Consider the following 72,089-nt stretch of genomic DNA (forward strand, 5'->3'; position numbering starts at 1 on the left):
ACGCTCTGAAATCACTTTGGGGTTGGTAGTTTCACAGAAATTTTTTGTCAAAGAAGAGCATTTTGGTTTGGTTTTGAGCATTAATGGCAGCTCTGCTGATCACGAGCTTTTTATTAATAAAACTTATTCAAAATCTATAATGTAATAGCTCTATGAAATATTTGAACGTTCTATAGATATAAGCATATGTTTTTTTTTTTTTTTGTTTATAAAATCAAAAGATGTTGATAATATGTGTGCAATATGCATGTGAGACATGATATTCAATAGAGATGATGATAATAATGATGATGATTTCTTTTCTTCGTGTTCTTTTGTACTTGTAGGCGAGATCTTGAATCTTCTTCTTCTTCTTTACACATTATTGTCTGCATCTAATAAAAGTTATACCCATCTATGTGTATGAATGTAAAAAAGACTCAAAATATCATATATGGGAGAGTATCGTACCTTGAATCAAAATTTATTAACTTTCCAGCATATAAGAAAGTTATTGTAATTGTTTTTGAATAAATTTTTACCCTGAATAGTTTAAGTGGCGTCTGAAATATTACAAACAATTGCGTAGTTAGAAAAAATTATGAATTTTGAACAGCTTTTTCTCGGAAACCATTAGGTCTTCAGTGACGAATATAGTCTCATATTTTAGCAAATTTAATTTACTTGAAAAGCATCTTGAAAAAGTATTTAAAAAACTAACCCCTCAGGATTTTTGTCTGATTTTGTCGACGCTCGAAGTCACAAACTTGGATTATTCATTTTAATAACATGATAAACAAGTCAGTGAAAAATCAGAACTACCGGATTTGATGCAGAATGTAATGTATAAAATTACTGTAATAATTGTCATCATACAGTTTTTATCTCTCAGATAGCAATATATTTCTTGAAGAGCAGTTAGAACAGTGTCACTAAGGTACAACACTTTATCCTATCTATTCACATATGAACTAACATATAATAATAATAATACAATAAATAGATTCTGTATTTAGATATATATGTTAATTTGAAAAATTCTCGGCTTTTAGTATATTTACAAAGAACAATAAATTAAGAGATTGTTGCTACGATATGAAGAGCACTGCACTAGTTGATATTATTATAGTTTTCTGTCTTTTTTGTTTCAAGTATCTGATATATTCTATTTTGCCCCAATAATGGGCCGAGGTTCCAATCCTTATACTACTCAAATTCGTGGCTCTTTTGTGCGATTTCATTTTTTTATCATGGTTGAAGAGAGAATTTTATGCCCTTTTCAATGATGTATCACATGGTAGGGGGTGCCCTGGCTATCCCAATTTCAAAGTTGGGATAGCCAGGGTTTAAGGGATTAAACCTAAAATTCTTCAGGCACAATTTTTGAATTCCACCCACGATATCCAAAGCGACGTGTTTTCACTCAAAACAATAATCACATCAGATCAAGAGTTATTAAAGGTGGATACTTTTGAAATGAACACACTTTATATAATCTTCGAAACAAAATTTTATTGAATATTCGAAATAAAAATACATGATCTTATAATTCAGATAATCATCTCCAAATATATTGAAATAGCACCTAATAATTTCTGTACAAGATTTTATTTTATGAAAGCTGCATAATATTATCAATAAAAATCTTTAATACGAATAACAATGAATACGAAATTTTTTAAAACGAAACCACATACTTATGTAGAAAAGTATACAAAACATGTTTCTTTCGTAGTCAGTACTCTCATCATCAAGAAGAAGTGATTAAATTTTTTTAAAAATTATTAAATGTAATGAACAAATACAATGTGATTAATACAATTTGATATTTCGTAATCGTATTCATGATGTGGCCGGGAAAATTTTCAAAAACCCAGCTGCCCGGCAAAACATTCTAAGCCCGTCACTGTCGGGCCAGGCCCGAGCAGTTACCAACACTAATTATAAACCATTTGTAAAATTTTAATCACACTGTCACCTGCTGTCTGCCAGTGAAATCTGCAATAACAATAACAAAATTCAAAAATATGGTGTTTCGATTATTTGCTGTCAGTTTTGCAGCGATGAGACTAATACCTCAATTTGGCTCTATTTGAACTAAAACTTTTTTTTTTACTGTTTTGAAGAACACATAAACCGAAAGATGTCGTGACTGTAATGGAACATATTGAACGTTCGTAGCAGATTTCGTAGCATAGTTCGTAGAAATGTTGCTTAAATTTTTTAGTAGCTTGGTTCAATTTTCTATAATTTAGAAGTAACCAAAAAGCCCACAAACATAAAGTTTGTATTAATACCAAATGTGATGTCTCTAATTCACGATCATTCCATACTCTGAACACCTACATAATTTGAAAATAACAGCACATACACAGAATGTCCCCTTTCAACGATAATTGGAAAATTGTTATAGGGTAACTAAAATTCAGGGAAAAAATTTCAAACAAAAATGTACATCATAAATTCGTCCATATCCTTCAATGTCCTCTAAAAATCTCCTCAAGCACTTGACTGGCAAAAGATAGAAAAGATATTTCAAATCAGAAAATTGTTCCTCATAAAAAAGGGCACTTTACATGAAAACATAACTTTTATTCAATTTCTGATATTGACAGGGAGCATACTGGGTGGAGGAAATAGTATTAAAATTCAATTTAAAACATACATACAATCCATAGACTTACATGTGCATCCATACAATTATATTAATAAAGCAATGCGTCGTTACTATGGAAACTCCCTAGTATGGAGGTTAGCGGGCCATGCTCGAGCATCGGGCCTCGAAGCAATGATTCAGACCACCTAGGCAAATAGACCCTTGTACTATATCCCCGCTACGCTTTTCAGTGGCTATTATAACCAACTGATGTACTGAAATCCAGGATTTGGCTAGCGCTGAGTTTCCTAATTTCTTCTGGTTCGACTATGACAGGACCAAACCATTTCCTTCACTGCTGTATGAGCGCCGGGCAGTAACAGAGAAAGTGGATCGATGTTTCTTCTGAATTTTCTCCGCATCTGTCACACACGGGAAATTGTCTTTTTCCAATCTGATGTTGGAACTTGTTCAGGTGATCATGTCCTGTGAGTAATTCTACGATGACTCTAATATCAGCTCTGTTTAGTTTCAAGATCTCCTCGGCTCCGTTATCGAGCGAGTTTCCTTCACCCAACAGGCTTTTGGCGATTCGCCATCCCTCGTAGCTAGTCCATGCCTTTAATTGTTGGTTTTTCAGATTATCTCCTAATCTGTTAAGACCTTCTTGGTATGGCATCCTCGCAAGCTTTACTTGAGTGGGAGCCATGGTGGTGCCCAGTTTGGCCAGCTCTATATTTTACTTATCCTACAAGAATTTTTTTTTTTTATTTTTAAATGATCCACCCTGTATATAAATAAAATCAACAAATTTATTTCTTGAATAATAATATTTGTCTATCCTTCAAAACACACAAAATGATATTTTTTAAATTATAATAAATTTCCGTATTTATCTTAAAAACTGTCATGTTAAAACAAATAAATGCTTACAAACTACATAGATCGAATCACAAATTCTTATTATTTTTGATAACGCACACATAACACAACCATATAAAATAATTTTATTTTTGAAATGATCCATTTTGGTATAATTCTCTTGACATTTATTATAGATTTTTATATGTTTTATGAACCAACTTTAAAATCCATTATCAATAACATTGTTTTTTATCAATTTTAATATTATTTTCAATGATATCAAAAACGGTTATTTTTTTATCATAAAAAATATTCTCACGATAAGAGAATTTTATTTCTCAGAGAAAGTATTTAAGAATAATAGTACCTATATACGTGTAAGATCGGTAAATTATTTAATGTTATGTATGGTTTCATTGCCATGTAAATTTTGAAATTATTTGAGCTGAAAATTGTAACAACCAACACAACAACTGTTTAAATACTTTGTATAAATTTACTTGACTACTAGTTTCTAAGCATGGTCCAATTCCCAAAAATGAACTAATCTTTAGTTGAATTTTAAATAAACCTGAAGGTGAAAAGCAAATTCAAAATATTCTATTTCCATTTGAAAATAAAACGTATTTTCAACTGAAATGTAAAAAGGTCACACTATATATATATTTTTTATACCCCTGAGTATAAAAACTATTTCTAGAACATTGTCCCAAAATTAAGAGTTCTTCGAAATCTTTATTAATTCGTAATTTTATTAATTTATTCATTGCAGTTTTCTTCAATGGTCCTTTTTGCATTCCTTTCCCATATAAGTATTATGCTAATTTAATGACCATTAATATTTTTGATTTCTCATAATGCACATGCAAGTATTATGTTATTTATTTATAGCATCATTTTTTTCCCAAATACCACCAGGATATCTGTTGGTGAATTATTGTATAATTTCATTACATCTACCTATTCGTTGTGTGCGTAATCATGGTAGGGACAATAAAATCGATGTCAGCGCTTCCAGTGAAAAATTTTGGCGATAAAGGAGGCTGTTATGACTAATTTGCAATTCTTTGCATGTTAATATTATAGAAAATGTCAAATTTAAATTAATGAAAAGCACTAATTAATTAAACTTAATGCATTAAAAATTGTGAAAATAAGAAATCAAATTGCATAAATATTATTTTTCAAATGTAAATTATCATAATTATTTATTTAAATTTGTGAGACAATAATATTAAATTTTTAATGTAAGTCATAAATGCAATCCATACAATTATATATGCATCCATACAATTCTATAATTAAAGTAGTTTATCGTTACCATGGAAACGCCTCCAATAAAACTCACGCACGGTGCGAATATATATGATAAAATTATATTATTCAAAATGTATGTATTGTATACAACAAAATAAAAGCTTGCAAAAGACTTATTTGTAAAGATAATTATTGTATATAAATATTAACAATAATGTATGAGAAGAAGTGTATAACTCAAAACAGTTAAGCGGCAAAATGAACACCTTTCTGTGATACATGCTATTAGATTTATTTTTGATTATAAGAAATGTCCTGCTGTGTTTTATAAGTTTTCAATACAAATAATACACATTATTATCTGTAATATAAATAAGGTGATATACACGAACTGAGTTCAACATTCGTGATCAACTTTGCACGGTAACGGCATGCGGCACGGATATGTCAACCTTCGCAACTTTGTTAGATATATCAACCTTTGCATTTTTCTACAAAATGAGCATTACTGTTTGAAAAAAAAAAGAAGGAAATTTGTCGTGGGACACTCGGTAGGAATAATATTTCTTTGTACCTTGGTACATTATAAATGTAGAGCTTAATTTTTTTATTTAGAAGATATTTTCCAGAAAATTTAAGGTATTAATTAGTTTTAAGTCTAATTATATTACTAATTAAGCTATTAATTAGTAATATATTTGTTTGATTTGTTAAAAAAAATTATTTTTAAAGCTACTTTTAGTTTTTACTGTTTGAATTAATTTTAGTATTAGTTTAAAAAAAACATCCTTTTGATTTAGTAGTCAAACCAATATGTGCGTACATTACGTTTGGTTTGATCAGGATTATTATAGTGACATAACATAAAAATTTTATTATACTTACTTTAAAATATCTCTGTTAGCTTTAACTTCATGGCAAGCTGAATCGATTGAAAAAGTTTTAGTTTCTTAGGTGACCTACATGTCGTTTTTTGGTGACCTACAGTTCCAAAAAATTTTCCCATCGCTTCCACCAAATTTTTATTTTGTAAAATAAGAATAATATCGTCACCAGAATTGTATTTATTTCAAATGTTTGAAGCTAGTATGCCAGTTCCATATGAGTAGAAGTTTATTGAAGGCTTTTTCTATTATGTTATTTCTTTGAAAAACTTATATTTTAATTGAGGATATTAAGAGCCCGCAGAATAACTCATAATTGTATTGATATCCGACTAAAACTCACTCAGGAATACTGTTATTTGATGTTACGGAATCAAAGTGACGCAATGAACGTTATGAACAATGACGTAATGAACTTTTTTATTATTTTTGAGTATATTTGAAATTGTAATAAATTCTCAAATATATTACATTTATAAGCATTTTTTATTTTTTCTTAAGATTGTATATTAACACACTTTTAAAATCGATTATTTTTCATTTATATTTAAATAAAAATTAAATTACAAAATATGAATAATAATAAATTGAAGTCATATTTACATTTTATAAATATTATAACCATTAAATTTTGATTCGCCCACGAATACTTCAATTAATATATTTCATACTGGTTCGAATAGTTGGAAGTGTATTCAAGTTCAAGAGATTTATAAGTCCATAATGATAGGGAATCAAATCCTTTAATACAGGCTATTACTATCAAATTTGCGAATATTTCAATTGGAAATCATTTCATAAAAGAGCATACTGATATAATATATCGGTTCATTATTCACACCATCGGTCTCTGTTTCTTTTCGGGCTTCTCTTAAATTATTCGGTTGTAATTACCGTATTGCGTAGCGAAATTGTAACGCCATTAATATGTATGTAAACATAGTTGCCATAATCTATAAAAAAAATGATAGGTAGTTTTAGGGATTGTCGACAGAAATAAAAATTTAAACCTTGGGATAATTGTGTTTTTTTTTATATAAGTATTAACGTCTGATATTAGTAACAGTACCTGAACTGTCATTGAAGATCTGCATGGCATAATATTAGAAACATTTAAAATCGGTTGATTGTCGTGCATGGACAAGATAAAATTTTCAATCTGGAAAAATAACTAATTATTAAGACTGACATAAGTAATTCAAAAAGTCGTATAAATACTTTATATTAACTAATAACGTTCCTACGAAAACTATTACAGCTCACGATTTCTTTAGAAATTTTAGCATAATTCACAATCTTTTAGCAAGGCTATGAGTTATCTTAGTCTTCGTAAAAATACTCTGAGTTGATCTGATCGTAAGACGTTTTGGCTTCGTAAGAATATCATGAGCTGTATTTAAGTCTTCATGGAAACATTATCAGTCTTGTTGCTCTTTGTTAAAGGTGTTTGGTGTTTTATTAGTCTTCTTTAAATGGGGCCAGTTTTTTTAAGGACCTGATTTTTTTTCAGAAGAGTCTAAACAATGTCTAAGAATTCTGCCCTGTCGTACACTCCCTTCAGTGCGCTCTTGGTTCAATCACACACATTGCTTTAAAAAAATGGTATTTGTAAGTCAATGGTGTAGTATAGTACAATACTTACTGCTGCAAGTTCATCCACATTCAAATATGAAAAATTCGATGAAAACAAATAATCCTTTAAAGTTCGCCCCTAAATACAAAATGCATTGAAAATAATTTATAATATATTATAGTATCCAAAATAAGTCCTTACTTCAATCAATAAATTTTCGCAACACTTAATAACAAGCCCAACATAAATTAAACACATTACACCTAGAACCACTAAAATACTAATAAAACTCCAATGTAAATTATCAATAAAACTGACAGTACATAAGTAAAAGTATATCGATGCGAACAACATGGCCGATGTTAGAAAATAATAAAAGTTTGGATCGGATGTATCATTAAAATATTTTATATTCACCATTATTTCATTATACAAATTATGAAATGATAATATTTGATTTAATATTTCATTTTGTTTAATATTCTCTTGTTCCACAATTAGTATTGATTTAACTGTAGCATAATTAAATTCTAATCGATTTAATGTTGTTAATATTTTATTATTATGTTTTAAATTAATTTGTTCAATATAATATTCAACTTGATCGGTAAAATCAATTAGCATTAATCGATAAATAATTATGTATACCATAAACGAACCAACACGAATAAATGTAGCAGATAATGATAATGTAAAACAAACCACATGCAAAATAGTTGTAAAGTTCGAATCTGAAAATATAGTAGTCAGTTTGCAATTTATTAGGCCATATTCTTAAATCAAATAATGATTGTAAAGTCCGAAGCTCAAAAGAATTCTCAGATAGCCTTTGATTGTAAATATGAAAATTTATGCAAAATACTCAACAAAAAACAGTTTGAAGAGTATCAATTTCACTAGAAATAAAAGCTTCATAACAAAAGTTGTACATATTTCACAGGAATCACCTTTGAATGTCTACGTACAAAAAAATTCATCGTAAGGACGTTCACAAAAAAAGAATGTATGAAAATATTTGAGAACTACATTTCAAATTTTGAGAGAAGGTTCGATAAGAACTTGAGAAAATTAGACGAAAATCAGAATCCAAAAATATTAATTTTGCTCTATCACATCCAAATTTTGTTCAATTTTGATAAACCAAGTATGTAATCCTACTAAATTTGAGCCATACTTTTCAAATTTGTGATCAAAATTAACCTAGCTCTAATAAATTTCAATAATGTGGTTTCCTGGTCTCCGAATTAAGCAAATAAGTGATAGCTAGCAAAAAACTGACATCACAACTGAAAAGAATGACCCAAAATTAGTGGGTTTCAAAAAAAATTAAAAAAAGATTGAATCAAATTTGCCTTTGTTATAAAAAAAATCGAATTTTTTAACTTTATGACGTCATCAGAATCCAAAAAAATTAATTTTGCCTTATCACATCCAAATTTTATGCAATTTTGATAAACCAAGTATGTAATCCTACAAAATTTGGGCCACACTTTTCAAATTTGTTGTCAAAATTAACCTAGCTCTAACAGGTTTCAAGAATATAGAATTAAAATATCCATAGAAATCCATATCAATAGAAAATTTGTACCATATTTTTATTAGACACTAAAAAACAAAGGACATTGCTTACCTGCCTGATTCTTATGTGAATTTACTGAGGTCGTGAAGAATACGTTATATACTTGTAACATTACAATGAACATCATAAGAATTAACCCACTGAATGTAATGGTGTTGAAAATATGCCGTAATTTTTGTTCAGATTTTTTTGTAAACAAGATTACATTCGATGATTTTAATAATTCAATAATTTGTTGCATATATTGTTTTTCAATTTGTCTTAAAATTACTGAACTGATAATTACAAATCCACAATATGAATTAAATAGTGTCTTTGCTAAATTATTGATGACGATTATATTGGAAAATGATTGTAATTCATAATATGAATCTAAAAACTCGATAAATAAATTAATTGATTCGATACATAGTAAAAGTACTTGTAATATATTTATTATCAAATAAATATATGAAAATGTAATTGTACACTTTTGTTTCACACTTTTGTTTACGTGTGAACATTTATAATCATATAATATCATTCCATGAAAATTGCCATATTTTATGAAGTATTTCATTGGACAAATGATACAACCATTTTGAAATTTGTTTTTCATGTTGTGTTTTTCATTTGTGGGCGAATAATATGGAATGTAAGTTTGTAATGAGATTTATGGTATTCGATTTTTAGACATTCGATTTAATTACATTAATAATAATGAATTAGTAATTCGAAATCGACTTTCGTAATTACTTTATCTATAATTTGTTTTGTTTTGTAGAGGAGAACCGTACATAAATTTCATTTTTTATTATAATTTTTCCGAAATCAACGAAATAAAAAGCTAAAAATTAGTGAATCATATGAAATTTCATCAAACTTGATGAAAGTAATAAGTAAATAATAATACAAATAGTAGTAATTTTAATTTATTTTTTCAACGGAATCTTTCGGACACAAAAACAAACTTTTTATGATTCAGGATTCTATCTATTCTAATATTGTTATTGAGTCAAAAATTTGACTCTTCCTATATTGTATATTGTTATTTTACAATGGTGTTTTACGTTATAGTTTGTATAAATAATTAACTTTAGTAACAAATTATACTTATTGTAAATTATTCAGCTAACTTGAATTGTAACGCCATTATAACATACGTTAATATTGATCCTAAGACCTGAAAATGATGGATTGTAAATTAATCTGCAAATTGAGTTAAAGAGATACATTCGATAAATTTTTCTTACAGCAAAATACATATCGGATGTACAGGTGAAAACTTGCGACGCAGAAAGTATTGGGGGTGCATCATACATAGACAACACAAACAATTCCATCTGAAAATTTTGGAATTACTCCAATAATACTTTTTTAAGGTTTGGTCACTAAGACTACTTTAAATCGAAGATTACTTACGACAACAGCTTCATCTTTGCTTAAGTTAGTGAACGGATATTTAAAGATGTATTCTCGTAAATCGTCTACCTGAAACCACGATAAATCAATGAACTTAGTTCAATCATCAAATTTAGTATACAGGGGGTTTTTGGGGTGACAAATCGATCAAGCTAGGTTTCGTTTTCAGAAAACGTCGTTTTATCTCGGAAACGGCACCAACGATTTTCATCAAATTTAGCATGCAGGGGGTTTTGGGGGCGAAAAATCCTTCTAGCTAGGTTTTATTTTTCGAAAATGTCGTTTTATCTCGAAAACTTTTGGCTTGGAAAAAAGTTACGAGCAAAGCTTGGTCATCCGGATACTTTCTATTTTGGAAAATGCAGTATGGGCAGTATTATATTACAAATACTTATATTACAAATACTTACAGTATTAGTTGGTTGATCCACACAATAAAAGAAATACGTAATAAATATTCCATTAAATAAAACCATAACTGCACATCCAATTGAATATTCTGGTAAAATTGGTTTCATTAAATTTGCAATACCAATATAACCATTAATCGATATATAAATAATACAAAAACCAAAAAGTATTAACATTTGTGGATCATGTGAATTATTATAATAACGAATATTTGTTATTAAATTTAAATATAATTTATGATATTTTGCAATAAATTTAAGTGAATTTTCATTGGACATCTCTCCATAATTTTTATTGTTTCCATAAATAGGTATTACCGTTTTTATTGTTGTATACTTAAATTCCAATTTATTTAATAATATATTAATATTATTTGATACTGTTGAAATATTATTTTTCTTTTTTCTATTTAAAAATGTGATTAATTCTTTGTTTAAGTTATCAAATAAATTATTATAAATTAAATAAAAAAAATTAAATAATATTAATTTATTATTTACAGCAAATAAACTTAACATTGTTATAAAACTAATAAAAATTTCTTGAAAATCAATATCACGATTATAAAAATAATAACAATAAATTAATTCAATTATTGGATAAATTGAATATAAAAATGATAAAATTAATGATATCCACATATGTTTTTTAATATTATTTTCTGATATTTTTGTAAATATTGTTTGATTTTTACTTATTGTTGATTTTAATAAATTAAAATTATTGATCATTGTTATTGATTGTAATAATGACATAATATAACATAATATTGCAAATAAAAAGCAGAATATTTGTGTTAATTTATATAAAATTTTTATATAATTTTGTTTTGAGAATATTTTTGAAATTTCAATAAATTCAACATAAATTCCTAAACATATTAACATGATTATATAAACATTTATATAATATGAATATTTTAAGTAATGAAATTGATTTTTATTGATTTTTGGATTCATATGTTTGCAAATAAATTTATATGGCATTAATCCTAAAATATTTATTAAATACATTTCAATTTTAATTGCACAAATTAAACAACCACTTTCATTTTTTTGATTTTTTATTGGTCTTACAGGTACGACTTTTGTCATGTTGAATTACTTCTCACCAAAAAAGTGTCATGAATAACAATGGTTTTTTTTAATTTAATCGATTTCAAAGTCATTACAAATGTGTTATATTATCAAATAATTTAATTAATATTGTTTTATTTATAACTTATGTTTTATTTGCTGTTGCTATATAATATATATTGACTAGCAGATACCCACCTGCTTTGCTGGGCAATTTCTCCTTTTTAAAACAAAGACCCTAACTTATCCTCCCTTTTGTTCACAATTTTAGGGATTTAAATTTTTTCTTTAGCCATTTTGAAAATGACGTTTTGCCCATGATGATCGCTGGCATTGTAACATTCTATAGGTCCAATCATTAAATTAACCGGATTTTTATACTTTTTGGATCAAAATTACCCCACAAACCGAATTTCATCAAATTCCAGAACAAAATATTTTTTTCCAATTTTCTCGATTTTTTCCCTTAAAAAAATTGCAAAAAATCGAAAAAATTTTTTCATCTCCAATATCGATAAAACTTAGTTTATAAGGTAATTTTGACCCAAAAAGAACAAAAATGGGGTGCATTTGTTGGCTAGTCGAATAGATTTTGAGATACGGACTAAAATCGATCCAAATATTGCGATATCTCAGAAACTCTGCATCCAATCATTAAATTAACCGGATTTTTATACTTTTTGGATCAAAATTACCCCATAAACCGAGTTTCATCAAATTCCAGAACAAAATATTTTTTTTCGATTTTTTCAAAGGGGTACCCCTTAAAAAAATTGCAGAAAAACGAAAAAATTTTTTTATCTCCAATTTCGATAAAACTCAGTTTATAAGGTAATTTTGACCCAAAAAGTTCAAAAATCGGGTGCATTTGTTGACTAGTTGAATAGTTTTTGAGATACGGACTAAAATCGATCCAAATATTGCGATATTTCGGAAAACCTCCCTTAAATCCGACCCTGCTTAACTGTATAATTAAAATCTTTGTCTACTTTGAATTCATGCTTTGAATAATATATCAATTCGTACTATTTATTTTATAGCAAGTTTTTATATAAGTCCTGACCTCTGGTTTAAATTGAGCAAACTAAGCATAGAAATGAATTTTATAAAAAAACTGCCATCTAATGTTTAACTTAAGGACTATGCATAGCGGAAAACTGTCGAACTACAACCAAATTTTGTGGCAGACAAAATTGTTGATTTTCATAATATCGTAGCGACACACAATTTCGATTCCCTGTCAGTAGATGTACATAAGCAAGATAAATTTTTAGTTTTAAATAACCGAAATGCACGAAACTGTTAACACAATAAAATTTAATCGTAAAACTTTAGAAATCTTTCCACCTTTTTCAATAATACTTCCGGAACCAACAAATTTACAACCAGTACCAAAAATACCTAAGGAACATTTAACTTCTCAACAATTACTTTCGCTACGTTTATACTGGCAATATTCTGATAGCCGAATTTTGCAAATATATGACTATGTTTCATTCCAAACATTTCGATTGCTAAGTAAATCAAGAACTATGTATGCCATTTTTGACGACGGCCCAAATGAAACTGATGATGATCAATATAAACAATACGATTGTCTTTGATTAAAAGATTTATTTTAGATAAAAAAGGACTTAAAAGAAAAGTTAGCTTACATATTTCATCATCTGGTAAAATTTTTAGGCCACGGCAAGTGAATTTAAAAACCCAAACAACATCAGCAGTCGGTAAATCTAGTAAGATAAACCAACCAATATTAGTGGAAGATTATGTGACTGCAAAATTTTTGGAAGATGTCAAACATGGTGTGTACCGCGGCTAAAACAAGTTTCTATAATTAGATTAGTTTGGTTTTTGTCGTCCCTATTGTTGCATATGCAATTTTATCTTCTTAGATATTACTCTGATCTTAAGAAGCGATAATTTTATTTACTAATAAATTCTACCAGTTTTATGAAAAAATAGGTGTCACAGTTTTAATTTAAGTTTCCAAATTCAACTATTAGAATCGTATTTTTATCAAACTCGTTTTGTTTTGAAGCGATATGCAATAAATGATTATAACCATTAAAGAAAGTTTCGATTTTGGCCAAAGTTAAAACAAAAAAATTTGGATTTTTGTCAGTTGTAGAAGTTTTTTCGTAAAATAATAGATATAGTTATTTATTTTTTATTTTTCAGGTTTCAAAATGGATCCACCTCCAACAGAACCTGTAGATTTATTTCCACATGCACCGAAAAAGAGAGGTGCTGATAAAAAAGATAAAAAGGATAAAAAAGATAAGAAAGACGGCAAAGACAAAAAAGAGAAACAAGATAAAACAGACAAAAAGGGAAAAAAGAAAAAATAATTTTACAAAAAAATGGGTAACCAATTGATTCTTTACCAATTATTTAAAAAAACGATGTATAATTTAATAATGCATGTTAATAAATTCATGATAGAATAATTAATTGTTCTATAAACATAGAAATCAAAATATGCTGAAATAAAACAAGAAATGTTCTACTTGATCATGGATAAATATGTAAAGCGATGTAATTATGGAAATTACTGATATCGAATTTGCCACATTACCCACAAAAATGTAAAAGTAGACTTGATTCCATAACAAAATTTGATTAAAAACGAAGATGTTCATGGTAATACTCAACAATGACGTCACTTTTAAAGTATCTTCCTCCTTATTTAATTATGAGTTTCAAACGTTCATATTTTGCGTATTACTAAAGATTTTCCAAAACCATCTTCACTTTTCTTTCCATGGAGTGAGAATTTTTTACTCTAAGTGGTAAAAAAAATTTATTCATCATTCCAATTTTTCCACAATTCAAAAAAAAAAAACACCAGACAACCCGACATCACGTACGGTGTATGAGTATTATTTGCTATGTAGAAAACAAATCTTACCGAAACTGTACAAATGTGACCGAGTTTGTATTGGTATTTAATAACGAATATTGTATGCCAATTATATGTAGATTAAAAGTTCTAGTAAAAAATGTAATAATTTTCGCTAGTATATAGTCTATTATTCGCGGCGAAAACAAATAAAGCACTAAATATCATTCAGGGCGGATATTAAATAAAAATAAATTTTAAACAATCTATAAAAAATTATATATTTTAAAGTTAAATAAAAATAAAAATCAATTAGCACAAAATTAAAATTTGCACTCATACAAAAAAATGTACAATCTTTTAATTTACACAATATACTTCATTAAGTAACAAATCATAACAAAATAAGTATTATAAATAATTATAAAAAGTTGTTACAATTAATTAAATCAGACATCATTTCTTAACAATATTCTAGCATATGTTTGTGATTTGCTATAGTTAGCATTTTTTATTCAATAATTACAATTGAAAATTTGAAAATTTACTAAATAAATTGTAGTAAAATTTGTAAAATATATGGCGGACTTTTATAATAATGTATGTCGTTTATCTATGCTACCAGGAAGAGAGGAAGACCAAGGCTCAGATGGATGGACCAGGTGCTGGATGATTTGAGGGCAATGCGAGTCACTGGATGGGGAACCAAGACCCAGGATCGCAAAGTCTGCAGGCGCATTGTGGAGGAGGCCAAGGCCCACGTCGGGCTGTATGCGCCTATTGTTGTTGTTGTTGTCATTTATACTTGATAGCCAGATATTAGGCAAAATATTTACCAATGAATAAGGTAGGTAGCGAAAAACTACCAAGACAGAATCATGTTTCAGAACTTTTTGATCTATTTAATCCAAGTTTATTATTTGTCTATTTTGATGTTGTCAGTAATATTTTTGATAAAACAATAATTGGTGAATAGATGTTCAAAAATCACCTAAAAAATTATTAAGTAGATAAATATTATAACAACATCCAATTAAATAATTTATTTTTGTTTCTTTTCCAACAATAACTGTTTCAACCGTTATCTGCCGCCTTTACTGGACAATTCTCTCTTAATTACCCTGAGAATCTATTTTACCCATTTTTCATATTTTTGCCTAAAATCCGATAATTTAGTGACAAGCGCATTTTACGGTTAAAATTTTTTCATTAATTCACTTCTGTAAAGATATATTTTCATGCTAACGCTTGCCGCTGAGTTTGAGCATAAATTAAGTCACGAGAATAATTTAGACCGTAATGTGATCAGAACTGATTTTATATATAATATTCACCAGCCATTATGGATATAGTGGTTTATTATTTCTTTCAGCTAGACGAAACCCTAATTTGACGCTCAAAGCCATCAAGTCAAGCGTCATTATCAGGTTACATCTTATTTGTTTATCTATATTTAGATATTCTAATAAAAACTATTAAACAATCTTGTCGTAGAATTAAATATAGTTTCACGAAACTATACACAAAATTTATTTCAGACATACCACACGCATAATTTATAACTTTTAGATGTTGTATAAAAATGTTGAAAGTATAAAAACAAATATTACATTTTGTCTTTCAATAAACTATTTTTCATTCTCACTAAATTTCTTAAAACTAATTGTGGCTAATCAAAGTTTATCACGTGATGGCACTTATTGTTTTTTGAATCCATTCTATATTTGATGTAATTTTATCGTACATTCTTGGCCGTTCTACTCCATTCTTTGAGCATGCTATACGCCAATTGCTGATTCCAATTAATGACCATCGTTTTTGATCCGGAAGTAAACATAAAATTGGACTACCAGCAAATTCCTCTTCCTAAAAAATATAATAATTATTAAGTTAATCACAGTAGCACAGTAATCAGAATCTAAGCCTCAATCTACTAATAGAGGCCAACTTTGAAAGAAACAAAGTGGGTTTTTAAGGAATTAGGTTTAAAGCAAGGTTTTGGTTTATTATTTTCTCGAGACTAAATAAAAATACTAACATTACAATCCTTTGTTGAATAAGGTGATTCCGTGCATATACTATTTACAGTTGCTATTGATACATTTTCACACTTTTCCATGTTAGTTACTTGTATTTGTACACGTTGCAATTGTTCACGATTTCGTGCCCAACCCAATGTATTACAATAAGACAAGTTGCTTAGAATATTTCCTTTCACAAAATGTTCTTCGGGCAAACAAATCGGTCGAATAAAATCGGAAAATATATACGGTTCCTCTAATTTCACCATTACAATTGTACTGCCTTCAACTGGAGATTTCACCATTCCAACTATCCGTCTAGTTTGCTGCCATGGAGCTGAAGCATCAGTACGTATTTGACCTGCTTTTGCAATCCATTCTGCTTTTGGTTGTCCTTGGAAACATGATGCTGTTGTAATAATCCAATCGGATGATATTAATGTACCATCACAAACATGAATATCTTCTTTAAATAAAGCTATATGCCATGGCCAATCACCATGGCGTGCCATTTTTGATAACCCTTCAATACCAGCTTGATCTCTCAAAGCTTGAACTCCACAATCTAATTCAGAACATTGTACATGTAATACTTCTTTATTTGGGCACACAGCACGTACAAATGTTAGTTCCGATGCGTTTGGGTCTTTCATTTGAACATACGGAATATTTTCTTCAGAGTCTCTTTTCATTTGTATGGACTCTAATTTCCTATTAAAAATATACATTATTATTAAAAAATGGAATTGGTCAGCTTATAAGAACTGGAAAATACACAGACTTTGAAGGATGATTACGGAATTATAGATTCTTGAAAAAAAGATCCCGAAAATATTCTCTAAAGAATATCCGTGAAAAATTTCCCTAATGAGACAGCACTCATTGAAAACAAAACCGATAACAGATAATGAAAAAACTGTGTTCATCAGTTATTCAATTGCAAAAAGAATCCGAAAACACAGTTTTTTGGTGGCTACTTTTTTAAGGAAGGACCTGTAGTCCTACCATACTGACAAAAATCAATACTTACTCATATGAAATTGATTTGCACAAACTTGTAGCAACCGATTCTAAAACAGGATTTCTGTCTAAAATATATGTATCATTTTCCACAATTTTCTTGACATTTTCTGTACACAATTTACCATATGTTCCTTTTTCATTGTATATAACGTATCCTGAATCGAAATATTTCGTCTGTTGTGGCGATATGGGATCATATTGAGTGATGTTAAATATTGTTGGAGCCAGTGATACTTAAAAATAACAAACATTTATTAAATTACAAGCAAATGAAGAAAAACCTTTACTCAAAAGTAAAAGGGATTTTAATTCGACTATGAAAGGTATGGCTGCCATCTTTCCAAAAATTCTTTCCGGATTTGATGTAGTGTCACCAGCATTTCATTCTTTCTTTGTTTTTCCGCTAAGCAAGTAAAACAAGTGAAATTTACAATATTTAAAAGATCATCGGGTCAAAAGATTATTTAATGTGGGTTTTTCCTTGTAACTTTCTCCAAACTGAACCGATTTTCTTGTAACATAGCTAAGAACAATCTCCATTAAATTACTTTTCAAACAAAAAACAAAAATCAAAATCGGTTCATCCGTTTAGGAGTTGCGATGTCACAGACAGACGTTTGAACATGGATAACTTATGACGATTTTTTATTGTTTTTCAATAACATAATTTTTCGATAAAAAATTTTATATTTCCTCCTTTCATAGAAAACTTTTTTATCAAAAATATTTTGTGCAATTTATAATCAGGGGTCGACGTGGTGAAAATGATTTTAATTATACATTTTAGTTTGGGTAAATAACAGTTACATACAACAATTTCTTTCATCACTGTTGTCGGGACAATCTTGTTTCCCATCACATCGATTCGCTGGACGTATACATTTTCGTCCAATACCACAATGTAAATATCCTGCTGGGCAATAAGCGCAAGCTGTTTCATCCGATAAATCTTCACAATCAATAATACCATCACAAATTCGTGGTGACATTGCTTTCGATTTCAATTCTTGTATACATCCTGAAAATCAATTATAAAATGAAAATTTGTCATGATTTCTATCATCATTAGTTTGTAATGAAATTCTGCTATTTAAACCGGAATAATCCAAATTTTTTCGTTAATTAAAATGTTAAGTACCTGGTTTTGGTCGACAGGTACCAATTCCACCAAATTCAGGAAATCGACTACAATCTAAAAATGTTTTAATACGTTCTGGCAATCGACTACCACAGCCAGTTATAAAATCTCGACAAAAACTACGACATGGCATTATCATTTCATCTTCGAACTTATTGATGCGTACTGAACATGATGGTTGTAGTAATTGGCAAACAAATTCGTATGCCATATGATAACATTCAGCATCAACAAGTTCACGAAATGCTATCACATCATCTTCGATTTCTTTTACTGAAGTATGTCCAAGTACATTTGGGTAGGACGTTAAATTGTATGGTAGATGTTTACAATATTGTAACTCAATTGGATGACATTTTCTTGGTGGTGTAATTTCAATTGTTGTTGATGGCAATTCTGTACTAGTTGCACGTAATGTTGCTGGTGTTGTAATTGGTGCATCACTTTTTTGTACATCTAACGTTGATGGATCAATTGTTATATTTGTTAAAAATCTTGCATTATCACGTAAATTAATTTCATCTAATAATACACTCATTATGGCAAATTCGTCGACATTTAATTGATGTGGATCAAAGTGTAAATTAAAATGTACAATTAAATCTTTTCCATCCTCACTAAAATTAAAATTTTATTGAAAAAATTAACACTTGAAAAATTTGGTGTATTTTGAAAGTAAAAAATAATGATTCAAAAATCTGTATCGCTATTAGTCTACAGTACAGGTACGCTTTCATGACTAACACTCTTACGAAACTTCGTGAGTGGCTTCATTTCAATGTAACCTACAACGATTTCATTTACGAAAACTTTAGAAATTGAGGCGTTTTCAATGTGGAAAACGGAAAACATGTCAATAAAACGACCTATTGAAAAGATATGAATAAGAGAGATGACTAATTTTCTTACCCGTCAAATGCTAAAATTTCTGTGCCATCAAACCCTGGCCTAAGTTCACTGCGTCGAAATACTAAATTTATTTTTTCACGATATTCTCTAGAATGTACTCGAAATAATTCTGTAGATGGATCAGCTAATTCTGGTAAAAATGTATCACCTTCTATTACTCGAAATGTACCTCGAAAACTTTTTTCTGTTAGATCATCTGATAATACATATGTGTCTGAAAACAAATATTAATCAATGAATTAATTATTAATTACGTATTCTAGTATTAAATGTTAGCCAAAGCATAATCAAGATTTTATAAAACTTTTTTGAGCCGTTTCTACAGTAGGCGCTTTGGTAACTCCTTAGGTATAAACGTATATTACAGGAACATTCTAGGAACAAAATTACCAATAATTTATTAAAAAAAAGTGAAAATAATTTATAATAAAACATTTTTGGTTATGGCAAATATATTTCTGAAAATTATCCTTGACTAAAGTCGGTATATATTTGGACTATATAATCATCAATTTTATTTATAAATAGGAAATTGAACCATGTTTTCACACAAACATTTTATCATTTATATAATAATATTGCCTGTATTATAAATTATTATTTAACTGAATTTATGTTTGGTTTTTGGTAGTACATACTATAATAAAATAAATAACTGAAAATAATAAAATAATAAAAATAACTTTATTATTGATGTATGACTACAAATTCTTTTCATAATTAGAGGATATAGAATGTATAAATATTGCTAAATTCTGATCTGCATGCAGCAAATAAATATTGTATTGTATGCCACTACGACCCCCCCCCCCCCCCCGAGACTTCACTGTTCGTAATTATCCGCCGTTCGTGTTTACTCCACTCACTGTTACTTATTGATTTAAATTCATTGTTAGGATTGATGTAATTTCATAATAATAAATAACTACTTTGATGAATGCAATAATTTCAAATTAATGCGGTTTTTATTACAATAGTGTATTCACTTTATTTAATTTATAGGTATTAAAAATTCGGCACGCAGGAATTGCGTAGCCGAGAGAAATTGTAGCATAATACATAATAACTTCTTATAAGAAAGATATTGAGCTTATGCATTTTAAATTTGAATTTGCGTAAATCAGATTCCTGACCCTTTCAATTCAAGATAAAAAGTGATTAATCCATACAACTTTTGTCGATTACTTTCAGGATTGTATAGATATGTAGGCATAAAAAGAAAATATTGCTGCCAGGGAAAAAATTCAAATCGTTATATTTTGAAGTGAAACGAAAGGAAAATTATCGAAGAATGCTAGAAATGTTGTATGGCACGAGCCATTTTTCGGCCTAGGCAAGGATCTAATACTGCTTGTAAGCAAACTTGTTTTCATCATAAAACAATTTGGAAAAATTTATTATCTTGATAAAAAGAATTAAATTAGTTTTATTTAATTTTAATTTCATTTGATATAATCAGGAAAAAATTATATAAACCAGAAAATAGAGTATTAACACAAACAAAAGATAATACACATATAGTTGATGAATATTACGTTATAATTAATTAATTTATTAATAACGTTGTTGTTAATTTAAGTACGTACTTGTAATTAATTTATAATTAATTGTGAGAAAAAATAATAATTTAATTGTATTGTACTTTATTATTACTATTATTTTAATGTGTAACTAAATTAAGTGTTTCATGAGTACGAATTTTATACGCTTTCTGGTCTTATGATATAAATTTGTTATTAAAAATTATTCAATTTTTTGGCAAATTTAAAATTTATTGTTTTTTAGTTATTATGCAATATTTATTTATATTTAATAACGCTACATTTTCATTTGCTTTTATGAAGTGTATCAAAGTATCAAAACATGAAAATTATCAAATCATTCAATTTAAAAAAATGTTCCGAATGTCAGAGGAGAATGAGTTTTTCCGAATGTCAGGAGAACGAATATCTTTCCGAATATCAAGTTTTTCCATTTTCGAGCAAGATTTTCAGTCTAATTCTATGTTTCTCCTGCTTGATTGATGTTGCTTGAGATTGACGTTTAACTTTGAAACGATGAATTTAAATATGCAACAAGTGAAATTTACAAAATTTAAAACCCCCGACAAATGCGATTTATTCCTTGTAAACTGATTTTTGGAAACTTAGCAATAAAATGTTTTTAATCGAGTCGGTTCGACCGTTTAAGGGCTACGAGGCCACTGAGAAACACACATATAAACTCTTTAATCTTATAACATTCCTTTTTAAATCAATTTCAAAGTAATGGTCAAGGGCTTCATATGAGATAAAAAGGATACTTAGAGAATTTTTTGGGACAAATTTTTGGAAAAATATATTAATTGAAATTGAAATATTTGAGTTGACTTTGTTCTTTTGAATTATTGTTTTGAATTACTTAATTATTTACCATTTCACTTTTCGAAATGAATGGAGCCAGGTTTATTTGACCATATTCATTTTCATAGTAATTATTTATATGCTAAAATTATATGTCGTGCCTTTTCCAAACTGAATCGATTTTGAAGATCATCGCCAATTTTTTAGTTTTTTCGGGTACGGAACATTAATCTCGCACTTGAAACATAGCTAAGAAAAAATTAAAAACGGTTCATCCGTTTAGGCGCTACGGTACCACAGACAGACATCATGCTTGGACAAACTTGTTTATATTTTGGACGTAACTTTCGGGCCTTAATAAAATAAATCATAACAATACTTATTAGTTGACCTAAAAATAAATGCTATTAAAATTTTTAACGTTTAACGATGGAATACGCAAAATCGTAAATTAAAAAAAATTTAAAAAGGGTAATAAAAAATTATTTCATAAAAATTCAATAAATCTGTATGCCATTTCGAAATTTGTAGACAGATAAAAAATATATAAATATATTTAATTATAATAGATTTGCAAGTAATAAAAATGCTGAACTCGGTCAGTAATGTTATTTGAAAACAAATATATAAAGTTCCGTTACACTCTCAATCGCACAAGATGTAAGAAAAAGAATATAGTGTTTGAAATTACCAGCACGGCGTAATGATGATGTTTTTAATATGTGTCATAAAATTAAAAACTACAATGTTGTTCAAAATTTAAAAAATTATGCAAATTTGATTTTACTTAAAGTAAAAGATAAACGGTTGATAAACAAACGATTGGCTGGGCAGTGGAATAAAGTCATGGTGGTCAACTAATCATATAATTTATACCATTACGGATGGGGACATCGAATACAAAGCAGCATGGATTTATCAAGCCTTGGTTCGATATTTGGCCATACATAATAAATCGCAACTTGTTTTTTTGTTGCTTAAGCTTGAGCCAGCAGTGGTTTACCAAGACTTGATACGCCAGTCCTTTCCCAAGCCCTGGCTAAGGCTCATTAATAAAGTTTTTTTTGTTAATACATATATGAATGTGTTCTATAGTTATGTCTGTAAAGAGATTTGTCATGTAAGCAAAGGCGCTTGGCTTACAGTAAGCACAAACAATTTTCAGAATAAAAATTTTGGTGGCCAGTATCGTAATTCTTGGCAACAACAGGGAAAGTATTTAAAACTCTAATGGGGATGTTGACTCTTTTTTATCAATCCAGATGAAGAGTTTTTACTTCACGAATAGGCAAGTGAAGTTGGTTTTTGAAAATCTTTAGAAATAATCAAAATATGAACGTTTAAAACTTATAATTAAACAAAGAGGGAAATATCGACTAGTGACTTCATTGCACGGTATCGCCATAGACATTACATATAAAACTTTGTTTTCAAAAAAGAAACAGATAACAATCTTTGAATGTGTATTACTTCTTCATTTTTTAATCAATTTTAATTTAACTTTTAAATTTTGTTGTGATATCAAGTGTACTTTTACAATTGTATAAGTAATATAGACAATTCGACATAAGGAAACTACTCTATTATCTTAAAGCCTAGCCAAAGAACAGGCACGCGTAGCAGAATCGTACTAATAAAATTCATCGAATTACTTAGTAACACACCTGGGTATGCTTCATTTTTGAACAACGTTGTAGGTAATCTCTAAACACAATAGACTATTTATGAAGAAAAAAAACCATTATTATCTTAAATATATAATCTTTTATTTGTAAAATTTAAAATATAAACAGTAGTTATTATGCAAAAGTGTATAAATTAATAAAAATAATAATAATATTTTACTATCTTAACAATACAGCTTCTGAACTAGAATTTCGATGATGTATGAACAAAATAATTTATGCTAATTATTTATATCGGTTCTATATTAAAACAGGCAAATTTTGAGGTGAAAATAATATGCTATTTAAAGAATTTTCGGAATAATTTATTTACTTTAAAATCAATATACGAAAAAAATCGAAGACTACCTGATGAAGTTTTCAAATTCGATTTATTGGAATTTTATTTACTAAACTTTTGGGTCATTCTTTTCACCTGTGATGTCAATTTTTCGCTAGCTTTCACTTATGTGGCTAATTCCGGGACCAGGACTCCACATTCTTGAAACCTATTAGAACTAGGTTAATTTTGATCACAAATTTGAAGAATATGACCCAAATTTGGTAGGATTATATACTTGGTTTATCAAGATTGGATAAAATTTGGATGTGATAGAATAAAATTAAATTTTTTGGATTCTGATGACGTCATAAAGCTAAAAAAATCGATTTTTTGATAACATAGGCAAATTTGATTCGATTTTATTGGAATTTTTTTTGAAACCCACTTACTTTGAGCCATTCTTTTTAGCTGTGATACCAGTTTTTCGCTAACTATCACTTATTTGATTAATTCCGGGACAAGGACACTACATTCTTGAAATCTATTGGAGCTAATTTAATTTTGGTCACAAATTTGAAAAGAATGGCCCAAATTTAGTAGGATTACATACTTGGTTAAACAAAATTGGATAAAATTTGGATGTGATAGAGCAAAATTAATTTTTTGGATTCTGATGACGTCATAAAGTTAAAAAATTCGATTTTTTTGATAACAAGGGCAAATTTGATCCGATCTTATTGTAATTTTTTTTGAAACCCACTTATTTTGAGCCATTCTTTTTAGCTGTGATACCAGTTTTTCGCTAACTATCACTTATTTGTTTAATTCCGGGGCAAGGACTTTACATTCTTGAAATATATTAGAGCTAGGTTAATTGTGGTCCCAAATTTGAAAAGAATGGCCCAAATTTAGTAGGATTACATACTTGGTTAAACAAAATTGGATAAAATTTGGATGTGATAGCGCAAAATTAAATTTTTTGGATTCTGATGACGTCATAAATTTAAAAAATACGATTTCTTTGATAACACAATTACTTGGAGATTAATAAGTTCTTGATGGCCCTTTTAGAGAGCTAATCAGGTCCTTTCAGAGAGCTAGCATGAGGCCTAAAAATGTTTAATCCGCTCCTGGTAACTAGAGACGTTTGTTAATACCCTTTTAATCCATTATAAAAGATATTTTCAAAATGAATAACATTAATCATAACTTTCCATATTCTCACATAGCTCATTAATCTTTGAACATATAATGTATATGGTTCATTGATTAATTTACAGTAATAATAATAATGATAATAATAATTTATTTATAAGTATTCAATTTCCTTTACGTAGGTACATGCATTAATTATTATTTATGATATTAAATATTAATATATATACTTACATGCAATATATACAAATATAGCTGCAAATAATAAGAATGTGAGAAATCCGGCAAGGATGTAACAACCACAACGTACACTTGAACTTAATTTCTTCCTTGTAAATCGTATATCACTATCGGAGGAAAGTATCGAACTTGGTGCTCTATGGCGTCGACTGTATGGTCGTGTTGTGGTGCTTACTGTACTGATCGATACCTGTAATAAGAAAAATTAATAATATAGGTCCAATCATTAAATTAACCTGATTTTTATACTTTTTGGATCAGAATTACCCCATCCATCGAGTTTCATCAAATTCCAAAACAAAAATTTTTTTTTTCGTTTTTCTCGATTTTTTTTAGGGGTAGCCCTTAAAAAATTGCAAGTAATCGAAAATTTTTTTAAATCTCCAATTTAGATAAAACTGAGTATATAAGGTAATTTGGACCCAAAAAATACAAAAATCGAGTACATTTGATGACTGGTCGAATAGTTTTTGAGATACGGACCAAAATCGATGCAAATATTGCGCTATCTCAGAAACTCTGCATCCAATCATTAAATTAACCCGATTTTATTACTATTTGGGTCAAAATAACCCCATCCACCGACTTTCATCACATTCCAAAACAAATTTTTTTTTTCCGATTTTCTCGATTTTTTCAAAAGGGTGTCCCCCTTAAATAAATTGCAAAAAATCGAAAAATTTTCGTTCTCTCCAATTTCGATAAAACTCAGTTTATAAGGTAATTTTGATCCAAAAAGTACAAAAATCGGGTGCATTTGATGAATGGTTGAATAATTTTTGAGATACAGACTTAAATCGATCTAAATATTGCGATATCTCAGAAACTCTGAATCCAATCATTAAATTAACCCGATTTTTATACTTTTTGGGTCAAAATAACCCCATCCACCGAGTTTCATCAAATTCCAAAACAAAATTTTTTTTTGTTGAACTACTCATCTAATAACTTTGTTTGGGAATTATAACTTAAGCTATAAAAATTAATTACAGGAATATTGACTTCGAACATTTTTCTGATAAAACTAAACAATTGTGATAGAATTCAAGGAGGTGTCGACATTCGACACTATTAAACATAAAATTTTTATATCGTGTCAATTTTATATTCGGCGAATACACACACTCTTTCTTGAATAAATATGCATACTTGATCCAAACATAAATCCAAGACTAAATTAAACATGCACATATAAATAATTTGTGAATTAACATTGAGGTCATAGTCAATTAAGTTTTTGGCATATATGTGCCTAACTAGATAAAATAAAATATACCTAATATACAAAACAGTAATTTACCATGTAAATAATAAAATTGATTTCATAACAAACTTAAAAAAATCAAGTTTAATTATCTTAATTTGTTCTTTGTATTAATTAATCAGTTGTGTACTCATTGTATAGTAGGGTAACATGTTGTACCTTGAATCATCATACAGTTCCTTGAATTCAAGTATAATAAAATTTTCAAGCAAAATGAAAACAAATTTTTTGTCTTAATAGTAAAATAGTTTTTATTGCAAGCTTTTATTTAGCATTTATTTAGCTTTTATTATATCCTGGGTTCCGAAATTTTGCATGTATTTGTAAATCGGATAACAATGGATTTTTATGGTATGATCTGATTTTCCCATCGCTTCCTCCAAATTGGATATACATATTATTTTAGTTTTAAATTGAAAATTTAAATTAAAAATATATTTTTAGGCACAAACTTTTATTGTACTAGAGAGTAGAAAATAATTGTTTTTATGAGTCACTAATAAGCATGACTATTTGTTAAAGCTTGAGAATTATGCTTGATATTTTAAATTGAGCTAATAATGAGTAGGAATACTGATGTCGCGAAAGCATCCTTTTTCAGATTCTTGAAATTCGGGAAGAAGGGGATATTTTTGTAAATCCCGTTTGGAGAAAACATTTTTGCGATATGCTTAGGGTAGCGGGTTCGATTCGCGCCGTCGCAACAAAATTAATTTAATTAATAGTTGTGATGGGCTGGTGTAGTGCATGGTATATGCATGAAGGAGGTGCAACCAGCCTCTTAAATTGAGGAGCTGATAAATGAAATTATGTGCGGAAAGGTGGTAAAACACATATATGGTTTCACAATGGGCTCTATAGCCTAAGTGTGTCCTTCGTGCACCTAACCTATATCTAGAAGAGGACGCTTTATCAGTTATAGGTGCATGAACAAATTGTCATTATTTTAACGATATCTACCATAAATTCCGCTGCTATAACTTTAACCAAAAGAGAAATATCAATTTTGATCTTAGGTACCACACTCTCCCGTATATATTTAACAATATACTGAACTATAAAGACATTAACAATAAAATTGGTGTACCGTAAAATTAATAACATAAGTGTTTTTTATTTATATTATAATTAATTTTAACATTTTTAAAATTGTAAATAAAATTTATTACACAGATTTTATAGTTTTATAACTAATTTTATAATTAGCAATAAAAAAAACTATATTATAGTTAATTGATTTTTAATAATTAATAAATTTTTTACAAAACAAATTTGAAAATGGAATGAGCCTGCACTTTTTTCTTTATTACGTTTTAATTTTGTAGGATTTTATTCGGTGAAAAAATTGAATATGAATAGTGTTTCTATGCCATCTATTTATGTATGATAAATAATGTCTACTATTTATTTTTTCCAGATTATTGCCCTACCCAAAAATAGGTGTGAAATTTTTATACCATGCATAAATGTAATATGCAAGGTATACTAAGTTTAGTCCCAAGTTTGTAACGCTTAAAAATATTGATGCTACCAACAAAATTTTGCTATAGGTGTTCATAGAATCACCTAATTAGTCCATTTCCGGTTGTCTGTCCGTCTGTCCTTCTGTCTGCCAACACGATAACTCAAAAACGTAAAAAGATATCAAGATGAAATTTTTACAGCGTACTCAGGACGTAAAAAGTGAAATCGAGTTCGTAAATGAGCAACATAGGTCAATTGGGTCTTGGGTCCCTAGGACCCATCTTGTAAACCGTTAGAGATAGAACAAAAGTTTAAATGTAAAAAATGTTTCTTATAAAAAACAAAACAACTTTTGTTTCATACATTTTTTCGTAAACATCACTGTTTACCCGTGAGGGCTCAAATAAGGCGTAAATTGTATAGTGTGTATTACATAGGAATATCAGTTATATTAGTTATGTATGTGTGACATGTATGTAAGAGTAATGTGATAGAGTAATCAACACTGTTTATGTATGGTATTTCACCAATTAACTCAGTCAATTGTTTGTTTTCACTTGTTATTATTCTATTTAAGAAGATCAAATTATTAAAATCATTTTAAGTTCTAAATTCGTTTCATACTAAAATTCTTTTCGTAGCTATTGTGTTCAGCTTAGGAAGTATAAACAACAGTTAATATTATTTTAAATATTAGCTAAATCTTAATAATATTATTACCTAATAGCCTGATCTAGTTTGACCAAAATAGTTTAGTTAAGATCTCAAATTAATAAAATTTAAGCCACTGAATCAGTGAAATACATTTATAAGAATACTTTGCTGGGCCAATTTTTCCTTTAAAAAAAAAAAAATTCACGTTATAGCCCTTACTTATCCATTCTTTTGCTCACAATTTTATGGATTTTAATTTTTCGGTGGGAACTCTAACTTTTTTGAAAATGAAGTATTGCTCCTGATATTCGCTGACATTGTAACTTTCTAACGGTCCCATCATTAAATTAACCTGATTTTTATACTTTTTTGATCAAAATTACCCCATCCACCGAGTTTCATCAAATTCCAAAACAAAATTATTTTTGCGCACCCAACCCAACCCAACCCAATTGTAAAAAAATTGCAAAAAATCGAAAAATTTTTTTAATCTCCAATTTCAATAAAACTGAGTATATAAGGTAATTTTGACCCAAAAAGTACAAAAATCGGGTGTATTTGATGACAGGTCGAATAGTTTTTAGATACGGACTAAAATCGATCCAAATATTGGTTGCATAATCGTGGTTTTCATTCTATATTAATAAAGAATAAATACTACAAATGTAAATAAATAAATATTTGTATCTGTTGAATACCAAAATGAATGTAGGCAAATTATATTTATAAGTCTCCGGTTCTAACATAATCATTGAACCTCCGTATAAAGGTTTTAGTAGCTAGAACAAGTTGGTAATTGTTCCTGTAATAAAAAATGAATACCTTGATAAGATTTGAAGCCCATGACTTTTTTGAATACTCTGAATTGCTAGAACGATGAGATTTATTAGTCAGGCTATATCTTGTAAGAGTTTGCTCTTACATCTGAAAATGCGTTTGAATTATCAAATTGATTCTGAAGTAATTTCCCCATCTCCTTCTATCGTTAAATCAATTTCAAATTCCCCAATTCCAGACACCCCTAAATCTCTTCAAAATTTTTTGGGGAAGATTAATCTGTTCAATCGGTTTATTCCGAATTGTTGGGAAATTTTGGCTCCATTGAATCAATTTCTCAGATACAGTCAAAGGTCAGCGAAGTGTTTTTTCCTTGAATGCACGACAAATTTCGGCTTTTAATTTAATTAAACAAAAGTTATTAAATGCGCCAAAATTAGCGCATCCAGTTTCGAATTCTGAAACTTGTTTAGTAACAAAGGCATTTGAGTTTAGTGTTTCTGACAATCCACAATAATTATCTCGCACCACTAGTTTAAATACCAATACCAATAAAAAATTATTGTTGCACGTAAATTTGCAAGTCGAGAGTGGAATTTTCTGTTGACATTTTGTGATTTAGAAATCTCTATACTTTATCTACGAATTTATAATTTATACACGGAGGTAAAAAATAATTGATTAATTGAGTGAGTGGATCTTGTTTACTTTTATTGTATACAAACAATATGACGTATGAAATTAAGTAATTACAGGCTTGAATTCACATTGAAACCAATCAAGTTGTTGTTTTCATCACGCAAAAAATTCTTTGTTCATCGATTCCACGTAGAATTTGAACAAATCTTACGATATGAATGCAACTTTTCTGAGCATAACAAAAACAAATAGTAGTTTCAGAAAGCCATTTGCAATCAAGTTGTTGTTTTCATCACGCAAAAAATTCTTTGTTCATCGATTCCACGTAGAATTTGAACAAATCTTACGATATGAATGCAACTTTTCTGAGCATAACAAAAACAAATAGTAGTTTCAGAAAGCCATTTGTATTGTTTTAATGCCTATTTATTTTATCTTGGTCTCTAATTTTCGTTATTTTTCTTCTATTGTGTTAAAAATATATCGTAGTAAATGATATGCATATTTTTTAGCCTACAACCAGCGGACGATCAAGACTCTTTCAACCTTACCTTATTTGTCAAATAATAATAAGTAATTTAGAAGTTATGATGGCAAAGATGAACGAACGTACATTCATACAACCCGATCAAACACATAACCCACACCGTTATCGGGGTAAAAAAAGAAATAAAATGAGGATCATTCTTTGAAAGAATACACCCACACTTTTTATTTGTAATAATATTTATTGAATAAAAAAAAATCAAATGAGATAATTTTTTCATTTAATATGAAGAACAACTTGTGTCATTTTATTTTGTAGATATTTGCACTGTGTTCAGCTCAATAATTTAATACATATTTATGCTAAATTTGTGGATGTGCTTGACATACAATTGAATATCCAAAGCAGGCCACAATAATATCAATAATACATAATAATACGTATTAAAATTATATATATATATATATATATATATATATATATATATATATATATATATATATATATATATATATATAATACGTATACATATATACCATGTGTGTTTGTATCATCTAGGCATATACATATCTGTAGTATGACAGAATACATCCGTTTAGTAATGTATCTAAGCGAGAGGTATTATATACAAGTGTTGTAAGACTACAGATACGATACGACAGATCTTCTGTTGTATGCATGCAGAGAGTGGGATTGATGAACTTACTAGTTATTTGTAACTAAAAAATTCCCACTCTCCAAGCGTCTTCCAACTAATGTTCAATACATGTATATAATACCTCTCCCTTAGATGCATTACTAAATGGATGTATTCTGTCATACTACAGATATGTATATGCCTAGATGGTACAAACACACATGGTATATTTTTACAAGAATAGGTACATAAAAGTATCGAATTGATTTGAGTTTAAATTGTAGTTATTTTAATATTTTGATATTTTAAACGCATTCAAAATGCAAGGCTTATCGCCAATACCAGTTATCAAACATTTAAAGACACAATAAAAGAGAGAGCGTACACCATTTAAGACTTTTAGTCAAATTTCAAAGCTTTTCATGACAAAAAAAAATTTTTTAACTCCAATAGAAAAGTTTCAAAGTTATTAAATCAGAATCGTGCAAGAGTGCGAAAAGACTGAACAAGAGATTTATTGAAGATAAAGCTATGATGAAGAGTCAAAAAATACTCGAGGGTGTCCAATTTGGTTTATCACTGAGTAGCTTGGACAAAAAAACTCGAACAAGAATGGATAAAAACAAATTCGACAGAGAAATGCAACTTTCGATTGCATTAATTAAAGTTCTTGTAACATAATTTTTGCACTCGTGTACGCTCTCAAAATTGTAAAAAAATTATGCTCATTTCCGAACTAAATCTCACTTTAGACCTGAGCACACTATAAAAATATCAGCGTGATATCTCTTTTCGTTTTTAATTATCGTGATCTCAGGTGATTTTATGATAATACCTATACCAAAATTTTGTTGGTAGCATCAATATTACATATCAAAGTGTTACAAACTTAGGACTAAACTTAGTATACCTTGATATATATTACATATATACAGGTTATAAATATTTTTGTAATAATTCAGTAATAATTGGATATTTATTATTACATTTGTTGCATTATTCACTAATTGTTTATAGTGATACTTAATAATAAACACGCCGACAATACACACACATGTAAAAATTCATTTGTTTGACCGTTACGCACATTCAGCCAACGGGACTTAATATCGTTAGTATTAACTATAATTTACAGTTCGTGTAAAACCAAATTATGCTTTGTCTGAAGCCAAATTTTATATTAGTATACTTACATCGTGATCATATTAAGGACGTTCTCAAAAAAATGAGTGTATAAAAATATTTGAGATTTAGGTTTCAAATTTTGAGGGGGTTTCGGTTTTCCTACTCTTATTTCAAGTGTTATGGAAGGAGGATAAGTGAGAGCAAGAGAGGTGAAGGCTATATCGAAGTGGTCTTTATTTTTAAACCCACCGAAGTGATCGAGTATCAAGCTAGTTGTTTATAAAAGAGTTAGCTTACACAAGAGAGCTTAGGATTCAAAATATCAACAACCGAAGCAAGCGCCTGTTGTGGAAATAATCCATTTTACCATAGATATTACCTATTATTGGCATAATTTTACCGCAATTGGATTTGTGATACACTTTCTATAAATTTTTCATGACAAAATAGAAATTATTTGAACATCTATCACAGATTCATTGATCCATTTCAATAATTATTATATTTAAATATAATAGGTAGACATAAAAAAACTATAAAATTAATACCTTTTTAATTATTTAATAATATGATTTATTGAAAACCATAAATAAAAATATTATGCTTAACATTTTTTTAATATAAAAAATTTGGTGTCAAACAATCACAGAACATCTATATACAAAATATATAGTAATACTCTACAATCAAATCAAATTGAATAAGATGTTACTGGATTTTCAAAAAAATAGATCAGAACAATATTCTTTTTTTCGTCTACATTCATGAAGCTATAACAAAATTCATCATAAAAGTTTAAAATAAGATAAAAATAATTTGAACCCTATATCTACCCTGCCCTTACATCACTTATATGGACGGAAACACTTGGTTTTTTTCTTTTCTATGCCATTACTTATATGTTTACTTTCTATTAAAAAGTTTTTTTTTTAAATTTATTTTCATTCATTCCAAGTGAAAATTATCAAAAACATTCAAATATATCGTTTTTTGAGATGTCTCCATAAGAGCCAAAGTATTTTCTATCGATTTTCAATGACTTTTTTCTTAAAAATTTGCATGGATACCTATGCTGAAATTTTAACCATTCTTTGAGTAAAAGTTTGTCTATAAAAAATTTTGAACTAATAAATCAAACATTGTTGTCATGCTCATACATTCTTAAAATGAATTTTAAGCACTGAAAACAAAATCTTTATTTTACGTTCTTCGTTATTGTTGTAGAATGCTTTGAGTAAAGTATATATAGAGGTAAAAACAATAATATATATTACACGTTTCATTAATTCAATAAATAAGTTGTAATAATATTGCTGGTCAACTAGGATTTACCTGTGTGCGATTTCATTTACGCATTTAAATTTTCATTTCACTGTTACTGTGACATATATATATATATATATATCTAGAAATTACGCGATAAACGGAACCTAGAGAATTGGCATATGCCGAGAAATATGTCGTTATATACATCGTTGTATGAGACTACGTATATAACATGAAGATATAGAAATCGCGTAACTTTAAATTCGCTAAAATCGGAGTAGTACGACAACAAATGCAAAATCATTAAGTTTTAGCCTAGGTAATTGATTTTCCCTAAAGTTAGTATACCTTAGTTTTATTAATAAACCACGGCAGAAAAGAATTTTACTTTTTATTATTATACGCCAAAATAATTATACTGCATAATTTTCTTACTTAAATAAAACTTTTTTAAATAGATTTTATAATATTCTCAAAGATTTATATATTTAAATGTTAATGCTGCTTTTAAAGATTTATGCTTTTAACTAATTTGATAATCGCTCGCTACTCCTATTACAATTCTACAATATCTAACAAAAAATTGATGTTAATATGGTTAAAAAAAGGTAATCTTTAGGATTAGGTGACAAATACACCCCTTTCACCTGTAAATCTCAGCGGAACAAGATTAATAAAGGTAAAATTGAGGATTAAGTGGCCCTTAACTTATTGAGAAGCGTATTTTTGCGTATTATAAAATTAATTTTTATGATAATGTATTCCAACGCAAAATCTACTACTTTTCTAAGGTACCATTTACCGCTTTAGGAACGAATTAATCTGGCAATCTTGGAAAGAAAGTAGCTTCGATATACCAAATACTGAAATGATTTATAAAAGTTAATTTAAAAAAATAATTGGGTATGAATCACATAATAAATTATTTACAGATCAATAATTTATCAATAAAACCGTCTTTAATATATGAAAAACTCATCTGTATTCAATGATTGCAATTTTAAATTTCCCGTTATTGATTGAAAAAAAAAACAATAGTTTACGGTTGAAAATGTAAATATGTGTACGAAATAGTTTTTATCTGTTACAGATATTTTAAACTTTTAACATCAATTCAAAGAGAATCATAATATTATGTGTTAGTTTTTAATAAAAAAGTGTACCTATTGTTATAATATTTTGCGTGCAATTGTAATCTGGGCAATTTTTAATTAAAGAGAATTTGTTAATATTTAGTTTACGCTGTATGTATCATATTAAAAATCATCAATTATAATCGCGAGACCATGATGTAAATAAATATCGTATACATGATTAAAAGTAAACTAAAACAAAAAGTAATGGGCAATTTTTATTTAATCTAATCACACATTTAAAAGAAATCAAGGCGGGAATAGGATGAATAAGTTTATTTATTGTTGGTAATCAAATTTGTTTGGAGATATGCAAGTATTGAATAATACTAGGGATTTCAATAAAACTTTATAAATACATTTTTTGATTAACAAAGTTTCCCAAAAATCACTAAAAATTCCTAGGTCCTCGGGCTTTTAATTATTATTTTATTATATAGATTATCTTTTCAATTGGATATTTCTATATCAAAATCTAGAGAGTGTGATAAGAAACTATTTAAAATATTTAGACAATCTTGTAGTTTATAATAATACCATAAGAATATAAAGTTGTCGATGATATTAAAACAAAATTTTAATTTAACTATGAATTCATCAAAGATCCATCATTTGATGAACAGAGACGACTATAGTTAGGGTATTGATGATTGAAGAGCGATATCTATTTTATCAAATTTATAAACCTCAATTGCACACAATATATTATATATTTTTGTAGTTACGTGATATTGTAAAGCTAAAAATAACTCTTTACTTGACTACAAACGATGTATTTGGTTTATATGTATGTACCGTGCAATAAATCAAAATTTGTTTACAATACTGTAGGTTTACAATCACCTTAACTATAGGTATACATCACTGTTTCAATATTAAAATATTTTTCAGGTAGTTTAGTGCTCAGATTATATGCCTATATGTATTATGTGCCTACTACCAATTTCTTTCGTATGTAAGCAGCGTACGCAAGCGGCACATCGTTATTATTTGTATTTGATGGATTTTTTTCCATTAAATTTTTAATACATTTTATATATTTCATTCAACACGTTCTTGTACTTCAACGAAAAAAACTAATGAGTTAATGCTAGCGTGACATTGCCGATGGCAATAATTTATTTAAATATATTTTATATGAACCGTTAGAAATGATACATTGACTGTCTATACAAATGTTGAATCAAAAATCTATTATCTATATTCTACGTTATAAATGAAGGGCAATGTTTCGTACCCTTTTAGATTTTCACTATTTACAAAATCGGTATTTCGGCATTTTAAAACCTGGAATTACATTTCTGATTATCTTAATGTCTGTTTTCGTCTCAACTAATACAAGTACTACATAGTACACAGAAAAAAATTCTTAATACCTAGCGATATGAGGTTGTCTCAACCTCATCGCGAGATCATACATGACGAATGGTGCCACGAATGTGATACAACTACCGTACGGGGTTGAGTGGTGAAGTTGACACAAACGCATGAGTTGTTTATAGTACACAGAAAAAAATTCTTAATACCTAGCGATATGAGGTTGTCTCAACCTCATCGCGAGATCATACATGACGAATGGTGCCACGAATGTGATACAACTACCGTACGGGGTTGAGTGGTGAAGTTGACACAAACGCATGAGTTGTTTGTATGAAAGTTATATATTTATAATAAGCCTTGATCCCAGTAAATGGGCAACGGCCTCTTCTTTCACAAATGTGAATGTAATCACAATAAGGGTAGAATGTCTAATGCGTTTCTCCACGGTAGTCTGTCAGTAGCAATTCTCGACCATGTATTTCCACCGTAGTTTCTGAACTCCTCCGATCATCTCTAACGTTGTCTCCCACAATTTCTACTATTCATTCTTGGTGTCCAGAATATAATTCGGTTTGCTCATCGATCGGTTTTTGATCGTATAATGTGTCCTGTCCACACCCACTTTAGTTTTTTAGCAATCAACTTTGCTGAGCAAATTTGTGTTTTTGAACGTATTACCTTATTTCTAATTTTATCTTTCCGGGTAATATTGAGTATACGGCGTTCCATTCTTCTCTGGCAGATATCCAGTTTATTGCTAATTATGTGTGTTAGAGCCCATGATTGACATTCATACGTTAAAACTGGAGTCATGTATCAATTACCTGAGCTTTAACCCTTAAAGAGTAATATCCTCTGGGAACTTCTTTTAGAGACCAGAATTTCTGCCAGGCTTGAAAGCTTGAAAGTAATATACTGTCTAACAAATTTCAAATATTGTTGTTTTGAAATGCAACATAATTTTATACACTCTTTTTTTTATTGGTTCTTATTAAGCTGGGAAGTTATTCGTATGGACCTCAAAGGATCCACTTTTTAATTTTACACTTATTAGTTTTGAATTTTTGAATTTTCAAAAACCTATTCAGTTTCCTTTTTCTCTTTGTCATAATATGGCGTCTTTTGGTCGACATAATTAATTTTTATAACTAACATATTTTTAGAGACACTAGCAAGATTAAGGTAAATCGAATAACGTTAGAATCATCAAGATTGCCTCTCGCGCCTGGTCTCTTTAGTGTACCACAAAGGAACATACATAAACATACATGCATGCATATTTATATTAGACTGATAAACACATTACCACTCTTTTTATCACGCAGTCGGGTAAAAAGAATATACTAATACATATATTTAATATTTAAAACGATATCATGATCTCTATTGTATGAAATTGAAATGAAACTTTACGTCAAATTGCTTTAAGCCAATAACCCAAATAATGAAACTAAATTCAGATTAACATTTTTTATTGTAATTTTAAGTTTTTTTTTTTTTTTTTCTTAATAAAATAGTTAACGGTATCTTGAATGTTATTTCCTTATATTTATAAAATGATTAAATTGCAATAATTAGTTTTTTCATAATTATATTTAATTATTATCATTTAAAAATAGAATTTATGATTACAAATATTATTGTTTTTTATTATAAAACAATTATTTAGAAAGTTTAATTATTATTAATAAAATTATTTATAGATTAAGAAAACATATTAATTATGTAGTTCATATAAAAATTGGTACAGAATTGTTTATCGATTAGTGATATGATGATCAGAAATCATAGATACAATATCTGATCTAACAAGCCGTAAGGTGGTTCTGGTACGACCCTCGAGTTTTATCAGGTTAATTTAATGATTAAATGCAGAGTTTCTGAGATATCGCAATATTTGGATCAATTTTAGTCCGTATCTCAAAATCTATTCGACCAGTCAATAAATGCACCCGATTTTTGTATTTTTTGGGTCAAAATAACCTTATAAACTGAGTTTTATCGAAATTGGAGGTAAAAAAAATTTTTCGATTTTTTGCAATTTTTTAAGGAGATATATTATATCCCTTTGAAAAAATCGAGAAAAACGAAAAAAAAAAATTTGTTTTGGAATTTGATGAAACTCGGTGGATGGGCTAATTTTGATCCTAAAAGTATAAAAATCAGGTTAATTTAATGATTGGACCTTCAAAACTTGGAAAAGTTCATTTTCAAATAAGTTAGAGTTATCCGCCCAGCAAAGCGGGCGGGTATAAATTATATCATATGGTGACTAACATACCTACAGATTTTCTTAAGAATTATGTTATATAAAACCTAATCAACTTACCTTTGAGTCCCATGACCCACGTTTTTTGTTTGCTATTTTATGATTGTCCATTGTAAGAGTCATTTTTGAACATTGAACCCATTCAAACGGTTATAAACTATTATAAAAATCAAATAAATCACACTTTTTTTTCAAAATCACAATATTTTAAAACATCAATCAACAGCTATGAATGTTTTTTCTTCTAAAAGTCACTTATTTGGTTTTTTTCTCAATAGAAACTATAAATGATAGCTGTTACAATTGAAATCATTTAAATTTAATTGTGTTTATATATCCAGAACAATGAGTTCTTCTTCTTCTTGTATTATTTATTAGCACTGATATGATGATTGTTGTATTGTGGTGTCGTCATTATTTTCTGCTTGACAACTGGAACAAAATAAAACGATAAAAGGTTATTGTTGTGTTTTTTTTTGTAGTTTAAAGATAATTATATTATATTGATCGTATTCAGTGCAGATCTTTCAATAATAAAATTCAATAAAGTTATAGTAATATACATTTATTGTGTGACCTTCACATTGTTAGAAATGACAAACAGCACATGCTGTTTATTACGTTTAGACCAAATAATATATAATAGAAGTTTTATTCTATAATAATATAGATAACGTATTGTTATGCGTTTTGTTTTATAATAATAACTTTATAAATATAATGTAAGCTGTTTTTCTTTAAAGTAAAATCTAGATTTATTTTCAATATGACGTCATGGCCCATTTAATATGAATGTGTGTTGCGACAACCCAGCAAAGACAATGACTTCAAAAAGACGCCTTTTTAACCCGGCTATACTATGTGTTTGACCGGTATGTATGTATGTTCATCTGTTCTTTACTAGCTTCTAAAATACTTATCATTATTTGACAAAGGAGGTATCGTTAAACGGTTCTTGATCGTCCGCTGGTCATAGACTATGTGGTGGCATATGCAATTTAATATAGCGCCCAATAGAGGACATACAGTTAGGATCGAAAAACAAATTTCGATTTAATGAAAGCGTGTTTGGTATCAAATGAAAGGGGCGTAATCAGCACTTTGCGAAAATGATGAAACCTTCAGGAGGATTTAACGTAAACGAGACAACGAAGTTAAGAATGTAAAACCTCGCTCATATTCTCTCGAAGTAGCACGTAGTCCAAGGAAGAACAAGCATGTCGAGGTGATTGGTGGTATCTTGATGAATTTTGGTGTCTCACCTGTTCGCGCCTTGCTTTGTCCGGTGACAAAGCCGTTTTCTTGTACCCGAGTCAAAGGCAACACGAGTTCAGGCGAGTATCACTTCCATATTCTCTTGATTACTTGCGTAGTTAAGCAGCTATTGTAGCTTGTTTACAACATTGTTGTTTAAAAAAAGTGTTGTTATAGCTTACATAGACTTATCGCAGAAGTTGTTGCCACTTCGATGTCAGCCAAGGCAATGAGATACTAGCGAAGTAAGGTAAAAGTACTAGACTGTGGTGGTGAGTGCTTCACTTCGCTTAACATTGCGAAGTATACTCAGCGAGGATACTCCGCAAGAGTGTGGATGGGGGGTTAAAGAAGTGATAGTTTTCTAAAGAAGAGGTTATGGGTGTTTTAGAACGAGAATGTTTGACAGTACCCATGTTTCAGTTATCGACGCTGTAACTAAACTATGTATGTGATTATATTTCTTAAACTGAATGCATTTATTAGTTGAATTTTAACATCATTTATCAAATACGTAATGTAATTCGTCTCAGGTTAAAGGAGTGGTTGTAAATTCAGTTCACAAATACACACATAAAATTAGCAATAAATAAATACATGATGTTTTGTCGTTGCACATTCCTTTACAAGTAATGCATTTTAAATAAATGATATCATTATTATTGAGTTACTATAGTGCTCCATATTTGCATATGAAGTTATTCATGTTTTATTATCACTCGCTTGTCGAAGTAGCGAAATTATCAGCACGGAGATAACAATTGTAAGCACGCATCGCCTCACAATCATTCACACAAGCAAAAAATCAAAAATTTATTTCAAAAGATTCGCAACGAGAGTCCTTTCAAATGCATTATCGATTTTTGGGACATACCAAGAATGAGCCGCCAATATTTATACATTTTTGAAAAGTTTATAAGTTAAGCAACCTTTTTTCATATGTGCGACCGTCAGGTTTATAATAATTTTTTGAGTAATATTCCTCGAAATTTCTAACTGTTACTAAATTTTTGTGATTCACGCGATTTGAGGCGTGAATTTGAAAAGAGTCAATAACTGATTAGCTGTTAGATCCAATTCAGTTATATACCCCAAGTGTAAATGTGAATGTGCTTTTGCTCTATTTCAGCTTGAATTTTTCCAGACTTTTATTATCAGCAGGTACGTATATCTAGGTACACAATATTTTATTCCTTGGATTATGCCCATTATATGTTTTTGATTTTTACTTATTTTTCCTCCACCGACTAGTTGGTTCAAAAATATTGCATTTGTGCGTACAATATTATAATAAATTGGCATACATTCTCTCTGATAAGATGGACAACTTTACATTAGGAAATGATTCATTCTATTGATTAAAAAATGCAGGGCCGTAACAAGGGCACATAGCGCCGGTGGCAAGTGTTAAGGTTATGCCTTATATATATCGGGATCGGCTTTAATCGGCTTTAAAGAACTGATTAATCTCCAAAATCAAAATTTCGTTGATAATAAAAAAAGTAAATAATACAGAGTAATACAAACAAAATTGGATTAAAATTGTAGTTATTATTAATATATTCGCTGTTCATTAAATTGTATCAAAAAGTACCATTTTGGCAAATTTGATAAACCAAGTATGTATATCTTGATAAGACTTTTATGTATGATAAGAACAATTGTTTGAAACAATTAAATTAAAAAACAAAAGTTTTTGATATGGAAAATAATGTTTTGAAAAAAATTCTTATAGGTAGGTACAGAATAATAAGAAACCAGTTGCCAAAATAGCACTTTTTGATGAATCTTAGTAAACAGCAAAAATTAGTTAAAGGAAATCTATGCGTCATCCGTGTTATGTATACAAGTTAGTTTTGTGCTACCTATATGATTAACAAAAATAATTTATTTATTTATTATTAACAAATAATATGTATTTATTGGAAAGTTTTGATTAAAATTTAATTTTGTTTTTTTTAGGTAATATCTTGAAAAAATTGATAAATTTTATTTTGCTTCTGGCAATCATGAATATTAATTAATGATTCAAAAAAATGACTCATTGAATGTTTTGGGTAATTTTCCAAACCTGTTTATTTTTAAATACTGATTATATTTGACATAGATGCGTTTATACAGAGTGTTCCTAAATCACCGACCCAAACAAAAACCATGAATTCCTTATTAAAGTTCATCGTTAATAATGAACTAAAATTTATATCTTACGTAAATAAGGTTTAGAGAGTAATAAAAAATTATTTGGAATTTCGCAGCAAAACAACGTCATCATACTTCACACTTGCATACATATGCTTAGCCGGTGTAAACGCTGCGATATTGGTCCGCAGTCACTCGCGCCGCCATCTTGCCAGTGACGAACGAGGCTTTGTGAAGAAATAGTCTAAGGATAAATTATAGTAAACTTTATTTCCTACTTCACTTGTAATGAAATTATCATTCTCCTAATACTAGTCGAGAAATTGTTAAAACTAAAAATGATAATTACCGAAATCTGGTCAAAATAAAGGTTTATGTTTGATCCGTTGATTTAGGGACACACTGTACAAAAATTGCTTATGAAAATAATAAATACAGATAGAAAAGAAATTATATTTTTAGAAATATTAGTAAACAAATCTTTTATTTTAATAAAGTTATTAATTAAGGTTACCTGTCATTCTTTATTAAGATTCTTCTAACTATATTTTTACTTTCCTAAACAAAAATATTTATTTGCAAACTTAATGAGAATTTTATGCGATCAAGTTTATCTAGTGTAGAAGAAGCAGGTGATAATTTTAAAAGCATGTGTTAAAATTAAAACCTATGGGTATTATACCATGTATGTACGAAATATATCATGGTATACTAATCTTAGCTCGAAGTTTGTAACGCTTAAAAATATTCGTATAGGTATTTTGATTTTAAAATTCTGGTAAATTTTTTAATTCATTTTTAAATTATTATAAATGTAGAATTAGTTATTTTCCTAGCACTTCAAAATATTTACTATTCATCAAACCCACAAACAATCAAGAAAAAAAACCATGACCTTCAAGTGAATATTCAGGTTTTGGCAAAGAAATGTTCTAATGAAATCAATCGTCGCAAAAAAAATCGACAAGTCATAATGTTGTTTCAATCATTTGAGAACTACGACGTCACAGAGTTTAAACCTAGAAACGAACAATTTTTTATAAATATGTCAGGGGATATCTTTGGCCGCTGATTACGAATCCGATGTCAGATAACACGGATTTTGTCACGTCTTCCGAAAATCGTGCCATACACAAATCAACAATAAATAACCAATGACCTATGATTTTCAAGTTTTCTAGAAGAAGAAAAAACATTTTGTTATACAGATAAATTGTTTATTAATTATTGGTCGTCCTTCTCCGATTAATTCTTGTTATCTAAAATACGAGGTTGAATCCATAAATCTTCGACACTTAATTTGATTGCATGGAACAGCATCTTTTATACAAAAAAAGCTGAATTACCTACAAATTATGTTATGTATAATCAGGATTTTAATATTGCCTGTAGCATTTCCTGCCTTCTATTTATATAATCTTGCACTAGCAAAATGTGTAAGATTTGCAAACTTTGATAATTTAGTATTTGAAGACAAAATTATGTTTCCTAAAAATAATTATAAGTTTCCTGAAATATTTTATGAATGTTTATGTATTTGGAAGATTTGTACTTTCAATTTTTATTTACATCGTAACTTTTCACGACTATGAAGTAACAACACTTTTAGAAAAGTAAAAGTTTTTCCTTGTTAAAAATAGAAATTTGAAAATACCATTAAAAAACATACATCAAATATACTTATAAGGAAATAATCAGTTGAAAACTTTCAATTATAAAATACAACACTAAGTTTGTAAAATTTTAATTTATCGTTGTGGAAAACCATGATTAAATAATTAAAACGTATTTTTTTTAAGATTTTTTTTCAATATTAATTGCTGTAGGTACATAAAAAAAAAGATTTTTCATTTTTCATGTTAAATGTATGTTCATGTTCCCCATTCCTAGTTTCCAGTTTTAATATGTAACGATTAAAAATATTGATCGTAGAAACAAAATTTTGGTATATTGATATTGATATTGATATATTACTAAGATTTTCGGTGTTAAAATAATTGTGTCGCTTAATTTTTTTGAAAATGAAAATTTTTTTCCCGTTTTTCTCGATTTTTTCAAAGGGGTACTCCTTAAACAAATTGCAAAAAATCACAAAATTTTTTTAATCTTCAATTTTCATAAAACTCAGTCTATAAGGTAATTTTGATCCAAAAAGTACAAAAATCGGGTGCATTTATTGACTGGTCGAATAGTTTTTGAGATAGGGACTAAAATCGATCCAAATATTGCGATATCTCAGAAACTCTGCATCCAATCATTAAATTAACCTGATTTTTATACTGAGAGTGTCACTTAGTTTTTAACTATTCCAGTGACTTTTAACCATTTTGTAAGTGATTTTTATAAAAGTCCTTCATATTATAATTTGAACAAAATTTTTTTAAACACGATTCGTTCACCGATATTTACATAAGATTTTATCAAATGTCCAATCTATATTATTGAGTTACAATAACAATAAGGAAATGCTAAAATATAAACTTTATTTATTTTAATATTGATCATATTATTGTTATAAATAAAATGTAGACTATTTTGTATTAAGACTCCACCTTAAAGTTCCTACTGCGATCGATTTATGAGAGTAGGTAAATTACATGAATTTTATGATAATCAAACTCAACATTTTTTGACTTCTAAAGAGCCTAAGTGGTCGAGCGGTCTAATGCGTAACACTTTGACGGGTTCAAATCCAGGCAGCGGCAGTGTGAGCTATTATTAATTAATGGGGCGGTAGAATTGATCACAATTGTCGCTTGGATAAGAACGAAGTAACCGACTCCACCCACATCAAAATGTAATTCTATATATATATGATTGTAGTTTAATAAATAAAGATTAACAAATAATGATGTGGGTGGCTTCTGCTATAGGCGCATATGTCAGAGAAACGGAGGTTAAACCACATATTATTTTTATTTTTTTTGACTTCTAGAATGTCTAATATTAGTTCGCTTGCGAATGCCTCCCCTCTAGCAAATATTAATTATAATGAAACCTATTATTATCAACTATTTTAATTGATTAAAATTAATATTTTTAATATAATTTTGTTTTAAAATATAATTGTCATAAAAATTTTAAGACGTCTTCAATTTTGTAATTTCTACCAATGAATTCTAGGTTGAACTTGGTAAACTACAGAGCGGTAATTATCTTTTTAGCTAGATAGATCTTCTACGTCCATAACCATGCATTTTGGAATAAACGGTCCTTTAAAATAGAAAACTAATCTCGCGATCGGCGTGATGTGGTGGAATTAAGAAATTAGTAAAGATTCCTTTGAAGTAATATAAAGCACATCGAATAATATCGAGCAGATCAAATTGAATCAAAAACTTTCTTTTTTTGGGAAATTTCCATTTTCACTAATTTATCAAGGATAAGAATTTTTAGAGAACAGAGTATTGAAACCTTTTTGCCGTGGACTACATTGAGAGTACATCGTGGACTACACTGATGTCGCCTGATCAATAAAAGTAAAAAAAAACTTTTATAACTTTACATTGTTTCAGTTTGTCTTTTAGAGTATTTTCGCTTTAAAAAAATTCTTAGACTCGATTTCGTTGAGATTTCTCCAAAAGTAAAAACTTAAGCCTATAGAGAACAATATAATGCATCGAAAGAGACCATATAACCCGTATTCGAAAAAGATAAATTAAAAAACAGATAGTCGTAATTCGCGCAATTTATGTTTACCATCGATAGGTAGGTATGGTAATAATAACTATACTACATGGGTAATTATTTGTTAAATCATCACGATATTATTATTAACTTTCCTTTCGAGTAGTTACACCTACGTTAATATTGGAATTTTTGTATTTTTTTAGCAGCTTAGTTGCATCATAATGTCTATAATTTCAATTCATACTATTTTTTTTGTACTTTTCATATTTCAGATTTGAAAAACGTGATTGAATTTATAAATAATTTAATTCTACTTGATTTTTTTTATATATTTATTGAGAAAGATGTGTATCAAATGTACCCACCCTGTATAAAATATGCCGCAAACAGATGACAAATATTCTTTTGGTTAGTATTGGGTTTGATTTATAACAATTTATTTGAATGCAATTTTAGTGTCAGTACAAGTCTTTGTATTCAACATTAGAGATTTGAACAAAGTTTAGAACAAAGCACTTCCGTAATTTGATATAGTAGAGGAAAGTTTAGTATCTAGAATCAAATTAATAGCACTGTTACACCATGTATTTCTTAAGAGAACGAATATTCATAACAACATGTGAGCCATGGTACATGAAGTTGGTTCCCTGGTACAATATCTTAATGTAGGGAAACGTGGTATATAATAATCCTTCAGAGTAAAATGATCCCTCGTTATTTTAAGTGAGCCATTAAAGCCATCTAGTACACTTATCGATTAATCGTTCAACTAAGACTTATGGCGATATATAAGCTAATTTGTGTTTTATAGCAAAAATATTAATTTTATTGCTTATGATCTATGATATTGCAAATTTCAACGTAAAATTCTTTTTTTATGTTAGTTTTTGCCGGCTGGTTGTTTTACTGTTGGCTTCTGTTGATTTTTTAATAATATTATAATACATTTTGATAAGCGTGTTAGTTTTACGGTCAGTTTTTATGGCGATATTCAAATATGTCGTTACAGGTAAAATGATACCCTTTATATGCGTTAAAATGATCCCTTTTTTGTGTGTCAAATTGTAATAGATAAAGTGATCGACCATCATTTGGCGGATCTTGAATGTGATAATTTAGTTGATTTTACCAGTGATTTTTGTTTTCATACTAATCGTTGATCCAATGTAAAATAATGTTAATATTTTATGTGAACTGTTTGGTAAAAAATGCGATGGAATCATTTTGCCTACTATTCCCACAAGGTCGGTCAAAACGTCCCATTTGAGAAATATTGAATAGTTCTAAAAATTGGAAGAAATCAAAAGAAATTGACATGCCAATATTGTAACACTTGATTAAAGAAATCAAAAATATTTCGACGTTGTAAATATATCGAATTGCTTGGCTATAAATTACATTTTTTCTTAGGGAGATCATTATAGGCCAATCTATACTTTATACTCAAGTTTCTCCTATATGCATCCTCTTTTCTGAGTGCCAATTAACTACTTTAACTGATATTGTTATTGATCGAGGGTCTTCTTTAATAAACCCAAATCTCTATTATGTCTAACGTGGAAACAAAATCGCATAATATAATTTCAAACTATAAAATTGATTTTCTATTTGTAAGCGATTAGCAAACATTTATTAAAATATCATAACATTGTGAATATGTTAAATAGCCTTGTTTGTCAATTAATTCACTTAATATAATTATAATAATTTTTTACTGACAATATGATATGTATAAATAAAAAAATATATCCTTAACATTTACAACAAGTTAATATATAACTTCTTCAAAGTTTTACAAACAGTTACTTTCGCCGTTCTACAATTGGTATTAGTGTCTGAATAACTGCAGAGTACACCTAATATGTATAGACATTATCTATATAGACAGACAAGTTGATTTAAAATTTTAATATTAATTCTAGACGTAATAATGCTAGCTTTAAAAAAAATGATTATAATCAAATTTATATTGATAGATTTTAGTTCGTATTAAAAAACTATTTGACCAGTCAACAAATGAACCCGATTGGGTCAAAATTACCTTATATACTGAGTTTTGTCGAAATTAGAGATACAAAAATTTTTACGATTTTTTGCAATTTTTTTAAGAGGGTACGTACCCCTTTGAAAAAATCGAGAAAAACGCAAACAAATTTGTGTTTTGGAATTTGATGAAACTCGGTAAATAGGGTAATTTTGATCCAAAAAGTATAAAAATCATGTTAATTTAATGATCGGATGCAGAATTTCTGAGATATCGCAATATTTGTATCGATTTTAGTCCATATCTCAAAAACTATTCTACCAGTCAGCAAATGCAACCGATTTTTGTACTCAAAATTACCTTATATAGTAAGTTTTATCGAAATTGGAGTAAAAAAAATTTCTCGATTTTTTGCAATTTTTTTAAGAGGGTACTTGAAAAAATCGCGAAAAATTTTTGTTTTGGAATTCGACGAAACTCAGGGGACGGGTTATTTGGATCCAAAAAGTATAAATATCAGGTTAATTTAATGATTGGACTTATAGAAAGTTGCAATGTCAGCGAGTATCATGGTCAAAACTTCATTTTCAAAAAAGTTAGAGTTTCCAACCAAAAAATTTAGTGATAAGGTTTCACAAATCAATCTGTAGATAGCTTGGTTATGATGATTGTTATAAATGTGTATTGGCAATACACATGAATGACGCGACTTTTAATACGACTGGTTTTAAAGTAAACGTGTTTTTTTATTTTATGATTACAAGGTGTGTTTTATTTATTTTTACCTTTACTATTTGTATTGCCATTATTTTATTTGTATCATTGTTGTTTTTGGTAAATATAATATTGTTTATAAAAAAGTCCATCGACATCGAACTAGGATATATTATTACAAGTCGTTTATAATTATATAAATCAAATGTCTTTTTCAATACATCAGGCTATATTTTTAACTCTGCTACAAAAAACAAACGAATCTGCGCAGCCTTAGGCTTTGCCCTAAGAATTAATATAAATCCGCCACATTCAGTGAATAGACGGTTTTGAATAGTAAATCAAATGATAAATCACGTAAATCAGATGGTACGTATGACCCTTGTGACCCTTCAATGCTATTATTAGAAGGCCTCTATTCACAAAAATCTTAATAAGAAAATTTTATAAATTATACATCAAATGTTATCGAAAACTCTGATGCGTGACATGAATATATGCCATTGATTTTGTAATATCGAATTTTTTTTAATGAAATTCTGCTGGGAAGTAAAAATTCGTCGTTAAAATATTTGAACTATACACACATTTGTTAGACTTGTTAGACAATAATATACGATAGCCAGTTAGTATTGTGGATCATACAATTGTTACCAACTAATGATTGATTATTAACCATTATACAATAATAACAATAAAAATGGCATACAATATTACCGATTACTATTTCCTGATTACTTATGTGGTTAAGGTGGTATATGAAATTGATTTATATTACATTTGAAAAAAAAAATTAATTAAACCGTTGCTTTTTTTTTTGTTATATATCTGGCAACAGATTTAATTTTACCTTCATTTTATATTAACAGAATCTACACAGCCAAATTTTAACCAATGTTGATAAACCAAGTATGTAATCCTACTAAATTAGAGTCATACTTTTCAAAGTTGTCATCAAAATTAACCTAGCTCTAATAGGTTACAAGAATGTGGAGTCATGGTCCCGGAATTAAGCACATAAGTGTTAGCTAGCGAAAAATTGACATTACAGCTGAAAAGAATAACCCAAAATTAGTGGTTTTCAAAAAAAATTCCAATAAAATCGGATCAAAAATGCCTTGTTATCAAGGAAAAAGAATTTTTTTAACTTTATGACGTCATCAGAATCCAAAAAATTTATTCTTGTTCTATCACATCCAAAATTTATCCAATTTTGATAAACCAAGTATGTAATCCTACTAAATTAGAGTCATACTTTTCAAAGTTGTCATCAAAATTAACCTAGCTCTAATAGGTTTTAAGAAAGTGGACATCTGGTCCCGGAATTAAGCACATAAGTGTTAGCTAGCGAAAAATTGGCATCACAGCTGAAAAGAATGACCCAAAATTAGTGGTTTTCAAAAAAAATTCCAATAAGATCGGATCAAAATTGCCTGTGTTATCAAGAAAATCGAATTTTTTAACTTTATGACGGCATCAGAATCCAAAAAATTTAATTTTGCTCTATCACATCCAAATTTTATCCAATTTTGATAAACGAAGTATGTAACTCTACTAAATTTGGGTCATAATTTTCTAATTTAAGATCAAAATTAACCTATCTCTAATAGTTTTCAAGAATGTGGAGTCATGGTCCCGGAATTAAGCACATAAGTGTTAGCTAGCGAAAAATTGACATTACAGCTGAAAAGAATGACCCGAAATTAGTGGTTTTCAAAAAAAATTCCAATAAGATCGGATCAAAATTGCCTGTGTTATCAAGAAAATCGAATTTTTTAACTTTATGACGGCATCATAATCCATAAACTTTAATTTTGCTCTATCACATCCAAATTTTAACCAATTTTGATAAATCAAGTATGTGATCACAGATATTATATTAGAATGATCGAATAGTTTCAAATATACCCAAGCCTGATACCAAATAAAAGGGCAGCTTAACAAAGCTTATCCAATGTCATAAAATTTACTAGATACTTCTCATCTATTTCCATGCAACCATAATGGCCCCACATCGAAGTGTGCTGGGGTACAGCCAGTAATGTATACAAAAAAAACACCACGGTACTTTTGATGTTACAACAATGTATGAAAACAAGAAGCAAGTAAAACTGTTGTAGTTTTACTTAATAACCTAACAAATCATCAACGTAATAACGGTCAATATATCTTTTTTTGTTCTTTCTACTGCGGATAGGTACTTCTAGTTATGTTCATAAGAACATAAAATGTCTAAACATTTCAACAAATAAGTGATTCGTTTACAGTTTGAAGATTTTATGTCCTTAAATAAGAAAGGAATAACGGGAATACGTGCTATGCATTAAACAATACAGATACGTGATGATTTATTATAAGTAAAGAGCAAAGCGGATTCAATACAATGGTGTCTAGCTAGTTTGATTGAGTTTAGTTTTCAGCGAAAATATGTTATAGTATAAAATATTTTTGACAACCTTGTTATGAACATTGAAGGAGACACTTATTATACCATGTACATGAAATACTACGGTATACTAAGTTTAGTCCTAAGTTTGTAACGCTTAAAAATATTGATGCTACCAACAAAATTTTGGTATAGATGTTCATAAAATCACCTAATTAGTCCACTTTCGATTGTACTCTCGTCCTGAAATTTTTTTACAGCGTACTCAGGACGTAGAAAGTGAGGTCGAGTTTGTAAATTAGCAACATGGTTCAATTGGGTCTTGGGTCCGTAGGATCCATTTTGTAAGCCGTTAGAGATAACACAAAAGATTAAATGTAAAAAATGTTCCTTATAAAAAAATAAACACCTTTTGTTTGAAACATTTTTTCGTGAACATCACTTTTTACCCGTGAGGGTGCAAATTAGCCGCAAATTGTATGGTATGTATTATATAGGAATATCAGTTATGTATGTGTGACATGAAAGTATGTGTAATGTCATAAGAGTCTTTAACATTGTCTATACATGGTACCTCAACAATTAACTTAGTCAGTTGTTTGTTTTCACTTGTTGTCTTCATGTTAAGAAAGTATGTTTTCTTAGTTTTTCAAACTACCCACATTAAAAAAAAAAACTAAAAATCATGTCTCACGCTAACGAAATATGTTTTCCCATGACCTCCACCATTTAAATTTGTATTTCTTGTTGTATTTTCGAATTTCGTTATGATATTGAGTATAGGTAGGTGATACTTTTCTCTGCTGTTGTTATGAATTTGTGTATGGTTTACATAAGCTTAGTTAGCTAAGAGTGGCTATCCTGAGCTGGGACACACTGAGACTATAGTGGTCACAGTTTCCGATCTATCAAACACACAAAAACGAGTGATAAGTATTAAAAATGATAATAAAACTGTGTTAAAAAAAGGAAAACATTGATTTTGGGTTGATAAAAGTAGAAAAACCTTTGCCTGATTATAGCCTGTTGTTTCAGTAATAAAATCTTCGAAGTTTCAAATCAAAGAGCTATTTATGACAAGGCTTTCATCTGCGAAACATGCATGAGACCTTGCATGAGAAAATTCACTACTGGAATTGTCAACAGAGTGAGAACCACGTCTCAAAGTAGATTGACAAGGATAATAAATGCCGAGGCCTGGTCATAATACCCATGTCTTAATATACAATATAATATCCTGGCGCGTATTTAAAATAAGATTATACCACTTAAATAAAGTTAAAACAGTATATTTTGAACAAATTACCATTTTACCATTAAAAAAATTTTTTTTCATAGAATTTAAACAAAATTATTTAACAATATTACTTGTTTGAACGTTAAAACAAAATAAATTTTATTTATTTATTTTAAGCACATGTGAATGTGAAATATAAACACTAAATTGAAGCAGCTGATTCCGGTCATACGATCATGCGCATTGAATACCAGGCCTCCAAAATGGTGTTTTCTCTGTTAGTTGTTTGAATATTGTATTTTCATCTTTGTTAATCTACTCTGTGACGCCAAAATAGACATACTTGGTATACACTGGGCTTATCTATTTAAAATATATGATCTAAGCATGAGACTAACTAATTCATGCCAAATCAACGGAATTCGATTTGTATTACAAGAAAAAATTTGTATAATTAATTAATTCAGTAATTAAATTTTAATATTAACCAATCATTTTTAATGGTGCAGAAAAATTAAACTAAAATAATTATATAATATACATCGAAATTATGTAATTTTACTAAATATAATAAATTTGTACATCCTCTTTATAAAATCGATAAAAATTTTGTAAAAAAATATAACTACAAATAAATATTTTATAAAATTATTATAATGATTTAATTCAATCCGTTGCAGTTGTTGAAAGTAAAAACCTTCAACAAGCATTCCAAATAAAACTCAATTTAATCAAGGTTGGAATTTGAAATTTGATTTATCTGTTGTTTTGTTCTTTGCGTAAGGTGTATGCAAATTTTATTACATATTGATTATTTGGATTAATACAAATATTATTTAGATTGTTATGATGTGACAATAAAACTGTAAGTTCATGGTTTGACGTATATAAATACTAACAGATACCCGACCGCTTTGCTGGGCAATTTCTCCTTCTTAAAACAAAGGCTATCACGTTATGGTGTTCACTTATCCTCCTTTTAGTTCACAATTTTATAGATTTGCCCATGATACTCGCTAACATGATAACTTTCTATAGGTCCAAACATTAAATTAACCTGATTTGTATTCTTTTTGGATCAAAATTACCCCATCCACTGAGTTCCACTGAGTTTCATCAAATTCCAAAACAAAATTTTTTTTGCGTTTTTCTCGATTTTTTCCAAGGGGTACCCCTTAAAAAAATTGCAAAAAATCAAAAAATTTTTTTAATCTCCAATATCGATAAAACTCAGTATATAAGGTAATTTTGACCCAAAAATTACAAAAATCGGGTGCATTTGTTGACTGATCGAATAGTTTTTGAGATACGGACTAAAATCGATCCAAATATTGCGATATCTCAAAAACTCAGCATCCAATCATTAAATTAACCTGATTTTTATACTTTTTGGGTCAAAATTACCCCATCCACCGAGTTTCATCAAATTCCAAAACAAAATTTTTTTCCCGATTTTCTCAAAAATCGAAAAATTTTTTAATCTCCAATATCGATAAAACTCAGTAAATAAGGTAATTTTGACCCAAAAATTACAAAAATCGGGTGCATTTGTTGACTGATCGAATAGTTTTTGAGATACGGACTAAAATCGATCCAAATATTGCGATATCTTAAAAACTCAGCATCCAATCATTAAATTAACCTGATTTTTATACTTTTTGGGTCAAAATTACCCCATCCACCGAGTTTCATCAAATTCCAAAACAAAATTTTTTTCCCGATTTTCTCAAAAATCGAAAAATTTTTTAATCTCCAATATCGATAAAACTCAGTAAATAAGGTAATTTTGACCCAAAAATTAAAAAATCGGGTGCATTTGTTGACTGATCGAATAGTTTTTGAGATACGGACTAAAATCGATCCAAATATTGCGATATCTTAAAAACTCAGCATCCAATCATTAAATTAACCTGATTTTTATACTTTTTGGGTCAAAATTACCCCATCCACCGAGTTTCATCAAATTCTAAACCAAAAATTTGTTTGCGTTTTTTTGATTTTTTCAAAGGGGTACCCTTTGAAAGGGGTACCCTTAAAAAAATTGCAAAAAATTGAAAAATTTTTTAATCTCCAATATCGATAAAACTCAGTATATAAGGTAATTTTGACCCAAAAATTAAAAAATCGGGTGCATTTGTTGACTGATCGAATAGTTTTTGAGATACGGACTAAAATCGATCCAAATATTGCGATATCTTAAAAACTCAGCATCCAATCATTAAATTAACCTGATTTTTATACTTTTTGGGTCAAAATTACCCCATCCACCGAGTTTCATCAAATTCTAAACCAAAAATTTGTTTGCGTTTTTTTGATTTTTTCAAAGGGGTACCCTTTGAAAGGGGTACCCTTAAAAAAATTGCAAAAAATTGAAAAATTTTTTAATCTCCAATATCGATAAAACTCAGTATATAAGGTAATTTTGACCCAAAAATTACAAAAATCGGGTGCATTTGTTGACTGATCGAATAGTTTTTGAGATACGGACTAAAATCGATCCAAATATTGCGATATCTCAAAAACTCAGCATCCAATCATTAAATTAACCTGATTTTTATACTTTTTGGGTCAAAATTACCCCATCCACCAAGTTTCATCAAATTCAAAAAACAAAATTTTTTTCCCGATTTTCTCAAAAATCGAAAAATTTTTTTAATCTTCAATATCGATAAAACTCAGTATATAAGGTAATTTTGACCCAAAAATTACAAAAATCGGGTGCATTTGTTGACTGATCGATTTGTTTTTGAGATACGGACTAAAATTTATCCAAATATTGCGAAACAAAAATTTTTTTTCGTTTTTCTCGATTTTTCAAAGAGGTCGATTTTTTCAAAGTTTTGTTTATAGTATCAATATTTCTAATCATTACAAACTTAGTACTAAACTTAATATACTTTGATATATTTCGTATATAGGATATAAAAACAATATTTGTCTAAAGTATTTATTATTTGAAAGTAAATAAAAATTAGAAACCGATAAAGAGTAATCTTTTCATTATTTTCTAATGAATTCCTTCGAGCAATAAACAATATTAAAATTAAATAAATTTCATCATTTGTTTACTTCAGTACTTGAAACGAAGAAATATATCAACGGGGTTTGAACTCACGACCTCTTGCGTGCTAGCTCTTTACCAACTGAAGTTGAAATACGAAATAATATTTATTTAGTAACTCATAATTTTAGTTGTTTTCAAATTTGTTTCCTTTGTACCATTTGAATATAGCCCATAGCCCCTAATAAAGATGGCTTAATCTATTACCACATATTTGCAATTTTCCACTTTTCGAATGAAGTTTTTGAAAATATTTATTAAAGATGACCTTAAGATACATTCCAATATATAGGTAATTGAAATAATTATTGTTATTATATGTAGCAAAAAAAAAAATTAATAACTGATCTAAATAACCTTTTTTTTTTTTAATAATAATTAATAATATATATTAATTAAGTAATTACATCTATATAGATATTATTTATAAATAAATAGAGAAAGTAAATAGGTAAATAATATACATACTCACATATGAAATGAAATAACCTTCTTTTTTGACCTTCATACCACATTTTGATAAATTGCTATTGATTTTATTTTTAATAACACAAATTATTAACTTAAAAAGATGGTAAAAAAGATAATCATTTAGAGAAATGTTATTGTTTTTAAGAAAAAAAAAAGATGATTTATTATACAAATTTCACCAATCAATAACATAAAAACGTGTAATTAAAATTTTCACACAAGCCAAGTATATACTTATTTCTTTGTTAGCTGAACACTAACAAATTTTTGACTTTGAAACTTTCATTATTGAAAATTTTTATAATAAATTGTAACTTTATGTAGGCATATCTACAAAATTCTTTGGTTTTGTTTAACAGTTATTGTGCTATTTCAAGTGACCATACTGATTATAATATTTCATTTTAGCGAGCGGATATTGAGATTGGTACAAACTATGAAATTAATTTTAACAAGTTAAAACAAACAATTGACTGAGTTAATTATTGAAATACCATGTATAGAAAGTGTTGATTACACTGTCACATTACAAATACATACATGTCACACATACATAACTGATATTCCCATATAATACATACTATTTAATTTGCGCATTTTTACATTTAAACTTTTGTTCTATCTCTAACGGCTTACAAGATGGATCCTACAGACCCAAGATCCTGCTCATTTACGAACTCGATCTCACTTTTTACGTCCTTAGCCCGCTATACAAATTTCAGCTTGATAACTCTTTTCGTTTTCGAGTAATCGTGATGACAGACGGACAGACAGACAACCGGAAATGGACTAATTAGGTGATTTTATGAACACCTATACCAAAATTTTGTTCATAGTATCAATATTTTTAAGCGTTACAAACTTGGGATTAAACTTAGTATACCATTGTATATTTCATATACATGGTTTAAACAATTTATTTTAATTTGTGTCAAACCTATGTTTTATGGTGGGAGCGCAAGGAAGTATGGCATTTTAACAATTTAATATATTCATTATGTGTTCTTTGCGCTCCCACCATAATATCAGTTTTTATACACAAACAATAACGATTATTTATGGACCTTTCAGGACACAAAATCTTCGTTAATCCCTTCTACGCTCTGAAAGGTAGATTAAGACAGATTTGATAACAAAAAAAATTTGGGCTTCTTCACGTTAATTGGCTTGAGTTTCACGTTAATGGACATAAAGTTTTTCCTTTTTCGCTATGTTTGTTAATGGCAGTCATTGACTTTGCACCTCCTTCATGCATATACCATGCACTACACCAGTCCATCACAACTATTAATTAAATTAATTTTGTTGCGACGGTGGGAATCGACCCCGCTACCCTATGCACACCGCGAATGGAATTGGTTATTTAAAATTTTGATAACCGTTATCACCATTGCGCTTACGTATACATTCTTTTTAAATAATTTGGTATACACCAGATTTAATTATTTTATTTTCACTTTCACAATTAAAAAAATAAAGAATTATAATAATAACAATAAATTAAAAATTTTTATTCCAAATTCTCACGTTGTGTAAAAATTTGTATATGTATAGCATTTAATTGCACAATTATAGTAATCTTATTTTGTTAACTTATATAATTTAATTAAGGGAATAAATATTTTTGTTTAGAAGAAATAAATTATCAAAAAATTAAATACAATAGAAAGTTTATATCATTACTATTATAAAATTTTTAACCAATTATATACAAATAATATAATATACATATGTGTTTTATTGTGTTTATTTGACCTGACCTGAGACTGATTGTGAGTCATGTTTTTTAAGTATGGTAAGTGAAATATATGATTTAAAAACGTACAAAGTAAGACTTTGTTTTTTAGCAGCTTAAAAGTAGACCAACGGTAATAATATGAAAGTAAATAATTATCCTACACACTAACACGTGTGTTTTTTGTTATATGTGTGATAACAAATGTCAATAAAGTTAGCATAACCAATAATACAATGAAACCAATATAATGAAATAACCAATAATACAATGAAAAGGTTCATTTTGTATGTTATATAAGAAATTTCAAAATTGGTGTTTTTATGGGCTTACGAAACTTGGAAGTGGTGCTTTTACCAATATTCTCAGCAAATTTACGCTACAGCTGGTGATGTCAAACCGAGATCGATTTCCATTAATATCAAATTCCAAGTAATATCAAAATACTTTCCTAAGAATAATGTAGTAAGTTTAATATTTCTTAAATTTATTCCGGAAAAAAATATTCTAAATTCAATGTGCCTGTGTATCTGTGTATCCATGTGTCTGCCTGTGGTATTGAAGATCCTAAACGGATGAACCGATTTTGTTTTTTTTGTTTGTTTGGAAGATAATTTAATCGAGAGTGCTCTTAGCCGGAAACATACGGTGCGAGCTTATTTTATATTAGGGGTTTCTTCAAATTTTTAATTTAATATTTACTAAATCAGGTAAATTGTGATATATTTCTATTACCATATATCACAAATATGAGGTTTGGTTTTATTTTATTTCAGACTTACCGAAACAAATGTAAATTATCCGCCATCAAAGTCACTTTTTAAAATGCGCTGAAAACAGAAGAAAAGAAAAATTAAAATTTATACAAAAAACAATTTAATATCAATAAAATCATATATTTTAATCATAATTATATCAAAAGTGTACATTTTCGATATCGGCAAATACAAAAGAGAAAATGCACAAATATTAGGATGTGACAACCACGTCTAATGGTTCACGACTTCTGTGATGTGACAAAACCTTTCAATACTTTGCAAAACTTTAATTTCACAACTAAGTAATACACATACATCATTATTTCTACTATTATATCTACACTTTTTATTGATATATTTTTGGGCGATCATAATTGCATACAGTTTTTTGGAAATTTCTCTACCGTACATTACCGTAGCATCTCTACTTGGTTGCTTTTACTTCAACTTCAGTCTGTATGTTTATATCAAAAAAGAGTTACAAGTTAGTATTATAAAGAAAGTAATATCTTATTCATTTCTGGTTAATTTTTAATTTATTTGGAGGCAGAGAAGATAATCATTTTTGGGTGAAAAAAGCATTAATTACGGTGCCTTTATTAAAAAAGAGCAAGTCTCAAATTGCGACTTTATGGATCTATGCTAATATCATTTCAGTACATTTCAGTACAATTATCAGAACATAAGTGGTAAATTACAAATCAATTATATAAAGTTAGTACAATAATTTTAAGTTCGTGCATACGCTTAAAAAAAACTAATTACGATTTTATTTTATTAAATGTCATTTCCGTCTTAAACTGACCTAATGAAAGGAATAAATACCCTTATTAAATAAATTTAATGTGTTACTTTCACAAATTAACTTATTATATCTGAAAGAATAAAAGAATAATATAAATAAGCAGCATCAAAAAAACCAACAAAAAAGCAAAATGGTTTAAAATGAATAACACATTTTAGCTGGTCATGAAAAAAGAAAAAAATTATCGCTCCCTTTTTTCTTTTTATCATTAAATGAATTAGTCCTATACATTTTTTAAGCAATTTTTTGTTTTTTTAGTTTTTCTAGAAACTTAAAAACCAAAAAACCACGATTTTGAATTTGATTTACTCAAAAGCAACCAACGAATAAACTTAAAATTGGTAAATAAAAAATTATTTCTTAAGTACCTTTTGTTGGTTGCACCTTGCGACATTGTACATAATTAAATTACTTTTCCAAATACGTTTTGTATTGAATTTTGACAGATGTTTTTAATAAGTATTACAAAATTTATTTTATAAACAATCGAATTACTTAATACTGGCTCAAGTAAACCAACTCAGTTATTATCATTTACGTATTATAGTCATTAAAAAAAAATTTTTTTTGTTCAAAAAATTAATACATTACGTTTGAGTTCTTCTAAATGAAATATCTGTGGTTGGGTCATGAGTGCGGAAAAACTCTTCTAATCCTGTAGCCGGGAAAGACTATACGATTTCGGAATTTTACTGATAACATAATAATTTGAATCGATTGCTACATTAAATGTTTGAGTTTTGGGAAACTTTTATGGTGTTTTTGTGGATTACTCGTCTAGATAGATATGTATAGACTTATCAAAGTCTCTATAAACAATAGAGTTATAAGAAATTAATTGATTTAAAAGTAGAATCGTAATAGGTTTCCCAAAAGAACTCTCTTGATAAAGAGGTTATGTATACATATAAATAATTATTGATTGTATATAATAAGTTTTTTTTTTAAATAATCTATTGCTTTCCAATTACCTACATGTTTTTATAAACTGATGAACTTCCGTTTTGCATTTATATTGATTTGTTTGTTTGGATATGTAAATATATGTATTTCAAGTTTAATTTGTAGATATAACTAATGTCATATTAATAAATAGTAAATATATTTTCTATTCTTATCATAGAAACCAGATAAGAAAAGAATTTCTTTACGTAGACCTTAACATCTAATAATAAAGAAATTAGGACCAATTTCGCACAGAAATTTTTATCAATATCATTCTACCATATTGATAAAAATTTCTGTGCGAAATTGGTCCTAATTTTAATGTGTGATTCCTTCCACCATATTTGATATACATGCCTTTTTATACCATGTATATATGAAATATACATAGTATATTAAGTTTAGTCCCAAGTTTGTAATGCTTAAAAATAATGATGGTAGGAAAAAATTTTTGTCATAGGTGTTCATAAAATCACCTAATTAGTCCATTTCCGGTTGTCCGTCCGTCCGTCCGTCTGTGGACACGATAACTCAAAAACGAAAATAGATATCGAGCTGAAATTTTTACAGCGTACTCAGGACGTAAAAAGTGAGGTCAAGTTCGTAAATGAGCATCATAGGTCAATTGGGTCTTGGGTCCGTAGGACCCATCTTGTAAACCGTTAGAGATACAACAAAAGTTTAAATTTTAAAAATGTGCCTTATCAAAAGTTAAACAACTTTTGTTTGAAACATTTTTGGTAAACATCACTGTTTACCCGTGAGGGCGCCTATTAGGCGGAAATTTTATAATATGTAGTATACTTGATTATCATTTATGTATGTGTCACATGTTTGTATGTGTAATGTGATAAAGAAATCAACACTGACTATGCATGGTATTTCAACAATTAACTCAGTCAATTGTTTGTTTTCACTTGTTTAGTTTTAAATTAAAAATTTAAATACTTTTTAAAGCACAAGCTTTTATTGTACTAAAAAAACATAAAATATATGAGTGAATATGAACACCTATACCAAAATTTTGTTCATAGTATCAATATTTTTAAGCGTTACAAACTTGGGACTAAACTTAGTATACCTTGATATATTTCATATTCATGGTATAATTACAATCACAAAATATCTTTTTTAAAATAATGTTGTAGTAAGAATAATTTAATTTGAGCTTGATTTATTAAACTATTTATAAAAGAATAGTTTTTGTCCGCGGATAATGATTCATTTTTACCCCGACTTTACAATGGCGAGGGTTGTGTTTGACCGATATGTATTTATGTTCATTTGTTCCCACCTAGCTTCTTAACTACTTGTCATAATTTCACAAATGAGGTATCGTTAGATGCGCTTTGACCGCTGATTATAGGCCATGTGGCGTCACATTAAATTGAATATGAGGACCTCTCGAGGCGTCAAGGTACCATTTGTCATATTTTACTTTGGTTACGAGCAAGATCCTTCAGGTTCTTCAATCTGGTTTTATTTGCAGGATGAAAAGATTAGAAACAAAGAACATAATAAAAATTTTAGGAAAAATTGACGTTGGTGGTGCTTACACAACTGTTGATATTGAGGCAAGAAATCATGACTTGAGTCTCTAATGCACAAATAAATTTATTATTTATATTTTGTTTTTGCTAAATGAGTTCATATTGCATTTAGAATAATAGACCAAAATGATTGTTATTATTGTAATAATGTATTCATTTAATTCCAGTTACACAAATCGAAATAAATAATCTTTTTACAACAATAAATTGTAGATTATAATCAAATGTATATCAAATGTGTTTTTATTATTGACCTACATCGATACAATAATTTATAATTTGTTTCGGTTAATTTCCTTATTGATAACAATTATTTTATAAATCATAATTTGTTGTGGTTATATATTTCATATTTACCTTCCATTTAAATCAGTTCAAAAAAATAAATTTCAAAATTTTAAAGCTATACATCAAAATACATAATTTTTGATTGTAAAAAAAGCTGTTCGGTTTTTGTTGAATATTTTTAAAAGTCGAGTGATTTTAGAGTTTTAAAACATGTATAACATTTTCAGAAATTTTTGATGAACTGTCAAAAAAATCGTATTCCCCGTTTACTTTTCACGGTACCACGGTATCTTATACATTTAAACGAGAATTCTTGTATATATATATATATATATATATATATATATATATATATATCAACGATCTTGGAAATGGCTCCAACGATTTTCATGAAAATGAGTATGTAGGGGTTTTTTGGGGCGATAAGTCGATCTAACAAGGTTTCATTTTAAAAAAACGTCGTTTTATTCGTTTTTTCATGACAAACTGAAACATACATCGCAAAATATGACTCTTCCTGACATCTATTGGTGTATATCGTAGTTACCGGGACATTCAAATTGGTATTTGTGTTTAGACATTTAAAACGGTCTTCTATTAGTGATAAAATTTGTCTCTTTTTAAGAATACCGAGCAAAGCTCGGTCATCCAGATATTATACAGTTATGTTAAGAATGTTATAGATATTTGAACGCAAAATATCCATTATATTATGATTATTAATATAAATTCTGATATTTATTATTTTAAACATATCATCTGATAATAAATATTAAATTTGACAATGGCACGCTCCTACACATTTTTTTTTTAATTTAATTTTTATATCTTCAACTGAAAGAGGGAAAGTTTTTATATAAACTATGTTATATAACGGTTTTTAAAAATATTTGTGTGTGATGACATTAATTTTATTAAAGAAATATTCCGTATCAAAACCAAAACTATAGTGATTGCTTTGTAGTGTCTACTTTCGTTATTCCTAAGGTTAAGGCAACGTGAATAAGGAATAATACTTCAATAATCTACCTAACAACATATAAATCCTATATTTCAAAAACTATGGTATAAAATATCAAAAATAACTTCTAGAACTATGATGGTATCTATATACGATTTTTTTTTTTGAACCGAAACTCGTTAAACATGGATCCATTTAATCATAAAATTAATTAGATTGAATATGGTTAAAAACTGTTTAAAATGTGATTTTTATATTTTAATTGTATGATTCATTTTTTGATTTTCAAGGCATTGCCACTGAGAATGATAATTATTTGTATTGGTAAAATTTTTCAAAATATTTTGATTTCAATAAAATTTTTATAGATTACTCCTACAAATCTCTCAAAGCAAAATAGCCTCACAGACTCTAAGAATTTAGTACAAAATCAGTATTATCAATATGTATACAGGGTGTTCTGTTATTGACTGCAGATCGTCGGCCTACACAATAAGCTCATAAAGACGAAGGAAAAAGTCATTTACCAATTTTGGATTTGAGCCCTAGTTTGGGCGCTACAGGTATGGCAAAAATTGATAAATTTGTTCATTCACTGACTATGATTCGATAACCAGCAGCCAATGATAATCAGTAAATATTAGTATATTTCATTCCAGAATATTAAACTAAAGAAGGGATATGAACTGATTTCAATTGGATTATATCATTTTGAAAAAAACATTTAAAAAAAGTATTTGATTGGTTTGGTCAAATCCTACTTTTTTTATTTTTATTATATTTTTCCAAGAAAACATTAGATTCTTAGTAAAAAAACAAATTAAGTCATAAAAGGCGTTGTTTTAATTTGTTTGAAACATTTTTTCGTAAACATCACTGTTTACCCGTGAGGGCGCCAATTAAGCGGAAATTTTATAATATGTACTATACTTGATTAACAGTTATGTATGTGTCACATGTTTGTATGTGTAATGTGATAAAGAAATCAACACTGACTATGAATGGTATTTCAACAATTAACTCAGTCAATTGTTTGTTTTCACTTGTTTTTATATGTAATACATTTTTTTTATATGTTTTACTTATTTTTTTGGGATTAGGGAATATAGGAATATTACTTAATATTAATTAAGTATTAATTAAGGTATTACTATAGAAAAAGGGATACTAATTTGACATAGATTGAAAAAACATCAAAAAAAATTTCTTTAAACATAAAAATAATGATTTAAAAAAATTTTTACTATACGTCATTATGTGGAAAGTTCATTAAAAATAAATTAATAAAAGAAAAAAACAAAAAACAAAATAACTAAATGGTTTTTTACAGAAAAATTAATTATATTAAAAATATTGCTTCATTTTTATAAAATAATTTCTAGATAAATATCATCTGGAAAATATTTCTCTGCCTTTCTAATAATTTTTTTTTTGTATAAATGAAAACATTTTTATTATTATTATAGTTTTTTTTTTCTCTAAATATTGTTGTTATTGTTTGTTAACATGTTGTTTGTCATTAATTTTTTTTTCTTATTTTATATATTATTAATAATTATTAATTGTCTTTTGTTGATATATTTTTCTCACAATTTTCTATTTTATATGATGATGACGATACGATGAATGAAATAAATATTTATATAAAATAATTCAAATTAAATTTAATGTATTATTAATTATATTTGAAAAGAGTTCCAATAAAATTAGTTGAAGAAGGCTTTCGTAAATGAAGCACGTATAGAGATTTGAACAAATCAACATTTTAAACAACTTCTTGTCGTGTTTTCCTCAGTGTCACACAAAGTGCCTTCTAACTAGCAAAAAAACAGAATCGCTAACTTTTAAAAGCACAGAAAATATAAGAAAGATAATTGAAATCGCTATAATTTTCTTATCCGAATCGATCTTTCAATAGAGATTGATTCAGTTCTCGGTAAACAGTAGTTGAATAAAACAAGAATGGACATGGTATGTCAACAGTTAACTCAGTCAGTTGTTTGTTTTCACTGGCTTTTATAGTAGATTTAATTTAGATAATGGAAGCTGGTTGCAGTGGCAGTGGCACTTTTATGAATTACAATCACAGTTTCTGCAAAATCAACTTTCACCACTATATGCACGATGTATATCTCATCTCATCGCAAATAATTTCTTAAAATTATTTATATTTTTTATTATTTATACAAATATAATAGCTGACAGATTTCATTAAACTGACGATTGTACTATGATGAATTTATAATAAAAAAATAAATAAATAAATACACAATTTATTATGGTATTTATTATTCATTAATTCTGTCTCATTGAACTCAACTAAGAAAATTAAAAATAATATTTTTACTTTCATTTAAAATAGTAATTTTTTTTTTATATATGGGTAAAATAACACATCTGGTTCCTATAGAATTATAATAGTAGCATATTAGTTTTTATTGGCAATATATGAATACTTTCATGAAGAATTAGAAATTAATTTACACTATAGGTAGTGAAAATTTAAATGAGCATACAAAAAAAAATTAATAAGTATCAAAAAAATAAAATATCAGCTTATTAATTGTAGTACTTGCAGTTTACTATTCACACTCCGCAGAGAAGTAAGCGATTTTTAAAACGCGGTGAAAAGAAGTCCCCTTAATTTGTATACCATGTATATATGTAATATATATCATGGTATACTAAGTTTAGTCCCGAGTTTGTAACGCTTAAAAATATTGATGCTACGAACTAAATTTTTATAGGTGCAAATAAAATCACTTTATTAGTCCATTTCTGATTGTCTGTCTGTCTGTTTGTCGTCTGTCTTTCGTATGTCTCTCGTCTGTCCGTCTGTCATCCTGGTAACTCAAAAACAAAAAGAGCTATACAGCTGAAATCTTTATAGCGTGCTTAAGACTAAAAATTGAGGTCGAGTTTGTAAATGAGCAACATAGGTCAATTAGGTCTTGGGTCGTTAGACCCATCTTGTAAACCGTTAGAGAAAGAACAAAAATTTACATATAAAAAATGTTCCTTATAAAAAAATAAAAAACTTTTGTTTCAAACATTTTTTCGTAAAAGTCACTCTTTACTCATGAGAGCGCAAATTAGACTCAAAATGTATAGTATGTATTATATGGGAATATAAGTTATGTATGTGCCACATGTATGTATGCGTAATGTGCCAGTATAATCAACACTATCCATACATGGAATTTGAACAATTAACTCAGTCAATTGTTTGTTTTCACTTGTTTTATCTGTATTTTGTGTTAATTTAAAATGAAAAATTTCAGATATTCTCGATAGTGTTCTAAGTAAGACAAAGTAGGACACAAAACAACTATTTATTGGTTGGAATAGTTAATTTCAAGAAAAAAATTTTTATACTTTCAAATATTTTGAAAATACTTACATTCTAAAAAGGTTGGGTGTAATTTACATTTTGGCAAAAATAAAATACATTTTTTTTTTCTAAGAGTACTTACAGAAGATTACGTATTTAATATTAATATTATATTTGCCATGATTTTATTAAAAATACAACTGCATATAGTGTAGAAGAATTGCACCTGCGTTTAATAATATTTTACATAATTTAATTATGAATTCTGTACTATTGCATTACAGGTATTGACCATAAATTTCAATTAAACTTTCAATTCCAGTTTTTAAGATAAAATCTTTGTTAATTATTATCATTCAAAAATGTTTATTTAAAACATGTTTTTAATTTATACTTTTGCCTTTTTCTTATAAAAATATTGTTTATATGTTGCAAAATATAATTTATCAAGCAGACCAAGCTGTTTATAAATTTTGTCCCCAGTCAATCTTATTTTTATATATATTTTTAAAAATATTTTGAAATATCAGAAAGTTACAACAAATGTTGATAAAATTCAGTCGGGTTTTTTATTTTTTAAACTATTTTTTTTATTGTTTGTTTTATTCCGAAAATTTGACTTAAAATGCTGTAAAAAAACAAAAGACCAAAAAAACAAGTGAAATTATACAATTGACTGAGTTAATTGTTGAAATACCATGTATAGACAGTATTGATAACTCTGTCACATTACACATACATACATGTCCCACGAATAATTGATATACTCATATAATACTACAATTTGCGCAAAATATGCGCTTTCACGGGTAAACAGTGATGTTTACGAAAAAATGTTTCAAACAAAAGTTGTTTATTTTTTTTAAGGAACATTTTTTACATTTAAACTTTGGTTCTATCTCTAATGGTTTACAAGATGGGTCCTACGGACCTAAGATCCAATTAACCTATGTTGATCATTTACGAACTCGACCTCAATTTTTACGTCCTCAGCACGCTATACAAATTTCAGCTGGATATCTCTTTTTGTTTTTGAGTAATCGTGATGACAGACGGACAGACGACAGACGAAAACTAATGAGGTGATTTTCTGAACACCTATATCAAAATTTTGTTCATAGCATCAATATTTTTAAGCGTTACAAACTTGGGACTAAACTTAATATACCTTGGTATATTTCATATAGATGGTATAAAAACAAAATGTTGACCAGTCAATACTTGAAGAAACTCAAGACGAACAAAAAAGATCAACTAGAATAAAATCGATAAACTTTGCATCGAGCTATCAGGGCAACAATTTTGAAAAACGTGTAGCTTAGAAAAACGCATCTAAAGGAAATGAAACCCGATGATTTACTATACATATACAATATAAATATTCGAATATAACTATAAAACATTTTTTATTTTCCTCAAATTTTAGGGTAATTTTTTAAAGGAATAAAGGTACCTTTTTATATAAGAAAAAAATCAACTTTAAAAAAATATGTCCCTTTAAGGTGATATGTCCCTTTAAGGATGTGGACCTGTATGTATGTGTTGAAGTTACTTAAAATGAAGCACACTGATGATAATTCACCCTGATTGATGATATTATTTTTACTTGATGAGTTTCTTTTCAATTTTGTTACAGGCAAAATCGCTTAGTTAACGCAACGCCTATGATACAGATTTTTAACATCATTCATACTCTTATTTATTTTCACTCGAATCAATTGAGTGCATTTGGTCACTTTTAATTTTTCATAATATTTTATTTTATTTATTAGACCACTATAAATTTTTTATTCAAAAAAAAAACATTCTAATTACATTTATATTTGTAAATATCCGTGGTTTTTAATTTTATTTAATTTTTTATATACAGTAGAATCTCGATAACTTAAACCTCGGTAACATAAAAACCTCTGTTACTTCAAAAAATACTATGTTCCCTTCCCATCAGAGCCCAAAACCTCTATAACTTAAAAGACGCAACCTCTATAACTTAAATAAATAATCTCTGTATAGGCCCTCAGTAACTACATAGAAACATGTACATACCTCTATATTAACTAGGGTACATAGAAACATGTACATACCTCTATATTAACCTTTACCTAACATAGACACTTGCTAACTTAAAACTTCCATAACTTAAAATATTTTGTGTTTCCCTTGGACTTTAACTTATCGAGATTCTACTGTATATACTTAAAAGTTTAATAATAAAATTTTTTTTGATTATTAGAGTGAAATGATTGGAAACGAATTCTACATTTATTGATATTAGTAGTAATAAAAAACTAAAAATAAATTTACATACATACATACCTATGAATTTAAAAAAAGTGATCTCATTTAAAATGTTTTAATATTATATCGTTAGCCCATAATAAAACGAAATTTCTATTATTACTTTTGTCTACCATTTTTAGGATTGTTAAAATGGTAGAGTGAATTTAAACTCTTTAAAAGTGAATTTAAACTCTGATAAACAAGTTATATCAATAAACAACGAACCCCCGAATACGTGGACGAGGACATACACCTGGGACAGATCATCTCGTTGAAGGATCAGACTGACAACGAAATCAGAAGGCGAACATCAAGCGGATGAAAAAATACTGGTCACCCAAAGAAATCTTGAAGGTCAACGACCTTAGCATCGATACAAAACGGAAAGTGGGTTAAATTTGTCTTTCAAGATTTGATTACAGACTTTGGGACAGGTGAAAGTTAACAAAGCCGTGTTTCAACCGTTTCGACAGTTGCAAACTTAATGATGAGGACTGTGTAGTCACAATTTCTATTTATAATAGAAAACATGAATTTATATTGAGGACGAATTTGGAATTTTATTTAAGAAACCTGGGCTTCTCATTAATTATCTTTCCTAATTTAAGAGAAATTTTGAGCTCAGCTCACGGTCTATATTTAAAAATATAAAATAATAATATTATTAAATATTTAAATGAATGTTTAAAAACATAAATAATATAGATATTTAAAAAAATTAAAACTGACATAGTTTACTTTTTATATCACCTCGATAATATTAGATTAATAAACGCTCTCTCAAGGAAAATAAATCCCAAAAACTTTTTAAATTTGGTGCGAAAATTTTCAAATATTTCTACAATGGGTGGCCATTGTGGTCAAAACAACTTTTAGTGAAAATAATAGAGTCAAATGTTTCGAAATTTTTTACTTACTTACATATCTGACGAATTTTGGTCTACTAGAAAGTAAAAATCATAAAGATTATACAGCAGCTAAGTTTTCTGCCTTTTTACTGTAAACTCGTCAAAGGTAGCACAGGACTGCCGTACGTCCTTAAATGTGCTGGCGGAACAAATGAATGTAAACCTGGTATGGGTACCAAGGGACACAAGGACTTTCCAGGAAATTGCAGTAGCCGACGAACTTGCCAGAAATGGGACAATGCTGCCGGACACAAGCATCAATAATTATCCGGGAGTTCCATTTGCAAACTGCAAGTTGCTCCTCATAGAGGATATCTTAAAAAGGGCCAATCTTAGATGGAGGGAGGAACGTAATAGTGGTACTACAAGACAGATATGGTCTGAGTACAATCGCAGGTATTCCGAAGATCTTATATCACTCCCAAGGACCTCTGTTCGCAAAGTTGTTGTGGCTATTACTGGACACTTGGGCCTGGCAGTGCCTAACTTTTTTCATGAGGAGATGGATTTACTTGAGTCAGCCTCTCTTTGACGACCTTTCCGACCTAAAGTCCATCAAAGTCAAAGCTCTTTTACTGTTCTTAAACAGCTCCAAATGTTTCATGGAGTAGTGGCCGGGGATGGGCTAACCATTTTTCGGTATCACAACAGACCCTATGGTCTAAGTGTTTCCCACCTCAGAACAGCCACTGCAACATAACCTAACCTACTGTAAACTCCTTTACGTTTCTTACCATTAGATTTTTCTAGAAAATTTTAAATTTTCCAAATGCTGTCGTTTTTGAGATATTGTTTATGCAATCAAAATAGTAAAAAATGATGGTATCTTTGGTATTAATTAATGCCTAGCTCTTTTTGAAGACACAAAACTTAACTTTTTTGTCCCCATACATTTCAATATAGAGGTAAATAAATACCAAGCATCTTAATAAGTTACCAACGAATATTTTAAAGATAATTATATTTATAATTAGTTAATCTTTGTTTATATAAGATTTATATTTTTTTTTTAGTCTTAAATCTAAATATGCAAAGGAATTTAATAAACCGTTAGAACATATTTAGAAATTTGATCATATAAAACCACAAAGAGTGCAAAACATAGATAGATAGGTTCACGTAATAAAAAACACAATAATATATCAAATATCGTTCATCCAACAAATAATGTATCAAATTCGCTAGACAATATAATAGTTTCTATTTTATAAAATAAAAAGTTAATGGAAATACCACCGATGTTAGAAAATAGAAAGTAAAATTTAAGATCTAAGCAAACTCGAACTGAAACAAATAAAAAAACGCCGTGTATTCAAACTAAGATAAAGATTTTTATTTTTAACCCTCGAACTAAAAAAAAGTTTTACCGCTATGTGGTCTGTCTGTCTGTGGAATCGTAGCGCCTAAACAGATGAACCGATTTTAATTTTTTTGGGTTCATTTGAAAAGTAATTTAACAGAGAGTGTTCTTAACTATGAAGTGCGAGTTCAGGGTTCCGTGCCCAAAATAAACTAACAAATTTGGGGTAGATCTTCAAAATGCTTTAAGGAAAAAGGTATTTTAATATTTCGTAGTCGAAAATTTTGTCGGGGGTTTTTTAAATTTTGTAAATTTGCTTGTTAACTTCTCACTATAGGGAACTCTTGCCATCGGTCTGAAAATTCAATTGGAATATTTTGGCATATCTTTACATTTGAAATTCATGTCAATGTCAATGTATTGACACTTCTTTCAGGTTGCTGCCTGAGAGTACGCCCATGTATATGTGTTATTCGGAGGCATTTTTTCGTAGGGAATAATAATCTTGGACTTGCCTCAATCGTTTCGTAATAACATAGAAATATGTTGAAAAGATTGACAAAAGCGGCGCTTAATAATTGATGTTAGGGGCAGTTATTAGTTTTTTTTTCTAGAATTAAAAAACTACCTTAATGTTATTGCAAATTATACATTCTATATAGGTAGTTTTGTAAGTTCATTCAACTATAAGTATTTAACACAATTTTAAATCGATAAATTACCATATGAATGTGATTTATATTTCTTTAATACTAATTAGTTTCTTAATGTCAATAAATTATTGATTATCTATTGACGCATATTTTAGTTTGATAGTCCAATGTACCTTGAATCGTTAACTTCTCGGCAGATATTGCTATTCACTGACAATATTTGTATTGAAATGACGGTATTTTATCAGAATGAAGGTAGGCTGAAGACCGATTGTCAATGTCATTTTGTTTTAGAAAGCTTCGTATAGATTTTTACGAACTGAAACTGTGTAAACTCATTTGAAAGAACATAATTTTGAGAAATTCAGGGAGATTATAGGGGAGATGCTGACAAGAAGGAACCTCGCAGTCTCGGAGAAGATGAAAATGGAAAACGTACTCGGAGGAGCATCACTAAAAAGAAAAGCCAAACAAATTATTTTTCTAGTTCAAAGTCTTTGAAAACAAGACAAAAAAGTATACTGACATTTTTCCAGAACTCAAATTCTTTTTTTGAGTCATTGTCATCCCCCACTAACCCCCTTCAATTAAATTAATTTATAATTTTTGACTTTCTTAAATGAATTTTGCAAAGATATGACAAAAGGCAATGGATATTATTTTTGAATTCACCAAAAACGTACCATTCGGCATACACTATATTTTAATAATCATGACTTAAAGAATCAAAATGATTTTAATATTTGATTCGGTGATTATCAAACGTTTATCATTTTCATTAAAATAAAATTTTAAGGGAGGTGAAGAAAAAAAACAGTCTCATAACCAAAATAATGTTTGAGAAATTATCATTAATGGCGTTAATACCAATAAAAAAAAAGTCTGAAACAAACTTAGTTTTTTAATCTAAAATTTACATTCTAAACGTTATTTTGACAAATAAAGTTTATTTATTATAAATTTATCAAGAACTGTACTCACATTAAACACTTAATTTACATAAACTAAAGAAATAGTTACCTAAAAAAACGATTATTTTTGTATTCCAAAAATATTCAAAACACAAGAAAATTCACAACAAAAAATATGTATAAACTATTTGTCACTGTTATTAGTTCAATAAACGATTAATAGCTCTGCATAACCAACACTCAAAATAACATTTTTTTGGATTCCAAAAAAATAAAAACACGTTACCATTTAAATATATGTTCGTTAAAAATAAACTCTCTCAGCATGGTAAGTAGTAGTAACACATTTACCGTACCGTACACACCGGAGCTAAAAGCATATATTGAGTATGTTGTGACGGCGCGGTGTAGTAGGTAAGCGTACGGCCTTCCTTCACCTGAAGAACTAAACTGTTCAACAGAATCCACTGACATTAAAAACCTCTCACTATAAATGTTATACCCACCATAACATTT

The 72,089-nt window shown here is 28.4% G+C and overlaps 2 protein-coding genes across 3 annotated transcripts; one reads left to right on the plus strand and one right to left on the minus strand.

Annotated features, from left to right (window-relative positions):
* Positions 1-12,909: 12,909 nt before the first annotated feature.
* On the plus strand, positions 12,910-13,971 carry LOC123295917. The gene is made up of 3 exons (XM_044877379.1): positions 12,910-13,138; positions 13,243-13,425; positions 13,802-13,971. Exons 1-3 carry the CDS (start codon positions 12,910-12,912, stop codon positions 13,969-13,971), a joined length of 582 nt encoding a protein of 193 aa, XP_044733314.1.
* A 2,112-nt stretch (positions 13,972-16,083) lies between these two features.
* Positions 16,084-57,690, minus strand: LOC123295534 (atrial natriuretic peptide-converting enzyme). Of its 2 annotated transcripts, XM_044876917.1 has the most exons (9): positions 57,666-57,690; positions 38,333-38,704; positions 25,232-25,427; positions 19,554-19,767; positions 18,645-19,261; positions 18,318-18,524; positions 17,514-17,739; positions 16,501-17,194; positions 16,084-16,328 (listed from the first exon to the last, which is right to left on the minus strand). In XM_044876917.1, exons 2-9 carry the CDS (start codon positions 38,393-38,395, stop codon positions 16,146-16,148), a joined length of 2,400 nt encoding a protein of 799 aa, XP_044732852.1. In that variant the 5' UTR covers positions 38,396-38,704; positions 57,666-57,690; the 3' UTR covers positions 16,084-16,145. The 2 variants fall into 2 exon arrangements, with proteins under 2 accessions (XP_044732852.1, XP_044732853.1); XM_044876918.1 differs by lacking the exon at positions 57,666-57,690 and having other exon boundaries at positions 38,333-38,707.
* Between the last annotated feature and the right edge of the window lie 14,399 nt (positions 57,691-72,089).

Source organism: Chrysoperla carnea, chromosome 3 (assembly GCF_905475395.1).
Source record: "Chrysoperla carnea chromosome 3, inChrCarn1.1, whole genome shotgun sequence".
NCBI classification, from domain to species: Eukaryota; Metazoa; Arthropoda; class Insecta; order Neuroptera; family Chrysopidae; genus Chrysoperla; species Chrysoperla carnea.

Excerpts from the sequence above, each read along its gene's own strand:
- LOC123295917 (XM_044877379.1), top strand. The coding sequence starts at position 12,910 with ATGCACGAAACTGTTAACACAATAAAATTTAATCGTAAAACTTTAGAA. Across the intron at positions 13,139-13,242 it reads CCAAACATTTCGATTGCTAA|ATAAAAAAGGACTTAAAAGA; the intron begins GTAAATCAAGAA and ends GATTTATTTTAG. Across the intron at positions 13,426-13,801 it reads TTTGGAAGATGTCAAACATG|GTTTCAAAATGGATCCACCT; the intron begins GTGTGTACCGCG and ends TTTATTTTTCAG.
- LOC123295534 (XM_044876917.1), bottom strand. The coding sequence starts at position 38,395 with ATGACTCTTACAATGGACAATCATAAAATAGCAAACAAAAAACGTGGG. Across the intron at positions 18,525-18,644 it reads TACCTGTCGACCAAAACCAG|GATGTATACAAGAATTGAAA; the intron begins GTACTTAACATT and ends ATTGATTTTCAG. Across the intron at positions 16,329-16,500 it reads ATTCAACAAAGGATTGTAAT|GAAGAGGAATTTGCTGGTAG; the intron begins GTTAGTATTTTT and ends TATATTTTTTAG.